This window comes from Haemaphysalis longicornis, unplaced genomic scaffold (genome assembly GCF_048455015.1).
Source record: "Haemaphysalis longicornis isolate Haplotype H1 unplaced genomic scaffold, Haemaphysalis longicornis Haplotype H1 scaffold_67, whole genome shotgun sequence".
Taxonomy (NCBI): domain Eukaryota; kingdom Metazoa; phylum Arthropoda; class Arachnida; order Ixodida; family Ixodidae; genus Haemaphysalis; species Haemaphysalis longicornis.
In genome coordinates, this window is record NW_027526419.1 from 1218069 (window position 1) to 1289614 (window position 71546).

Below are 71546 nucleotides of genomic sequence, written 5' to 3' on the forward strand. Positions count from 1 at the left end.
CACGAAAATGTTTTATGCCGCGATACTACAAGATTTTACTGAAGCATTATCCGTCACGGAAATGACGCCAGTGCACCTTTGCCGAAGCGACCCGCCAGCAGGACGTCGCCCGCCAAGCACACCCACAAGATAGGCGCCGACCCGTGAGTCATGCTAAGCTGCAGATTTCGCTGCACATTTCACTTTCGTGTTTTACTGATTCCTATGACAGATAAATCAACCGCAGTTTTTTTCCTGTTCACAACGGTCTTGAGCAGTTCTCGCGCAGTCCAAACGTGCTCTCGCAACATAAATTCAAGTGCCAAAAGAAAGAAACCCCCGGGGCTTTTTTACGCACTGCTCTGCGGGCGAAGCGTTCAAGTACTTCTCTACTGCCAATCTGTATCTGCGTCTCTTCCTTCGCTTTCGGTTCTTCGACTTTTTGCGCGAAAGGACACTAGCCGCAGCTTCCCCAGAATCAGAGTTCTGCGCGTTCTGCTCACGTGCCGTCACGATCTTGTGTCACGCCGCACGCACTATTCCAGCTTTTGTTTCACACAGCAACTCCTGGTGTCCAGGGCTGAGACAGCAAGGTCGTCCCATGGTCCCCTGGACTGAGGAGCCACTCCCACATCACCAGGCTCACAATAAAGTTTTTCCTCCTCCTCCTCCTCCTCCTCCTCCTCCTCCTCCTCCTCCTCCTCCTCCCTGCCATCGATAAGCTAATTGCAGGGTGGTGGTAAAGTAATCGTGTTCTGCTATGGGGGCCAAGGAGGCGTAAATCCCACAGAAACTCGAGTGGTTTTTAGTTACTCTTTAGATCGGCGGCGATTTTTTCTGCCGGACAGCAACAACAACGGCGTTTTTCTTGTTTTTTTGCAATATTGGGCGCTTAAAGCGTTCGCCATAAAATCTACCATCCCTTCCCGAAGAAGTGAGAGAAGCGCGAAAGCGATAATTTTTCGCGCACTAAGTAAACGCATCTATGAACGATCTAAATGTATACCGCAACGTGATCTATGAGATAAAGGTATACTTCCGCACTACTTTTCTTTTTCGCTTTTCAATTAACCCGTCTAACGCAATAAAAGCCCGCTTTCACGCATGCACAGCCGTCTTAGCGGGAAATTGTCATGTAATTTGTTTCGGGATACTTTTGATCACACAAGAGTTGGGGCCGTTTTTCTTAACCCCTTCGTAGATGGTCATGCTTCACTGCAGACCAGGCAATGTGGGAAAGCCAACTTAGAAAGACCAAGCCAACACTGACACCTTGAAAGTCGGCTTCTCTTCTAAACACAAATGCATTGCCGGGAAGACAATTTTCCAGGAGGAATTTCAGCTGTCTTATATCAAACTATGAAGGCCCTAGGACGTTGTTTAATTTTTTATGAGAGCTTTTCGCTCGGCCAACCAGTCTCTAGGGAAATGTATTAGTTTTTTGACACGGCGTCATCGGTCCAACTAAGCAAGCGTTCACTTCAAAATACGGTGGAGGAGGAGGAAGAATAGATTTTATAGAAGCCAGAAGCTCTGGAGCAGTTCCGAGCAGCCCAAAATGACAAGAGGCCTATTGCAGGAAAGCAAAATAAACGCCCCACCACGTCCCTTCTGCACTTGTTTGAAAGTAGTATTAACGCCATGGTCGCGTTTACATGGCTGCGACAGAAGCGCAACGCAAAGAAATAGCGCAGCGTCGAAACGCTGTGATTTTGCTGCGACCACAAAACCCTGTGCTGCGACTTCCAAACGCAGCGAAAACTGGCAAAGTTGCGCTTACGTCGCATCCATTTAAAATTTCCCGTGTCATACGTTACACCCGGGGTTAAAAAAACAAGATAACAAAGAGGAATTCTTTTTGCAACGCTGAACTCTAAGGGTTAATTGGTGATTATGCTGTTTTGAGGAAAAATAAAAATACGAAATTGCGGCATGGCGGCTAGCGGCCAATGCATACAGAGCGCGCATTTCCGACGTTTCCCGCTATTTTGATCCTTCTGCGGTAGCCATCTCACCAGAGAGGGCCGTCCGCTACTTCGTGCGTAGCTTCTCGGCAGTTCGGTGAGTGTGCTGTCTTCAGGCTTCTCAAAGGAGTTATATATGAGAAGGTGTCTCGTTAAACAGCTCGTGTGAGTGTTTTAGACGGTTCGACTGTTCAAATTAACCAACGAAGCCCGCGCCCGTGCACGAGTGGAGAAGCATGCCTTCCGGCTACCAGTACTACATCCTCAGGGGTTTCTCGGAGGAGCTGGACTTGAGACCCCTTCACTTCGTCGATCCCCTTCCGCCGGCCAGGATTTGCAGCGCTTGCGGACACGTTTCCAAGCGCACAGGCGCCCTGCTCTGCGGACACTTTCTGTGCGGCCTTTGCTACCAGCAGTGTGACCTGGGCGGAGTGCGCACGTGTCCGTTCGACGGCGAGGCGTGTCCAGAGGAAACCGTCCAGTGGAGGGACTTCCCCGCCGAACAGCTGCTAAAGAAACAAGTAAGCCGGAACAATTTTCGTCGTTTCGTCGAAGTTACGTGTGGCGTTTGATCGTCTTGCTTTATGTAAGTTTGAAAGCCTGGCGCGCTCTAAGCATTGCCGCTAGGAGAATTTCGTGCCTTTTTCGTCCGAAAAGGCTGTACAAATACCTCAGAATTGAGACTGTGCTTGAGTGAATGAAAATTGAGTGAATGAAAATTATAGTGATATAAGCGTTGAATGACTCAAGCAAGGTGATGCGTTAATTTTACCGTATTCGCACTGCTCGCACGCCATCTGTGGGGCAATGCACATTTTTTTGTTTTGTTTTGCTTTGAGCAGCACGAGCGCAAGCCTGAGCTGCATGCATTTTTGCTTTTATTTCGCCCCATGTCTCGCCCTTCACTATTTTTAACCTGTATTGTTTTAAAATTGCTACCGTCAATCTAAAATGTATTCCTAATAGCACGCTGACGCGTAAATCGGCTCTCGCCGACTGCAGTGTCTTTGTCAATGAGGTCTTTTCCAATCTAATCCAATCCAATCCATTCCAGTCCACGCTGTTTGTGGGGAAGGAAAGGAAAGTGCACGGAAGATATTTTCGAGCTAGGCAGAGAGCTCACCTGCATACAAAACAGAGGGGAGGAAGGGAAGTAAAGGAGGAGGGGAAGGATAAAGTTGAGTGTTAGAGAGATAGAGAAATATATAGACAGGATAAAGAATAAGAGATAGGGCTGTCAGTCCGGGCATATCAGTCAGTAAGTAGCGCAGCAGTCCGGGCTACAGCCGCTGCGTGAGGCCGGTCGTCTCCAAATGATGGAGCAGATGGACGAATACTTCCCTTTGGTTGAAATGGTTTACGGGTCATTAACCAAAGTCAAAATATACAGATGACGTTTCGGGAGCACTACAGCATATTTTTGACTTTGGTCAGTGGCCAGTAATCCATTTCAAGCATGTTTCCTGACCAGACGGTAAGCCGTCAAACCCTCGACGACTTACTTCCCTTTGGGTTGCGACAGGCCCCCTCGGGAACCGAAGGTAGGCCTTGACGCTGAAGCGCTCGGTGGAGCTCTGCTTCTCGGCGCCGCGCGGTGGGTTATCTCGGTTATGCGCTCACATTTTGCTTCAAATGTGTCTGATTTTTTTTTTTTTTTGCGGGGATTAATGTGGACATGCATCAACAGGCCGTATGAGCAGCTTCAGTACTTTGATACTGTCCTGCCATATACAGTCCGTGATCGAACACTCTTCACTTTGGCGCAGCGGTTGAATCGAGTGACACACCCAGACAGACCAAACTTTTTTGTTAGTGCCAAGCCTAACGCATCTGTAGGCGGACCTGTAGGCAGACCGGCCGGCTGCTCCCAGCGCGTCTCCCCACCCACTGTCTCGAGCGTCGCGCGTTGTTCTCTAGCCGCGGCAGCAGTTTGCGCTCCAGCGCCTGCGTCACGTCCACGGTCGCTGTTTATTTAAGCGGCTGACGAAGTCAGTGCGTAGGGGCATTCGGAGAAACTGCCGGCGACGCGGAATCGAGAGTGCTACGGCAGCTCTGCTCTGTGATATCCGTCCGACGGTCATGTGGTCAGCTTTGTTTACACAAAATCCCCCGTTTCCCGGCACCCGCTGAAACCGAAACTGCGACTGGCCGCATTAAAAACGTCTCCAATTAAACAACCGTCGCACGCTGATGCAAATGAGGTTTTCACACGTGATAGTGAGGTCATTAGCTACTTATCGCAACAAACAAAAAAATAAGATGCAAAATGTTTGTGTCAGTGCTCGTTTAAAGGGCTTCTAAGGCAACGTGCATACGTGTTTACTTGAACGATCGAGATTTGGTAACTCACTGAACTCCGTTACGGCCCCGAAGGTCGCCGTTTTCGCACAAAAAATGCATTCGAATATTGACAAGGTTTGAAATTTCGCGCTAATTAATTAAAAAAAATTTAAAAAGTTATAATTTTTTTTTGAAATAAAAAAAACCAGGCTAGCATTCAAGCGTTATAATAATTGCTATCAAATCAAACCAGCGTTATCACACAATGTTCCTTGGCGGTAGATTGCGGTCGTCGGCGGCCCATAGCACAAATTCCCGTGAAACCAAGTGTAGCCAAGTGAAGCCGTGAAGCCATGTGGCTGGGGAGTTGTAATTTAGTCTAATCGTATGAACTTCGCGTTAAGGTTAGCGTAATCGTTGCCATGACGCCGCTATTTTCCGAACAAGCTTACATTCGTGTTCATGGTGCATTTATGCTTGTAAGCATGACGTAGGCAGCACGTAAGCATGTGCTAAATCTTTCGCTTTAGGACATCGGACATTGTAGCTTATACTCGTTTTGTAGCGTGAGCTACACTGACCGAGGTTGAGCAGTTTCGCGTGGCTCCTGGAGAGCCGTGCTGCGCATGTTCGAGGAGCAGTGACGTCACACGGCGCACAGAACAGAAGGCCCGGCGTCTGCAGTGCCTTTCCTTTTCCTTCCCGCAAACCACCCCCCCCCCCCCCCCTTCGGCGTTTTTGGCTTTAGGACATTGAACATGACACCTTATAGTCTTTTTTATTTGTCTGCTCAGCGCAGGGTCGAGCCGTTTTTGGGCAGCCCAAAACTGCTCCCGCCATAGAAATTCTATGGGCAAAAAAAAAAAAAAAATAAAATAAAAAACACAGAGCTGCTTGGAGCTGCTGAAAACTTCTCTGAGCCGGCAAATAAGAAAGACCTGTAGTCTGTTACGTTGAGGTGGTAATCATTGGCTTGCATCAGTCATGTTTAGATCCAGGGCCATTGGCCAACTCAATCCCTCGAAGCTCTCCTTATACGTGAGTGTGGCATCTAAATTATTCTACCTTAAATTTTTAGTGCGCCGCACACATCTATAGTTCCTAATTTAAACTTTCCAGTGGGGATTTTGAGAAACTATTCATCTGTACCTCCACCCGCTGCCTTGCTTTTTTTTTGTTTCAGGTGAACTGCTGGAACAAAGCTAACGGCTGCAGTGTCACCACCGCCGCTTCTGAGCTTCCCAGACACTTCTACCGGGAATGTGAACATCACTCGACGTTTTGTCCCAAGTGTTCTACCAAAGTTCTCTGCAAAAGTCTGTGCTCGCATATAAGATCGTGTGCGGGCAGTCAGCGACCCAGCTCGGCAGAAACGGCCTTTGGGCCGAGCGGCGACCAGCAATGTACAGGACCAACATTGGCGGTGTTGTCCACTGCAACGTTGCAGATGCAGCAACAGCTGGATGAACTGAAGGCGGGGCTCAAGCGAATCTCCTTGGAGGAACTTTCCCGTGACGTGAACAACTTGGGGGAAACGTTGAAGCAGGACTTGCAGAAATTCGCAAGCAATAGTAGGGATAATTTCTCCCGCCACGCAGCTGACATTGACGTAGTGAAGGACAAAGTTGCGGAAACGGGCAAAGAAGTGGTCAAAAAGATCGAGGTGGTTCTGCGCCACACTATGAAACAACTTTCTCACGAGTGGACACTGAAAGGGTATGCTTCCCTGAAAAATGAAGCCACGAAGAAGGGCTCATCTGTTAGCAACAGCAATCCTGTTTATCTCTGCGGCTACTTGCTGTTACTTGGTGTTGATATCAAAAAAGCTGAGTGCAGTGCCTCGCTGTCACTTGGTGTTGGTATAAGAAAAGCTGACTACAGCGCCTCGCTCGCACTGCATATGCATATTCGTTTGGGTAAAGGCGAGGTCGATGAGTACCTCCAGTGGCCATTCCAGAAAAAGGTGGTGCTTTCTGTGGTGCACCCGAAGACAGGGGAAAAGCATGAGCAGCACATTTTTCCGAGTTTTTTTGAATGTTACTCAATGCCCACGACAGCGTGGAATCAAATTTGTTATTCAAACAGGGACATTCTATTGAGCAATCTGGAGTGTTGGGGCTACGTCAAGGATGACCAACTGCAGCTACGTGTTGCACTTGTTGGGTGACATGCATTTGTGCATAACATCAGCACGCAGTCATTGCCCACCAATGCTCATCTCTCGCTATTATTAATGTGTAGAGTTACAAAAGCGTAATCTTCTCTGAGGCTGACCAAGGAAAGGCAGCCATAATTGTGATGAAGCATCAGGAAAAGCAACCTGTGCAACTCTGTGTCGACATCACGAGCGCGCGGTTTGCAATTGGACCTGTTGTCTCAAAAAGTGCCTTCCTGTTTTCTGAATACAATAAATGCTTCAATCAAAAATAAGCGAATTGTGTCTTCGTTAACCTCTGCCCACGTAAATTTTAACTCGACTCCAGCTGAAGCGTTGAATAAGAGTGCACTCTACCACGGAAAGTTTCTAGCATTGAACACATTCAAATATAGCCTAATCACTCGAAGTACCGACATGTCATAGGTTGAGGAAATGGTTGGGATCGGATTATTTTGAAATAACTAGACAACCACGAACAGTTTGAAACAGTCGTGCCACAAACAGCGACACTTCTACCAATGTGTATAAGTATTGTCTAAGACCTATTATTTGAAAGTACGAAGATTAATGGGGAAACAAGCACCAACGTGCGCAAAATATGTCCCTGTAGTAATTCGTCATCAATTATTTTTGCACTGCTTGAATGGCCACTCTTGGAACTGCATTCCGGCAACAATATTGCTTCCGGTGATGGACTGTCAATAGGTGACATGCGCTAAAAGAAAACTCTGACAACTTGTGTTCCATCTTCCTACATCGTAATGTTATAGATGAAGGCCCTGTCAACGTGAAACAAAACGAAAATTGGAGAAGGTTCCCTCAAGCGAAGCATGGTACACGAACTCTAACGATAACGTCTGTAGCCTGTCATGTTCAGGTCCAAATGAATAGCGCGGGGCTCCCTGGTTATACATGGAGATATTTAAAATGAGATGGAGTGCCTGGTACGTCGTATAACCTTTGCCAGACGCCTGTCAGCGCCCGGAAGTCCCGGGCTGCGTGCCCATCAAGTAGCACAGCTTGATGGAGGAAAAGCATGTGATGAAGGTAACGCCACTGGCAAGTGTACCATCATACCACGAGGAAAGAACTAAGGTGTTTTTAATGTAACGGTCCAAAGACATTGCTCATTACACCTTCAGGATGAGACGCAGCACGTATCTCAAAGCCTAAGGGTCTTGAAATTCGAAATCTAGTCAATATTTAGCTCAGAAGTGAAATAACTGAATTTTCATGAATGCTGGAGCGGGTCAAGCCTTCAGAGGTGGCAACCGGAAGCCATTTTGGATCACCATTGATGCGTCGGCGCGCGTCATTTGTGAGCAGTGAAAATGTTTACATGCTCTCGTTCTGACCGATTTTCGTTAGGTTCCCCACCAGTATGTCACGCCGAAGTACTTTACGAAAAGAACATGCATGTTCAAGTACTGTAGAATGCACTTTTAAGGAACGTCTGCGTGACACTTTAGGGATAACATTGTGGCATCAGTTGGCGTCTGCGCTTCGCACGAGGAAGAGTCGCTTCATCCTTGATGGCGCCGCTGCGGAACTGCGCTCCGGTGCCGTGTTAACCGCGATCTGGAACACGGTAACTATCAGCTTTAATCCGCATCAAAAAGCTGTTGGTACGATTTTAAGTACGATACCCTTCACCACCGGTTTTGATGCCTGAAGTCAAGGCTTTGCGGGAGATATGTGGGGCACAGTCCCCTGTAAGACTCTTTGTTAGCCACAACAGGTATAATGATAATCACCAGCCTATCTACGCCCACTGCAGGGCAAAGGCCTCTCCCATTAATCTCCAATTATTCCGGTCCTGTGCTACCTGCGACAAATTTATCCCCGCAAACTTCTTGACCTCATCCGCCCATCTGACTTTCTGCCGCTCCCTGCCACCCTTGCCTTCTCTAGGGATCTACTCGGTTACCCTTAATGACCAACGGTTATCTTGCCTTCGCATTACATGCCCTGCCCACGTCTATTTCTTCTTCCTAATTTCTACTATGTCCTTAACGCGTTTGTTCACTGATCCACTCCGCTTTCTTCTTGTCACTTAAGGAGAAGAAGAAGAAGAGGCAGCTAGCAGTCATGCTTCCATGGGTTCTACAGTTTTTGTAGCCTGAGCTACACTGGCCGAGGTTGAGCAGTTTCGCGTGGCTCCTGGACAGCCGTGCTGCGCATGCGCGAGGAGAAGTGACGTCTCACGGCGCACAGCTGGGGCGCTGGAGCTGCCGCCGCCGCGACTGGGTTAGATTGGATTAAATTAGATTGGAATGGATTGGAAATCGTCTTACAAGCAATAAGCATGATAACCAGCTAATCCTAGACAACCAGGAAACCTAAGAAGAAACAGCTGAACCTTAGCTCACGCTACGTATATCCTGGCATAGCCGAGCTAACCCACTGCTAATTTTTTTACTCACCTATTGTAATTTCATCGTCCATCTGAACCAGTGTTAGTTATCACTGCGTATCAAGTTGTATCAAGGGCATATCAAGGGCTGTTCTTGATGGTCGCGTCATGGACATGTCAGGCCTAACCCTCCATCCCGGAGAGCTGGGCGCGCTGCCTGTGCCTGTTATTTAAGGGACATGAAGCGTCGGAGACGACACTATGCCTGTCTGAGTAGCTGACTCCAGTCTTCCCCTGGATACCGACATGGACCCAGAAGTAATAGAAGATGGCCACGCAGAGTCCAACGCAGGAAATAGCCATGGCTTCATCGAGGTCGTGTCTAAAGCGCAATGCCGACGCCAACGTGACTTAGCTATAAAAGGAAGTGCGCAGCCAGCCCTAGCTCAAGCAAACGCCACTACAGCCTCTACGTCAAGACGTAATTAAGCCATCCATTCGTCATCACCTGCTAACCTGTGACGACTTCAAGCTTGTCTACGACCTCAAGGGGGCGTTCGTCTCGGGGATGTTCAATACGCAGAAATTTCCCTCGCCTTACTCAATGCCATCTGGAATACTTGGGGACAGGGAACCTGAAGCCACGTATCGACGCAACCCAGAATACGGCTACAGTAAGCACACCTTCTGAGGAGGCTGCTCGTACTCTTACCCCAGTTAAAAAATCACGATCGGAGCTGCCATCCACCAAGTTTCGCTCTACGGGTCAGCACCAGACGACTCAATCAAGGGCATTGTCCGTGGAGTACCCCTTCGTTTCACAGAGCTGGAAATCCTGAACAACCTTGACCAAACCCATGAGGAGATCTACGCAGTGCGCAAATTGGGCCGAACTACGACGGTCATCCTTAGTTTCGCGGGACCAAAGTTACCTTATCATGTGCGACTCTATGGGGCCGAATACCCTTGTTCCATTTACAAAAAGAATTCCCGTGTGTTCTACATGTCGTGCGATTGGTCACCGTTCCACAGCCTTCCCTCAACCGACAGCTAAAGTTTGCCATCAGTGCGGTCTTCGGGACCCTGTTCCAGATCACCCGTGCTCTTCCACCTGTGGCCTCTTTGGTGGCCCTTATCTCTCTGACTCCCCCGGCTGTACCAAGCGCCACGCGGAACCGTATATTCTGCGTCAACGACGGCTTCGACAAGCCAGAGCGGAAAGCCGGGAGCCAGCGCGAGACCCCTCTTTGACACGAAGGCGACGCCGGGAGCTGCCACGCCGAGTTCGAGACTGCGTAGCAAATCCAGCAACAGAGATTCTCGGCCCGAGAAGGCTGGGAAAACTGGCTCAAACGTGGCCACAAAACAAGTAAGCTCGGTACAACGGGTGTCTCCAACAGCACTGACCTCAACCCGTCCTTCCAACTTAAACCCTAAGTCTGCCACACCATGTCAGGGTTGCGCAGAACTCCCACACAGCTTTTTGAACCACAAAAATCAGTTATGTCAGCTCTTCAATCGCATCTTGACTCATTAGAACTCACTAATCAGGATACAGTGACCGAAAAACGCAAGAGTCCCAACCCACAGCCCCCACCCTTGACTTTCCCCCTCCTTCGCCACAATAAGCTCAGACCGCAGAGGCCGAACCCTAATCCGACAAGTCTTCGTGGTTCCAGTCCATGTTAACCAAGCTTGATGCCCAACTTGGCACCTTAAATCAAAAAGTTCAAAACCTCGGGGAACACAAAAACCTCCTTAAGAAAGAAATTAACTCTCTACGAACCGAGCACCTAAACTTCCGGCAAGGGGTAATGTCGCCCCCTGCCCTGTCTGGCCATTTGGAGACCCGACGTGATGCCTTGTACGACCCGACCTGATGATGGCCCCATCCGTCAAGATAGACCTGAAAGCACGGGCTCTCGCTCCCACCGCCGACCGGCCCCTTATGCCAGATCCGTCGAACCCAAACCCTCCTAATCACCCCTTGATGACCACGACACAGCTTAACAAGCACGCCACTGCACTCCTGCAGTGAAAGTGTCGAGGCTTCAAGAAGAAATCAGGCTCTTTACAACAATATTTAAGCACTATCGATCCCCCACCTGATATCATCGCTGTCCGCGAAACGAATGGCCTCACCAGGCTTCCTGGCTATATCTCCTATGAAGACCCGTCTAGACGATCCACAGCCACACTCATCCGAAATCCAAAAGCCAATGTACAGCATCACAAAAAGCGTGCGAACACGCACTATTACAACTTTTATCATCATCGACCAAACTTAAATCCAATCTCTTCATCCTCGACATCTACTGCCGGCCATCCACGAAGAAACCTGACGTTCAGTCTACGATACAGGATATCAGCGCCCAAGCTTGCTCCCGTCCGGTACTTATTCTAGGAGACTTCAATGCCCAACACCAACTTTGGCACTACAAGTACAGCACGAAAAAAGGTCGGCAAGTTGCTTCGACCATTGAGCAGCTTAATCTCACCATCCTGAACTACCCCAACACACCGACCGGAACTGGCACCAGTACTTGCAGGGACACCACCTCAGACTTGTCTTTGTTGGCATGCCAGCTCGATGTCACGTGGTCATCCATCCACATTAACTTAGGCTCAGACGACGACATCATTAATCTCCTGTTGCGCAACCGGGACTACAAGGCACGACTAAGCAAAACTCGGATTACGACTTGGGATAATTTCCGGAAGGCGCTGTGCAGCCACTCGCCAAACCCTGATCAGTCCTACACAGCACAATTAGACGACCTTCTATAGACAGTTCATGCTCATACGCGAGCTGTTACCACGACTTACCAGACCCCTTGTGTGGATGCGAGGTTGCTGCGCCTTTAGGAAGCACGCCATAGCCTTACGCGTAGATGGAAACACCAGCACCACAATCGGAAGCTCCGTAGGATGATACTCCTTCTCACTCAACTGGCGGCGTTGTACGCACAGTCGTTAAGCAAGGAAAATTGGCTGCAGCTTTGCGACAGCCTCCAGGGCACTCTGACCTCCCGCAAAACTTGGAACCTACTTAGGTACCTTATTGACCCCCTAAAAAGCAAGGGGAATCAAATCGAAACATGGTCCTCACTCTTCACTCTTACCCCGGCACTCCAGAACAGCTTAATATTTCCAAACAGAGATCCTATCCCCCCCCCCCCCCCCCCCCCCCCCCCCCCACCGCACTCTGGCACTCCTAACGCGGACTTGGACCGAGATATCCAACTCTTAAACTGGAACGAGCCCTGGATGAATGCAACAAAAGGAGTGCCCCGGGTTCTGACCAAGTAACCTATAAGCTCCTTGCCAATTTTGGTGACGATGAACTTGCCATCCTGCTTGAACACCTTAATGAATTTTGGACAACTGGCCGCCTACCTATTCAATGAAAAACCGCCGAAGTCCGCTTCATTCCTAAAGCGGGCAAATTCCCACACATAGACAATATCCGGCCTTTTCCCCTTGCCTCTTGCGTAGGGAAGCTACTGGAACACATTGTACTCAAAAGGCTGCAGCCGTATACCTTGAAGACACCAACCAAATGCCCAAAACAATGTTCGTCTTTCGACAACATTTAAGCACCCAGGATATTATGTTGCGACTCAAAGAAGAGGTAATTGCACCTGCCACTCGCCACTCCCCTCGAGTCATTTTGGTCCTCGACCTAAAAGGGGCGTTCGACAACGTTGCGCACGCAGCGACTCTCTCCCGCCTTAATAATACTGTCTGTGGCAACCGAATTTATTCCTTCATTTCGGACTTCCTCACAGGCCGTGCTCAAAATTGGAGATATAAAATCCAAACCAAATCTCTCTTGGCAGTCGGGGTACACCGCAAGGCTTGGTATCGGCTCCACTCCTCTTCAATATCGCGCTTATGGGTCTACCAACCCAGCTAGAGCAGATGCCGAATCTTCACCACGCACTGTATGCAGACGACATCACCCTCTGGACTGGAAGACTCTCGGTGGGCTGCTGGACACACTGCAGCGTGCAGCCGAAGAAGTCAATAATTACGCTCAGGCTTGTGGCTTACATTGTTCACCGCAAAAATCAGAACTTGTCATCATCCGGACCCCCCCCCCCCCCCCCTACGACACCTCGTCGAGCCCATCGATATATCTCTTGCCGGCCATTCGATCAAACCTAGCCACTCACTCAAGATATATTAGGCCTTACCATACAAGACAATGCCCGAAACGACTTTGCCTTGTCAAAACAACGTAATATGTCTGATCAAGTCGTGCATATGATTAGGCGGGTCACTACTGGCATCGAGGAATGAAAGAAAAGGACACAATGAGACTAATTCAAGCTTTTGTCATATCTAGCCTCACCTATGACGCCCCATGGATGGCCCTAACCAAATGTGACAATGACGCACTAAACAGGATTCTTCGGAAGGCATTTAAACAAGCCCTCGGGCTCCCCATGAGTACATCGACAACCAAGCTTCTTCAAATGGGTCTTCACAACAGCATTGAGGAACTCATTAAAAGTCATCTCGCAAGCCAGCGCCTATGTTTGACACGCACTCAAGCAGGCCGCTCTGTCCTGCAGTGCATCAACTGGCCCTGTGCAGAACAAACCCACCTGGACCCTTTGTCAGACGAGTGGCGTAAACATATCTCCGTACTACCCCTATCATTGAATATGAACCCCGACCTCCATCCCGAGCGCCCGCAGCCAAGCCCACGAACGCTTATAAGGCAATCGCTCTGACGTGTCCTACACCGATGCGGCGAGCTACGCTGACAACACCATGGTTGCAAAGACAACATACAAAAGCCATTTAATTTCATGCGGGTCCATCCGTACGACCCTCGAGACGCCGAAGAACTCCCATTTCCTTAGCCCTCATCCAATGTTCCAGCAGAGTCATCATCACTGTCTCACAAGCAGCTCGCCGTAGCCGTTCCCGCCCAACCAGTTCCTGGCTATGTGCAGCGGTCAACCCGGTCCCTGGGCCGCAGCCTTACTATCAAGCATGGCGACCGCAGCGCCCTGAGCCCTCTTTCAACCTGGCCGGTGTGTTTCTACTGTGGAATTCGCAGGCACATTTCGCGGTTCTGTAGGAGGCGTTTAATTGATGAGCGACGTGGCTACGACACCTACGAACGTGACCGACCTAACCTTCGTTACGGCTACCGCCAGAGGGGTTACCCATCTCCGCCACGGCGATCCTCTCCTCCTGCCACTTCCGAGTCCCCAACCAATTCTCGTGCGTCACGACGTCGTCGCCCTTCACCATTCCGACGATCTGTATCTCCGCTTCGCCCTGTCCTGCATGACCCCGCCCACCTCTCGGAAAACTAAGTCATGCAGTTTTTGGAGGGGAAACTGCGTCGATCGGGACATGAACAACTCCTCCAGAACACCCGTCGAACATGTTGTTAGTATCAGTTGAAGGTAACGATATCGAAGCTTTGGTGGACACTGGAGCAAGTATTTCTATTATTCGAGCTGATCTTTGTAAGAGACCACGAAAGGTAAAAACCCCATACAGCGGCCATATATTACGTGGTGCGAACGACACGTCCGCGTGGCTGGGTTGCCTGTTCTGCACAGATGCCGTCAAGTTCACGTGTAACGCGGCACGGGCCATTCTACCTTTTGTTGCACCGGTGCCAACGAGCTAATGTTGCGTGGTGGTTACGCACTAGTCGCCTATTCCTGATGCTAGGGCATAATTAGTAAAGAAACCAAACCGGACAGAAAGAACAACAATGGCGTTTTTTCTTCGCAAAATCGGGCGCTACGGTCATAAATTACGCCGCCGCTCTGCATCAGTTCTAAGCAACGGAAAATGACAAGAGCCTAATGCAGAAAAGCAAAATAAACGCCCTGCCACGTCCCTTCTGCACATGATGGAAAGTCGTGGCCGCGTTTACAAGGTATTGGCTGCGACAGAACAGTATCGCACAAGGTAGCGCAGCGACGTGATAACGCGTGCAATCGTGGTGACGCCACCAGTATTTCTTTCTCTATGGTGACGCTGTGATTTCGCTGCTACTTCCCAGCGCAGCGTGCCGTCTACATGACGTCGACGCGGCAGCGTAGCGCTTCAATCGCATCCATTGAAAAATTCTCGTGTCACACATTGCACCCGTAACTAAAACAACAAACAAAAAATAAATTTCTTACAATGGTGAACGCTGGGGGTTTGTCGGCTGTTTTGAGGATACAGAAAAATACGAAACGGCGGCAGTGCCGCTAGCGGCCAGCGCGTGCAAGAGCACGCATTTCCCGTCCCTTCCACGATGTTGCCAGTTGCTCTTGCCTCTTCGTGACTCCGGTCACTGCTGCTCTTACCACTCTTACTACCAGAAGCGATTCGTGCGTCGCTTCCTGGCAGAAGCAGTTAACGAAATTGAGGGAACGTACTGTCTTCACAAGGGAGTCATAGAAGAGTTGTCGCGTTAAACGCCTGTGAATGTTTTAGACGACAGGACTGTTCAGATTAACCAACGAAGTCTTCGCCCGTGCACGAGTGCGGAATCATGCCTTCCGGCCAACAGCACAGCATCCTCAGGGGTTTCTCCGAGGAGCTGGACTTGATACCCTTGCACTTCGTCGTTCCACCTCCCCCGGCCAGGGTTTGCAGCGCTTGCGGACATGTGTCCAATCGCACAGGCGCCCTACTCTGCGGACACTTTCTGTGCGGCCTTTGCTACCAGCAGTGTGACCCGGGCGGAGTGCGCACGTGTCCGTTCGACGGCGAGGCGTGTCCAGAGGGAACCGTCCAGTGGAGGGACTTCCCCGCCGAACAGCTGCTAAAGAAACAAGTAAGCCGGAACAATTTTCGTCGTTTCCTCGAAGTTGCGTCTGGCGTTTGATCGTCTTGCTTTTTATGAGTTTGAAAGTCTGGCGCGCACAAAGCATTGCCGCTAGAATGTCGTGCCTTTTTCGTCCGAAAGAATCCACAAACACCTCATAATTGAAAGAGACCCTGCTACACTTTTTTCAACTGTATTTAAAAATACTTTCGTAACGTAGTCAACAAACATATCTAGTACTTTGAATGGAAGGTCGCGAAGTGGTTCTGCTAAAAATTACTGTTCTATGCCGGGCATGTAACTTAAAAACTCGCTCGAAATTTTTTTTCTCGTTCCCGATCTTGGCGCACGAATACCGCCGTTATAGAGCTGTGTGGCGGCATTTGGTCGCCTTGCGTGCTGCTGCAGCAATAAAGGCATTCGATAGTCACTTCAAAAGTAATCGCCCCAAAAGCAAATCAGAAGCAGGCGGAAGATCGCCTGCTACGAGCAAATCACGCTCTGCCGCTCCGCTTCCAGACGGGAAGGGAAAAGTGAAAGGCATTGACCGAAAGTGTTTACGAGCCCCTTGAAGTGTCCTAATGAAAAAAAAAAGTCCGCGGATTAGCTCAGCTAACCTTGGATATGCAAGCAAAAGCTTGGCTTAGTCTGGTTGAGTCTTCAGACAGGCTTGACGTGGTCTGGGCCCCCTAATTTGAGAGCACATCATACAGAAAATTTTTCTAAGGTACAAAATGAAACTCAAAGTACAGGATAAAACTGTACAAAACGTTTAGCAGTAGCATCCACCGTGATCAGGTTTTCGTTCGTAACAATGACTGACAGTCCCAGTCACGCAAGGAAAATACGCTTTGTATTCCAAGCAAAATAAATGAGGCACTCAAAAGAATCCCGGAATGTACATTTGAAACAGTTTTGTAGAAATAAACACTGACAACAGAGGAGTTCAGTCACACGATAGCCTGTTTAGTAATGATGGCAATCAGTACTGGGGCGATTGTTTTCTGTAGTTTGTTCGCGGAAAAAGAATGGGCCATTTTTCAGAATGGCGTGTTGGGTAGCCGGGGCAATTCGGTGTCAACATGGATAGCAGAGCAATGAAGTTATTTTGTTTCATTCCCATTTGATATCCTTTGCACAAAGGGTAGTTGCACCGATGATGAGTTCCGCGGACGCCCCGAGATTTAAAAAGAGGTGTGGTATCTGCGTTATGCGGAACATTTTAAATCGCGCGCACCGCTTTTTTCTGGAATCGTTCAAGCCGTTTGTAATCGTTTATCTATTTTCAGTTATATCTCGATAATTTTTTGAATTTAGTCATAAAATTTGTGCCGTTGCTATCGTAGCAAATCAGCCTTTATAATGAACCAAACCTTTATTTTTTTTCGCCCTTTACCGCTACCACTATCTCAGTTCGCCGCAGAGAAAACAGCCGAGCAGTGTGGCTTGCCCAGCAGACTCCTGAACATGTTGGGATACTTTATCGGGCGCTGGGCGCGAAAATTTAAGCAGAGAATGAAGTGACGTGCATTGTTTTCACTCTACGCAACGGAGAGCTGGGTTAAAATCGTCCCCCCCCCCCTTTCACTCTTCCCATTGATGCATTTTTGTACAGTTTGTTTCAGTTTGTTCAGTTCAGTTTTCCCGCGTTCGCCCGGCTCGCGCTCCATCTGGCAGGACAGCGTGCGTGTTTTTGTTTTTAAAGCTAAGCTTTTTACATATTCCCTCCAGGGGTTCTGTCAGGGGCCGGACACTTCGGCTAGAGTGTACTAGAAGTTTGAGTAGCCCGAGCTGCGGCCTCCCCTCATTGTTGCGCCGTGTCGACTTCGCGCAGAAAATAAAACCGGTATAGAGACTTCTGAATCCTTCCAAGCATTTTTTAAAGTTTATTAGCGATCGCTACGACGTTTTTACCGGTTGCTTCATCGACAAGGAGCTCCACCATGACAGCGCTATGGATGTGCTGCAGCCCTATTTCACAAGAAATACCATAACGTCGTTGGTTGCGACCAGCACAGTAAGGCCTTGACAGCAAATTTGGTTGGGTTCTGTATACGTTGTGACACGGATTCATTTATATATAAAAGGTTTAAACAAGTTCCGTGATTACATGCGAAGGCGGAAGCAACAGCTTAAACTTTGCCGTCGCTAATGATCGAGGGCGAGTTATGAAAATGCGTTGGCCAAAAATGTCAATTCAAATCTCCATGTTAGCGTTATTCCTAAACCTTTACCTGTGTAGACTTTGTGCATGATTTCCCGCGTTACATTTCATTTGCTGGGCTGTTGAAAATGAGAACAAAATGTGTATTGTGAGCATAGGGACGTTATTGCCGGGCATTATGCCCGAACGCAACATCCCCATCGTCCCTTGCACTGTGGACACCAAGGGGTGTGTTTCCCGGTTAGTCATATCCGTGCACCATTATCATCTGTAAATGATCATCTTCATCCTCTCGCTTCGATTGCGGACGAAGGTCAGGGCTCGGCGACCGAATAAAGGCCTTCTTGCGAAACGCCGTCGCTCAGTATTTTGTTCTAGTTCTGTTTATTCCAACTTCCATGTTAGTGTTCTTGAACATTTACCGCTATAGTAGACTTTGTGTATGATTTCCCGTGTTATATTTCATTTTTGTCGCGGTCACTATATTTTCTGATCGATGTTTTGCTTTGGTGTTATGTGCGTGGTGTTATACTCTCGGCATACTTGTGAAGTAACTTTGTGTTAATTTGATTTAACTCCTTTCTTGACCGAATCAGGTGAAAGGTGGTGCGAATAATAGAATGTTGTAGGAATTCTATGAAAAACGGTCATTGGAACAACTGAGCTACCCGATGGTCTAATCACTTTTTAGTTAAAAAGATCTCGTTTGCGCTTATCATTTTGTGTTCGACCAGGCGACAGCAGTAACACCAGAGTGACCCCTAATTATCACAAGCGGGCCACTGCTTAAATAATGCAATAACTCAAGCAATAAAAAAACAAACGCAAGTTATAATATTAACGCACATAACTGCAGTCCATGCGTAAATTGCAAGACAATAAATAAGAAAATCTTCTGAGAAGCTATCATCCCAGTCATCATATTTTTTCGTGACATTTGTCTCGACCAATTATGTCCATCAAGCTGCACAGTAAGGACACAATCATAAAGCAATCATGAACTGGTTCATATAAGGCAATTTCAAACCGATTAATTTTTGATGGGAAGTTAGAATAGCTAAAATGTTTCTGCAATTACTTTATTTATAATCCGTTACATGGCTCGCACAAAGGCGACAGCACGTCTCCACTCGGTGCCTCCGAAAAGTGCCGCCCTCGCTTGTCTGCGGGCGGGTTTTATACCCCCAGAAGTCTGTTGCAGCCACGAGCGGTTTGAATCGCTCCAAACAGGACTCTCGCTTGCCGCAGTTTGAAATCGGACAAATGGAGGTGGTTGCATCAGCCGAGCCGTTAAGACTGGGAAAGGGAAAGCGAAGCCGTCGCCGTCTCCGCGGAGCTGTCTCCAGTCACGTAGCGGCATGTCTGCCGCCGGCCTTTCGCCCGATGCATGATTTGGCCGAGCCGCCCCGACGAGCAAAGGAGAGGTGGCTCTGCGGCGATGCAAGTTTGGGCCTGTCGGCGGCGGGCGGTTTGGTCGAGGCGCGAATCGGCCCAGCTGTCGGCGCTTCGAAACGTCCAGCGAATTTGGACTGGGCGTTCTGGCACAACAGAGCCTAGTCCTAATGTTTTGCCCATTTGTTTAGCTGGGTGACACAATTTTGGCGCCGGCGCCATTTTCTGTCATCGGGGAGGCGCTTTCGTGCTGTTGTAAGTTGCGGTTGCGGCTGTCTGCCACGTCTACCGAGCATAGGACTATACACGGCGCGTGGAAAGAACTTCACTGCGCATGCGCGGGGCCTGCTCAAATCGCGTATCTTCTGTTTTGCATCGGCCATGGTATTGTCCTCCCTTAATATAATTGCCGCTGCTCCGGATTCCGGCAAGCCTTCGTATCTGGCTGCCTAAGTTGTAGTTTCCTGGTAGCGTCGATGTTTTACTTCCACTGTCGTTTGAAGAACACGGCTGATAGGGGAAAGCTGGCAGCGACGGCGAAATTGAAAAGTGAGCCATAAACACTATCGCCTTAAAGGGGCCCTGAAAGGCGTTTTGAGCACACTAAATGAACTAGCGCAATCGTTAGATTGGGTCGTCAACGTCATCTGTGCCAAGTATTACTCTTTTACGCGCAGCGGAAAGCTCACACTTTTGTTGCAAAGTTTGTCGCTTTTTTCTCACCCTTTCCTTCGTGTTTTTGGACGCCGCCATCTTCACATGTCTACATCATCGATTCCCAGATGTTCGTCATGAGCTAGACATCCTGCTATTGGGCGGCTTTTTCACGCACTTCCGGCAAAGAGATGAGTCGTCTGCTCAGCGTCGGCTCGCCGGCTGATCCGCCGGCGGAGTGCCGGAGTGCTTGGACATTTTACGACAAACGAAACAAGTGTAAACAAACGTTTAACCGTTTGTATTAAATGCAGCACGGCCATAACACGACATGGATATTCCCTTACCTGAGTACGTTCCGTAAAGAAAGCGTTGAAGCCCCGTGGCACTTCTTTCGTGCAATCGCAGAGAACGCCCTGAGCCGAATGCCCGGGTTTGACGCATACATTTTATTCTACTTCAAAACAATCCAGAGATGGGTTTCGAACGAACACAACGTCACAACATGCGTTGCAAGTCTGAACCGCGATTGAAAGACGATGGGCTGCCTCCTCCTGCCCGTCGTAAATTCGGCACTCACCTCGCGCGCGGTTTGCGGGGACGAACAGCAAGTCACTTAACTCCGGCGCACAAGCCGAGATGGCTTTTAGCCACGCACACTGCACATACCCCATGCGAAGTTGAGTCGTACGTCGCTCGAGAAAGATAACCCAGACCATGGGAAGCACTATCCACCCGCAGAAGCACAACGTCGCATTGCATCGCGAAACAAAGACGTCCACAACACACACACACCATCGCCTCCTGTAATGTCAAACGCATCTCGCACTTCCCAATGGGAGTGGGTGGTACGCCTGCAGTGCCCACATGTCGCGAGATGGGGCCCCGAGCTGAACCGGGAACACGCAACCGTAACTGAGTTCTACAGTGGTTTGTGCCTTGTTGTCAAGGCAACCGATGTTTGAGATTCTCAAAGAAGTGGCGCTCGCTCCAGCGCTAGAAAGCTCAGAGCCGCGGTGGAGCATGCTTTGCCAACGTTGCCGCTCTCCACCACGCGTCGCCCCAAGCTGAACTGGTCACATGATTGAAGGGTTTTGTGCACGGGTTCTGTATCCATTTAAAATGTCTTTTTCACATGCCGCCGACAGGAATGACGACCGCCGCAAAATAAGACCCGGCACCAGCGGGGCCACATCTGATACGGCACTTTTTGGATAAACAGTGTCGGTGCATCAAAGGGAACGAGCGCACGATCTTCCCCGTACGGCTGCGAGTTCGCCGCCGATAAAAAGTCACGTGCCACCGATAGCAACTGCACCAACGAACACCGCGAAAGGGCAAGGCGAGGCCGCCGCACACATGCGGCCAGATTTTTCGTTCGGTTTTCCAGCCTTGAGCGAAGTTCGGGATTCATGGTGTCAACAAAGCTTGCCCGTAGCAGACGACAGTAGCAGCGCAATAGCGGAAGTACGTCACCGCTGCGGAGCGCAGCATCATGGGAGGCAAAGCTTGCGCGCCGTCAACAGCGGAGAGTAAGTCGAAAGGAGGAGGAAACGCGGAGCGACGATAATGCGCGGTTTTTGATTTACGATTTCTCAGCTAATACTCATCGCTTTAACAAAATTCTTGCGGGAGGAGATTGCAAATACATTGCTTTATTTGGGTACATGTACATCCATGCATCGGCGGAAGGTATTTCAGGACCCCTTTAAGAAACAACGATCAATGTGACAACGCCGTGTTGGCTTTCAAGCGTTGCTGTCATTCCAAATCAGACGTAGCAGTACAATCGTGCATTTGTTCCTTTGCGGCAGATTTTGTCGCAGGGGGCCATTTGCGCAAATTGATTATTGTGACGTCATAGAACTTTTTTATAGAAACTGTTCATAGAAACTGACGTCATAGAATAGTGTTTCCGGTGTCGCTTGTTATGTTTTCTGTATTTATCTAGTCTCATTGCATGAAGCTTGCATGGAAGTTAGCATAACTGTTGCAATGACACCGGAAGTTTTCAAAGTAAGCAAACTTGCATTCGTGTTCATGGTGCCTTCAATATTGTAAGCAGGACGTAAGCTGCATGTCAACATTAGTCAGATATTTTGCTCTATGAAATAGCCCGTCACAGCTTAGTTTTTTATTTCAAAAAGATATTATTCATTAGCATTTTTGGGTTTACAGCCACTAGCGAGCACTTAAAATCAAATCAATGTTATTTTCAACATTACAATGTTGATGGTCACCCTGGCATAAATGCTGCTATATGTAGCTTGACGGGGACATGGGTCCCAATATAAATTTCGATGACACACATGGATACATTGACAATTAAAAATAAAAATATACTATCACGTGATACAATACATCTATTTACAACAATATACAACAGCAGCATTGGATTTGCAACAAAAGCGAAGAAGACAATGGGCGACAAAACTCTTCCCGCACTTCACGCTTCCTACTAAAAGTATCCAACACAAAAGACCGACAAAGTAGGTCAATAAAAACACTGTACACAACATTTACCTGTTGACCTCAGCAGCACGAACGGCATGTCGGGTAACCCCCGTCCTCAAAATTCGACGCTGTTTGTGTTTAATATGAATGGAATGTTATGTGCCAATGTTTGGAAACAGTAACTAGTTCGAGGAAATAGAACTAGCCACATATCAGATGTGCGAGCTGAGTAATTCTGGATCCGGGTTATTAGGCAGGATAATCGTTTCAGGAACTGCTGATATAGAGCATCAGAAAAGTGGAATTGGAAGAGCAGACGGTAATCATATTGGTTATCTATTCTTATTTATACATGCTGTGCAAACAGTGCTCGAGTGGGATGAAGGTTGTGTACATTGTTAATGCAGCGAACGGCCTTCTTCTCTAATAACAATAGAGTGGTAATGTTCTTTTTTGTTGTAGTGCCCCAAACCAACGTGAAATAGTTTAAATGTGATCTAAAAATGCAGTGGTGAATTTTAAGTTCGATACTAAGTGGGAAGAACTCCCGACACCGATACAGTGCATCCACAGCAGAAGATAATTATTTGGTCAACAGTTTAATGTGTGCATCCGGGCTTATGTGATGTGAGAGCACCACCCCCAAAACTTTGTGTTGCTGTACTAGATCGATCTTCGAATTACCTAGATAAAACTCTTCCGTAAAGGATACACGTTTATTTTTTCGTGTGAACATGATAGCTTTGGACTTCTTGTGTTAATTATCAAACAGGTTGCTTCGGACCACTCACGCAGTTTATCTAGAGCAGCATTTGCAGCAGACAACAAGTCAGTAACGTTTTCTGAGTACAGAAACAGGCTCGTGTCGTCAGTATATAAGACAAAGCGCGGACGGTTATCGATACAGATGCGGTCATTCACGTATACAATAAATAAAAAGGGGCCTAAAACACTTCCTTGTGGCACACCACATCGTATCTGTTGATATGAATACTGATAGCCATTTATCGCCACACATTTTTCACGTCCTTTGGTATATGATTGCAAAAGTGCACGCGGCAACCCACTAGTTGCCTACTGATTTATTTTTTGAAGTAATAATGTAGTGTGGTTTAGTCCATAAAGAGCTTTGCTGTAGTCAACAAATATTGCCAGAGTTAGTGTACTAGCTTCAATGTTTTTTATTACGAATTCCTTTTGTTCTAATAGGGTGGACTCAGTCGAACAGCCCTTCCGGAAGTCATGGTGACATTCAGACAAAATTTGGTGTTTTAGAAAGAAAGAATTCAGGCGGGACAAAATAATAATTTTTATACCCTTTGAAAAGATTGGAAGGACCGATATAGGCTTGTACTTGGGGGCATCATTCCTGTCTCCTCCTTTGAATATTACCGACACTTTCGCTCGTTTCATGTTAGCTGGGAAGCATCCGGTTTGCAGGGCTAGGTTATAAATATGAACTAGGTAATGGAAGATGACGTCGAAGACATGTTTGACTGGGGCGTATTTGTATATTTTCAACATCGACAGTTTTGCTATTTTTGAGGGACTCAAAAATGCGTGGCACTTCAGAAGAGTCTCTTGGCTGCAAGAACGGTGTATCAGGAAGGTTGCACTGCACACGGTATGATGAAACACTGGTGGGTAAAGTACAAGGAATGGCGTTGATTTAATGAGCATTGAAGTGTTTGGAGAGAGCCGTATAATTTAGGGCCTGGCCGTTAACAATCATGCGAAATTTATCATTTGAGAAAGCGGGCATTCAGGGCCCCGTTGATAATTGAATATCTTGAGTCTCTGATCAGAAGTTGAACAAGGAAGTAGCATCCGCGTTGTCCCGCCGTGAATTTGCACTGTACCATACACATAAATATCGCATTTAAAATGCTTAGTGCGAATACTTCGAGACTGGAGCTTCACTTTTTGTTTTTACTCTTTCCCTCATTTTGTCTTGCAGGTGAACTGCTGGAACAAAGCAAATGGTTGCAGTGCTACCATCCCCGCTTCGGACCTGTCCAGACACTTCCACCGAGAATGTGAACATCACTTGACGTCTTGTCCCAAGTGTTCTACGAAAGTTCTCTTCAAAAGTCTGTGCTCGCATATAAGATCGTGTGCGGGCAGTCAGCGACTCATCTCGTCAGAAACGGCCTTCGGGCCGATCGGTGACCAGCAATGTACAGGGCCAACATTGGAGCTGTTGTCCACTACAACGTTGCATATGCAGCAGCAGCTAGATGAACTGAAGGCGGGGCTCAAGCGAATCTCCTTGCAGGAACTTCCCTGCGACGTGGACAACTTGGGGCAAATGTTGAAGCAGGACTTGGAGAAAATCGCAAGCGAAAGTCATGATAATTTCTCCCGCCACGAAGTTGACATTGGCTTAGTGAAGGACAAAGTTGCGGAAACGGGCAAAGAATTGGCCAAGAAGGTTGAGGTGGTTCTACGCCACACTATGAAACAAACATCTCACCAGTGGATACTGAAAGGGTATGCTTCCCTGAAAAATGAAGCTACGAAGAAGGGCGTGTCTGAAAGTAAAAGCAATCCAGTTTATCTCTGCGGCTACTTCCTATTGCTTGGAGTTTACATCCAGAAAAGTGGCTACAACAACTCGCTGTCACTGCAATTGCACATGTGTCTCGGTAAGGGCGAGGTCGATGAGTACCTCCAGTGGCCATTCCAGAAAAAGATGGTGCTCTCTGTGGTGCACCCGGAGACACTTCAGAAGCGAGAGGTGACGTGTGAACCGAGTGGTGCGAAATATTACTCAAGGCCAATGACAGCTTGGAATCAGGGTTGCTATTTTAATAATAGCATTCAGTTAAGCATCATGGAATATGAAGGCTACGTCCAGGATGACCAGCTGCAGCTATGTGTTGCGCTCCTAGCGTGACATGTGTTTGTGCATAACATAAGCGCACAGTCAATGCCCACCAATGGTCATTTTGTATAGTTGGGGGGGAATTCCTAAAGCGTTATCTCTTTGCTTGAGGCTGACCCAGGAAGGGCAGCGAGAACCGTTGTGAAGAAACAGGAAAAGAAACTTTTGGAACTGTGTTGACATCACAAGCGCAATATTTGCTATTGGACCCGTCGGCTCAACGTGGCGATGTGGAGGATGTTCACTGAATTTGTTTTATGAACACAATAAATGTTTCAATCAAACAAGCGAGTTGTGTCTTCATTAACCTCGGCCCACATAAAGTTTAACTTGACTGCAGTGGAAGTATTTCAAAAAGTGCACTGTCCCACGAAAAAAGTTACTAGCATTGAACGCATACAAATGTAGCTTAATGCGATTTACGCGAATTTTGGACATGTCATAGGTTGAGGGAAAGATTTGGACCTGATCATTTTTAAACAAGTCTAGAAAACCACGAACAGTTTCAAACAGACGTGTCACAAACAGCGACACTTCTACCAATGTGCATAAGTATTGTCTAAGACCTATTATTTGAAAGTAGGAAGATTACTGCTGAAGCAAGCACCACCGTGCGCAAATATATAGTAATTCATTATTTTTGGACTGCGTGAGTGCCCACTCTTGGAACTGCATTCGGACAACAATATTGCTTCCGGTGTTGGGCTGGCAATAGGCGACGCTCGCTGAAAGAAACTCTGGCAACTTTCTTGTGTTCCTTCTTCATACACCGTAACGGTATAGATGAAGGTTCTGTCAATGTGAAACGAAGAAAACAAAAATTGGGGAAGGTTTCCTCATGCAGAGCATCGTAAACGAAATCGAACGACAAAATTTTGAAGTCTGTCATCTTGCGGTCCAAATGAATATCGTGGGACGCCCTAATAAATTGGGCTAAGAAAATGCCGGGAAGCTTGTTTAATGGATGCGAGTGAATTGCAGTTTAAGTAAGGCTTGGGTTTGGGTTAGTTGGCTATACATCATTTGAACAAATAGCGTAAGAACGCGGACGACAGTACAAAAAGACAGTAAAAGACAGTAGTTTCATTGGGTTGTACATTAAGAGTTGTACATAAGATGGTGTGCCTGGAACGTCATACCCTCCGCCAGACGCCTGTCTTGAACGCCAGACGCCTGACTTGAAGGGTCTTGAAATTCGAAATATAGTCAATATTCCTCGTAAAATCCAAAACAAGCGATGTCGCTTGCATTTCAGGAGGGCCTCTGTAACTCAGAAGTGAAATAACTGAATTTTCATGAATGCTGCAGAGAGTCAAGCCTTCAGAGGTGGCAACCGGAAGCCATTTTGGTTCACCATTTATGCGTCGGCGCGCGTCATTTGTGAGCAGTGAAAATGTTTTACATGATCTCGTTGCGGCTGATTTTCGCTAGGTTCCCCAGCCCTATGTCACGACGAAGTACCTTACCAAAAGAAAACGTGTTCATCAACCACTGTGAAATGCACTTTCAAGGAACGTCTGGGTGACACTTTAGGAATCCCATTGTAGCACCACTCGGCGTCTGTACTTTTCACGAGGAAGACTTCCTTCATGATTGATGGCGCAACTGCGGAACTATGATCTGGTGCCGTGTTAAATCGCGATTTGGAGCACTCCAGCTATCAGTTTTAATGCCCATCTATGTGTTTCTACGCTTTCAAGTACGGCACCCTTCGCCACCGGTTTTGCTGTTTTAAGACGTTGTGGGAGATATGTGGAACACAATCTCGTGTAAGACTCTTTGTTAGACCTTCCACAACAGGTATATATGTACACATATATGATTCTGAAAGGAAAGCAAGCAAGCAAGGGCAAAAAAAAAAAAACTCCCAAGCATTTCCCCGAGGGTGAACATGGTTAAGTGCGAATGCACGGGGTGATGCTATGAGGGGGAGTAAAGTTAAAATCCGTTGGCATTCGCCCGTGAGCGCGCGCGAGCCGACCCACGGAGGTCTGGCAGTTTATCGCTGCATATATAGGGGGGTACGCCGCGCCGAGCGCGCCGAGCCAGGTGGCTGAGAGAGGAGGCGAGCGCAAGGGGAGAGGGACAGCGGCGCACGGCAGCTGCAGCCGAGCGAGGGGGAGAGGAGAGAGTGTGACGTCACGGTGGAGAGAGAGGCGCGCGGCAGCTGCTGGGGAGAGGAGGCGCGCTGTGACGTCATACCATGACGTCACGGCGCGAGGAGCGGTGCGGGGAGCGGCGCGCACCCGCGCAGCCACGGCGAGGAGGCGGAGCGAGCGTGGTCACGTGGTGAAGTGACGTCACCGCGCCGTTGCTACCGACGCTCCTCTCCGCTCCACGCCGTTGCTAGGGAGAGGAGGACTGCGGACGCCGCCGCCGCCGCCGGCGGTGGAAGGTTTGGGGTCGCTTATAAAGTGCATTCGCACTTAAAAAGTGGTGCTCGTGTTTCAAGAAAAACGAGATCCCTTTACGCATAGCGCAGTGGACTGGGAAGGGTCGTTACCTTAGCCGTGAGGTATTTAAAAGTGGATCCTGCCTTTTACTAATCCTTTAATATGGCAAGCACGGCGTTGGCTAGGACAATGTGTCCTTTCAACTCATTTGGTGATAAAGGTTAAGGCTAAACAACGGTCACTTACCCTTGTCCATCTTTCAAAAGAAGGTGGCACTGGGAAGTCTCACGCCAATTAGGTAATCGCCGGTGTATTTCTTCTTTCCTTCTGTGTCGTACCTCTGTCCTGTTTTGTCCATTGTTTCCCTTTTACTTATGCCCTGTAGTAAAATGACGCAATAATATATAAGGTAATCACCGGTCTCTCTAGGGCACGCACCATTCCACGGTTTGGCCAGTTGCGTTTCAGTCGCCGTGGTTGCGTTGCGAAGGTTGTATGTGCTGAAACACGGAGACCAGGGAGGTGTGGAGGAAAGGGTCGATGTGAATTGCCCCATTTATATAGGGTAATTTACCGATGTAAATCACCCCAGCAGACCCGCTATTCGTTGCTACCCTCTGCAAGTAAAAAACTTTGTTCCGAGCCAACCTTTATTCTACCGTGCTTTCTCGTTTTTGTTAGTATTATGAGCAAGATATTGAAGATAAAGGAGATTTTTTTGCAGGTGCATATATTCATTCTTTTCTGCTGTAGGTTTTTTGAAACAGCAGAGCTGTTTAAGCTATTAGTTCCGCCGTATTGCATTGCCAGAAAAAATAAACATAAAACTGTTGTAGCCTGAAGTTGCAAACTTGGAAGCTTGTTACCGTGACGTCAGTACATCACGTGGTATTTCCTTTTCCTGAGCCACCGCTATAAAAAGGCGAGGCTCACAAAATAAAGCCAGGGGAGTGAAACTTCCTATACCTTGCATGGGACGCGAAATTCGCTCGCAGCGCCAGACAAACCCCTGGTGTTTGGGGGCGGTACTAAAAACATGGCGGCGCGTGGCAGACATGCACCGGGAGACGCCATCTTAGTTAGGACTGAAAAGCCGAGCGGGCGGGGGGTAGTTTAGCGTCAAATTCAATTGGGACGCACATGCAAGGTAAATTGAGCAAGTGGAAGATATTCAGACGGCCAGCGCACGACCTTGTTCCTGTTGCGCATGCTCTGATTGATGAAGTTTTGCGCGTCCACTTCTGTTTGCACCAGTTTTTCTAAGTACGACATTGTTTTGGTTTATTGGTACACACAACCTAGACAAGAATAAAGAGTAGAGTTATTTTAATTTTTATTGCCTAAATTTACCATTCATACAGTAAAAACACAACTTGGTTATTTTGCGCTTTTAGCGGCAAACAAAAGTGTATGGCACATGGCCGCATGCTAATAATAGATATCCAGCCAGTGCATATGTGTCCTGTGCCTTGTCTGTCCAAGGTCCGCGTAGTCTCCGCGGGTGAAATGGGCAGGACACATCCGGTAGCTGCTGTAGATCTGTCGAGGTGGTAAATGAGCCAGGTCCTGCCTTCTCGCACACTGGAGCCAAACGCGAGATCTGGAACATCAACAAGCACATTTGTATATTTGGGTTAGAATGAATACTAGCTTTAATAGCTTTTAATGAATACTAGCTTTAAGATGATGATGAATAATAACTTTAATGCTGCTTTCAGACGCACATAGTTTTGAGTGAAATCCGGCATCTGTATCCGAAATAAGCGTTATCTGATATATTGAGAATCTTTCTTTCTTAAATTGATTTTGGCTACAAAGACGACTTTTGACAACACCAATCGTAAAGGCAAATTTTAAATTAAAAGCACTCTTTATTATTAAGAGACGCGGATACGCTTTCCTATTTGTGCGATCATAATGTTCGGTGGCAACGACCCACCTTTCCTCCTAATCCAAAATACATTTCTGCAGACAAAAGCAGCCATCCCACACCAGAATCGCTAAGCAATTATTCATGCATATATACTTTCGCGCACTATGTATTCCTCAGGTTTTTTCGGGCCCTGCAGTAAATTGCTTATTAAAACCTTATTTAAAAACCTATAAATAATTACTAGCGAAGGTTAAGCCTGCATTGTCAAAGTATTTATCGGCTTATAGCTGTGACTGCGTTTTTTTTTGGATATATCGTTCGTGTACTTAAAGCTGAAACTCTAAGCACGGAACTGAAGCGTAAATTATAAATTATAAGTGGCGGAATCATAGTTATGATTGTATTATAAGCATATACAGCTAGTAATTGCTTAGTTTGTATATTTATTGCTACAAATTCATTCTGCTATGTTCCGTTGATTCACGTGAAGAGAAAATGCAGAACACACAATTGAAACGCAATAAAATAATTTATGTAGTCACTACTTAGTTAACCTAGTGCTAACAACACGATATGAACCTGCGGACCCACCATTTGAGCCATAAGTGTATGGGAGATGCCTTCCTCCAGCTGTAGACCCAAATAGGCTGATAATAAAAACGATAACAATACGGATAATAATTATAATATTTACAATAATATTAATAATATAAAAACAACAACAAACCATGCTACGAAAACAAACTAAACGCAGGCAATCAAAAGCTAATAAAAACAGTGCAGATAGGCTCACACTGTTAGTTATTGTATATGTTGCCTCATATACATATTGCTGCATACCGTGCATTCACTTGCGTTAAAACGCAAAACATACATTTGAAACGCATTAAATAATAACCCACGTATAAACAAACGTGTGTAGCTAATGTAGACATTGGATTAATTACCAGATGCTCTGCCGCGCATTTCATGTGCAATTCAAGAGTCAAAGAAGACAATCAGAATGTAATAAATAAATAGTGCACGTGTATGCTCACTTAAATTATAAAGCTACTGCTGCAACCGCATCCTGCTATCTCGTGCAAGCGTAGAAAAGCAAAACGAGTAGCATGCAGATCGTACCTTTCGTCCGCCGGGATCCAAAAGAATTTTATGCGGCCTGGCGTGAAGAATTTTGACACCACTCAGCACAGCACAATAGTTGATGATGGCGCGAATCCATTCATGCGTCTGTTTCGATGGAACGAACTTTACGGTGGTAAAAACGGCCCTCGGAACACTGTGGATCGCAGCATATCTGTGGGCGCGACAAGAAACGCCCCTTTTCAGCGGTGCGAAGCAGAAAGGCGCGGTTCCGGTTTTCAACTCCGGGTGGCGCTCGTATTTTCGCAGTATCGAACTTCAAATTTTCAGTTCACTTGTATATTAAAAACTCCGTAATTAATAAGTAACCTGGTAATAAATATAAAATACAACAACAACGTTCATTTATGCTCGTATGTAGTACAGCCCCCAAACGTCAGGATCGCTGCAGTCACGGGACAGAAAAACGGCGGAGTTTCATCCCCCTGATAAAGCGTTCACTATCACGACGATCGGCGTGCTGTGTTGTTATCGTCCGTCCACCCTCAGTCCCCGCCGGCCCAGGCGGGATAGCAAAAAAATTGGTTGTACCCTCTTTCATAGGAATCGTCCAAACACGAAAGTGAAAGGGGCCTTGGCAGGAGCAGTTGAATGCTAAAGGAATTTTCTTCTTGTGCGAAGGGTTCGCGAGCCTGACCCCGCCAGACGAAGTGACACCGACACGCAAGAAACAAACAAACAAAAAAAAAAACAGGGCAGGGTGCCTCCATTCACGCGCGTCCCCCTTACACGAAGGCGCCGGCATCGAGGAGCCAACTTTCGGCGCTCATTATCGTCATGATGCGCTACTTCGCTTCGCCTTTTCGAGACGCGACTGAATGAATGAATGAGTCACAGCGAAGTACATAAGGCGCGTTCGTAGCATATGCTCGCGTCTCGGGGCGGAGTGGGAAGAGCGCCCCGTACTTCCCGTTGCGGCCAGAGAGGGAGAGAGAGAGAGAGAGATAGAGAGAGTAACTTTCTTACGAGGCTCAGTCCTTGCGAGTGTCCCTCAGGTTAGGGAGGCGCGCCAGGTAATCCTGAGCCCTAGTGGCGGTCGGGAGCTGTAGCTCGGGCGAGGAGCTCCCGATCACCTCCAGCCAGGTAGTGGGAGGGTTGGGTAAATGGAGCGGGGGTAAAGAGGGGAATTCCCAAATGGCGTGTGGCGTGGTATCTCGAGCGCCACATGCCGGGCAGTTTGGGCGGGGATATAATGTGGGATAGATGTGGTGGAGGACGTGTCTGGTGGGGAGGGAATGGGTCGGTAATTGTCGCCATAATCTGTGAGTCGTGGGATCGAAACCGGGTGCCGCCGCGTCAATGGCACTTTTTCTGGCGACGTCACTCCCGTGACGGATATTACGTCACCAAAATCTTTGTGTAGCCGCGGGATGAAACGCGTGCTAACCCGGTCCACTTTGGGAGACACGTGAAAGGCTGCGGACAAAACGATCCGGGCCTGACAGTCATTGAGAACTTTCAGCGGCAAGTTGCAATCTCCATGTAAGGTGACAACAGCCAGTTAACCGACGAAGGGAGAGGGCCGCCTGCTCTGCGGTTTCTTCAAGCTTGAACCACTAGCGCAAACTGCGTCCACTTTTTTTAAGTGCGAATGCACATTATAAGCGACCCCAAACCATCCACCGCTGGCGGCGGCGGCGTTGGCGTCCGCAGTGCTCCTCTATATTTAAAAAAGAAACAGCATCCGGCGCCAGGTTTCGATCCGAGGACTTTGCGGCCGCAGCGCGACGCTCTACCGACCAAGCCACGGACACGACGCTAATATCAGTGTTAGTGACGCGCCTTATATCTTTAACGCATTCAAACTACGTCGTCAGCGGCGTGCGTTGGCGACTCAGCGGCGTTATAGCGGCTTGATAACTGCGTGGTGTACACGTGATACTACAAACCCGATGGAAGAGATGGAAGAGAAGGCGGCGAGGCGGTGGGCTGCGGGGGCCGAGCGCAAGCGCCGCAAGCGGGCCGACAACCGTGCATTCGCACTTTCACATTCTCCCCCTCGGGGAAATGCGGGGGAATTTTTCTGTAAAGCGCGTGCCCGAAAACCACGGACAACCTATAGGTGGGATAAGAAGTAAGCCCGGTGAACCTACCGGTAGGAAACATTTTCAGTCAGTTCTTGTTCGACCTGATGAAAGGAACAAGCGAGGTAGGGAAGCAGTATTCCTAACTAGAGACCGGAACTTTAGGCAAAATGCCAATTTTTTTCCTTCGGTCCGTATCAAGCCTATTAAATATATAAGCCCGAACTAAGGGAAGGGGAGCCTTTTAAACAATAGTTTATCGTGCCTATAGTGCCTATTCTGACTATGTCGGATTTTTAGCGCCTATTTTTCTATATGGGCTTTTTGGCGCCTATAAATACCTGCTTTGTGTTATACATGCCTTTTTTTATGTTTGAATCGGTGTCCTGCAGGGGCTGTTCTCACTTCAGAAGACCGCAACGGGGAGTTTGACGCCGTTTGCACAAAAAACCAGCCCGTCGTGCCAGTCACGCCGAGAAGCGAAAACCACGCCCAAACTGCAACCAACTCGAACTTGCCACCTCAGCCGAGCCGCTAGAAAAACCCGTACGCAGCTACACCACTGCCAAGCTCACCGACGTCACCCCTTTCCGCACGAAATCTTTTGTTCTATGTGCTTCTGACGCACTGTGCCTGCAGACCAACAGCGAAAACTTCTTCCGGTTGCCCCATCTATTTACAGGCCATTAAAACAAGAAGCGAAAAAAAAAAAAAAAACGAACGCGATACAGCCGCGCACACATCGGTCAAGGTGAAAGACGCCTCCTAGGGGTATACCTACGTGCAAATCTCAGACACCAAAGTTTTAAGGTGACGCCACGAGCACGTGCACTGTCAGCCGCCGACAACAGGTACAGCACCGACTGGCAAGATGCAGTGCGTGTCGCACGAAGAATGAACGAGATACGGAGCTTTGGAATGGGTATATCAGCCCTTTACAAGTAATCTAGTAGTGACACCCGTCATCTGCCGTGCCGGGTAATCCTTAAGCGCATTTTGAAACTTAGCGTAAATGAGTTAGTTCCAAAGAATCTTGCGTGCTCTCTACTGTTGATAATCGGCATATAGTGCACAGTCACTCAATGGCGTTATTCCCGCAGCTTCGCTAATGATCTGCATCTGCGTGACAAATTGGCGCAATAATTTTTAGAGATACACTCCATGGGATTCATCGGTGTTGTGAAGAGCTGGGAAGGTCGTTCTCCGTCAGTGAATAATCTGTTGCAGTCAAGATCTTCATTCGAAGCGCAGTTTTGTCTTAAAGGGGTGGTTACCGATTTTGCCTCTTCTACCACCACCCGTTGTTCCACTTTCAGGGACTCGGCTGAGTGCTCAAACTAACACAAAACACTCCGGTTCTATCAATAGCTTTGCAATCTCCAAAAGCGTCGCCGCCCAAAGTATTTGCACCACGTTACACTTCAACGTGACAGCGCACATTCATGTGCTTATTTCGCATTCTTAGCAGAAGGAACTTCAGCAGCTGAGAGCTTTGGCGCCACTCTGTCTGCTGAGCTCATTTGGGAGGTCCAGGACAGATCCGCCACTATCTCCGAAGGACGGGTTGATTAAATCTGCCTGGCGTAAAATTTCTGGAATCTACACGGCAAAATATCTGCCGAATGTTCTCATCAGCAAACGTTGTCATATTCCAGATTTAATGAGTTCATGGAGGGTCCAGAAGTACAAGAGCGCTCCCCCAACTTGCGTGGACGTTGAGCGTTGTTTTTGTCGTACACAATTATCGACTGAAAGGGGGTACCACTTCAAGCAGCAAATCATTGACATTGGGGTCATTTTTCGTGGATTTCAGTCTTTCCTTTTGGTGGTGAGTCCCACTCAATTTCACGTAAATTTTAACATGGCAACTCTTGTGCGGCCTATTTTTCCGAATAAAATTGCTTTGCCCCAGCACACGATTTGTCCACGGTTTTACTGCAAGTAAACAAAAATGTGCTAAAATATGCTTCTGAAGTAAACACGAACTGCGCCTATATATGCCTAAACGAGAGTATTTAGTGCCTATATACGCCTAAATGGCTGTTTTCAGTGCCTAATATAGGCGCCTAAAACCTGGATTTTTCGTGCCTAAAGTTCCGGTCTCTATTTAACACCGTCCGTTCAACGAGCGTACACCTGTGCCTCTAATGTGTCCTGCTCTGGCACTTCGTAGAGGTGGGCAGGTCTACAAAAGCAGGTCTAGAAAAAGTGCGAGAATGACAACAAGTACTTTTCGCGCAACAGCCCTACACAGAGGGCAGGTGTCAGGAAATTGAGCATGGAAGCGGGGTGACGAAACCCGTGTCACTGCTGCAAAAGCCTGTGTAGCCAGAGCAATACCAAGTGAGCTAGCCTAGTAAGGACGTTTACTCCATGTGGTGCAAGGACGTGTGGTGAAAAATGTCTTTGTAGCAAAAGCAGAAGGCAGGATATGCTCTATTGTAGAGAATCCACTTTTTACAGCTATAATTTTTACAGCGAATTCTGCGGGCAAAGACTGCAGCCACGGCCCGCGACCCACTGAAATAGTATGGCTAACTATTGCTACTCTTTATGAACCCAATTCTTCCCCATTTTTTCTCAGTAAACCTTTTCAGCAGCAACAACAAGCAGGCCACATGAGTCAGCATTCTTATGCTCGGGGACCACTTGAGAACGGCAACGATGATGATGATGATGATTTCTATTGGTTTCCCCTTTGTATTGGGGTGATGACATGTCATCTTACCAAAAAAGACTAATATACCTATGTTTTACACTTTTGGTTCAATACTAGCGCTGCTTAGGGCAGGCACAAAAAGCTTATTAGGCACAAAATACTTTTTTTTTTCTGTTACAAGTGGTAACTGTCCTAGGCAATATTCCCCTCTCTGCTTTTCGTCCACCAGCATTCTAATCTTCTTTTCGTCCAATCGATAGCCTTGAAGTTAACTTCCTCTGTGATACCTTTAAATCCTAGGGCTTCTGACAGCCCAATATTCCCAACGGAAGTTGCCGCTGCGCCTCATCACCCCACCCGGTTGTTACTCCGCGCGACGCAAGTAGTGCCTTACAGCGAGGATTTTGAACGTGACGTGCGTCACTACCGTGATTGCTCGCACTTAATCTCCTTGTAAAGTTCTGCACCAACTAAAAATATTAGCAGTAGGTTAGCTCGGCTATGCCAGGATATCCGTAGTCTGAGCTAGGGCTTAGCTGGTTATTCTTAGCTTTCCTGTTTTTCTAGGATTAGCTTGATTATCATGCTTACTGCTGCTTCAATGACACACGGACGGTATACGCATTATGTGACACATGAATATTTATAAAGCGGCCCCGGCGCAGCGTCACCAATCGGCCCAGAACTAAGCTGGTTCCACAGGCGCATGCCGGTGTTGTTGCGACGCACGAGCCATCGGTTCCACACGCGGCCACCCCTCGCATGATCATCAAGTGGACCGGGTCGCCACGTTCGGAAGGGAGGTCGGCGAAGACGCTGGGCGCGTGGGGTGTGTGAGAGACGCCGGGCAGCGAGCAACGCTCTTTGCGCCGTGTGACTTCACTGCTCCTCGCGCATGCGCAGCACGGCTCTCCAGGAGCCACGCGAAACTGCTCAACCTCGGCCAGTGTAGCTCACGCTACAAAAAGACGGCCGTAAAGTTCCAAGAGAACGCCCTCCTACGAAACATGAACCATCCCACATTAGGGGGGAAATATTCAATAACTAAAATACCCGAAAGATCGCCCACCCCGTAAAATCGATGGCTTTAGCGCCGATAAGTGAACAAAACAAACGCGAGTCCTCTATTTATTCGTTGATGCGGTCATTTATCTGGCCTTCCCGCCCTTGACCCGAAATTTCGCCAATATATTGTGTTTTCTTTTACATATCCGCAGTTTTTTTTTTGGCGGTGCGGCCACTTTTTTTTCTGGTTTCTGCCACTTTACTCGAAAGTTCACCCATCCCAGATTTTTCGCTTGATATTTCTGTACTTTGGGTGGGCTTTTTTTCGGACTTAGCGGTACGTGTGAAAAAGGTATGTGTGAAATGTGAAACGGTATGTGAAACGGTATGTGTGAAAAATCGCAATGTCGTTTCAAAACGCGCGCGAGGGCGTTGACATCCAGGTTTGCCGCTTGTAAAGAGTGATACACTACATCGGCTATGGCCGTTCTTAGCTTGTTCCCGAGCATAGCATGTAACTAGGAGCTCCTGTTTCTTCTGGGCCAATTCTCTCAAGATTGATTGATTGAAAAATATTTGATGATCAGAAGGGAAGCTAGCTAAATTCTAGTATCCTTTCGGTGAGAATTTACAGGAACTAGGCTCCACAAGCCGCTGACACTAATAAATTTTGGTCTTATAACGATAGCTACGCAGACCGAAGTGGTTTTGCGCACTTAGTCATAAGTCTTCAAGGCGACTCTGACAAACAAGCGCTTTAGCATCACTGCTAAACGTGCGACAGGACCGGAGTTAATCCCACCATCCGGAGCCAAACTGTCACGGATGATAATATTGCAGGTCTTTTTGGACACTAAGGCCTGCCTTGTATCAAAATGGTCATACTAACTCGCTTTTGTTTTTTTTTATTTGGAAAGAATGGCACAATAGGCATCCTCTAGCAAAATATAGGAACTTCGCTGCCGTAGGTCTCCGCCTCGAACAGAACACTTGTATCTGTACCATCCACGTGACGGAGGGAACGAGCTGAAAAAAAAAAATTAGCTCCAATCCACGCTGTGACGTTCGTTCGAAAGCAAAGCTTTAAACGACACCCAAAACAATTGCCCATTCGACGTCACTTGAATTTACACACATGGCTTTAAAAAGAGTGAAACAAGAGATTATGGCAGGCGTTACCTTTAAATTGCTAGGGCGGCGTCCAGAACGCAGCAGCGTCGGCCATGGTCGGGCTAGAGTGGCGAACGGCGCCGCTGTAGCCCGGCCGTGCGTCGGCGGAAAGAAAGCGGAAGGAAGCGTCTTTCCAAGGGTGAGACAGCAGAACCTAGCTTTCCTGATGTGCTAGGTCGTGGCTACATCACCGCGCGAGTCAAGCGCAGACACCGGAACAATTCGGCATGTAAGCTTACTGATTCCCAGTATACCGATTTTAACAAGTTCAGTAAGTTTGAGATTTGCGAGAAAGCTGAGGGAACTTTATAATAGCAATTTATCAGAACCAGCTGCTCCGTTCGGCTTTTGTAATGCCTCTTAAAACACAACCGAACTGGTATTCACCAATTTAGAAAACGGAGTCCCATTCGTGGCAAGCAGTGCGCACAAGGTAGCCTTTCTCTAGAGGCCAAATGTCTCCATGTGGTTTGTACATATTGCTTTCCCGCCCTGCAAACCAATCCTTAACTTAACTTTGCCGTACAACCGCTTAATTACGTCGGGTCCGGGTTACCCAGGAGGTGCTGTCGAACAACTTAGTCAAGCCGTGCGAGGGAAGGCTAAATGTGCGCGAAGATGCGCCAAAACAGGCCCAAAACAACCGTTGGTAAAGCAGGCGACAAAGCCGTCCCGCCGACGCGCCCGATGGTGTGAGCAGGCACCTGCGAGCGGGGGACGCTGAATAACCATTCGCCGCGCTATCTTCACTGTGCTCCGTGAGGGAAAACCGTCCTCCCGCGCCCCAACCGCGTTGGGAGTTTCTTGTCGCGCACACCACGAAGGAACCGTTGGCTGGTAGAGGACAAAAGCTTTGTTTTAAAAAGAAATGAAAAGGCCGATAGTCCGCTAAACGCATGTGCGTAGTTTTGGCTGCTTTGAGGGGTAAGAGAGGAAAAGAAAACCCAGTTTCACCCAGTGTGAAATGTGCTGAACCAGCGGAGCTCTAGCCTCTACGTAACTTGTGTCGGCTCCAACGCCAACGGGCGCTCTCACGAGAACGGCAGCGCCGTCGCCGCGTAGATTATGCTGTTCGCGTAAAGGTGGGTGGTGGTGAGTTACTAACAAAGGAGGGAAGAGAAGAGAAGTGGGGATATTGTTGAACTGAACGGGTAGTTCAACCTCCTACCACCCAGTCCAGGGAACGGGAGTGGGGATTCAAAGGATAGGCAGATAGAAGGGGGAAGAGAAGAGCGTAAGGATGGTGGGTTATAGTCTATGTCGCGTTCGTTTCGTCAACGACTCGACGGCTACAAACGCACCGCTAGTCCTGTCACAACCAGGAAGTTGAGTAGGTGCTGGAAGACCTCCCGTCGGATGGCGTCCGGTCCATGGGGAACATGAAGTCTTCCAACTTGTTGGCTGTGGCACCGAGTCGCTGGAGTGCGGCCCGGAGTGCCGCCCTCGCGGTGTCATGCTGGGTGGCCAGAGCACAGTAAATGCTCCAGCGTCTCGGGATCTGGGCAGTCGGCGCAGGTGGGGGACGCCCGGCGGCTTTGGGGGTGCAGGCGGGCTCCCACGTTCCAGCAATTAAGCTGCAGGCGAAGCAGGAGCGACTGGGCGTTTCTGCTGGTGCGTCCGGGCAGGACCCGTGGGGCCTGGCCACTGACTACTCGGACATCTGGATGCATGGCCTCCACCACGCGTGCCAGGATAGTCCTTGCTGCGTCAAATGACACCACATCCCGGGAGAGGAATCGGGAGCTAAACGCCAGCGGCAGGATGCTCTCTCTCTCCTCCTCCTCCCGTCAGGGGAGGGAGAGGAACCTGTCTGCAAGACCACTGCGCCTTCTGTCGGTGGGTCTGGGTCAAGGCATTGCATAGAACTGCTCTACACTTCCCGTTTTTTCAAGGTTTTGCTTTTCAAGCGTTTGCTCTTTTTTCTCTAGTCATATTTTGGCTAGTTTCATAAAACACGTATTGTGTAGATTGCACCTATTCAGTCGGAGCTGTGTGTGTTCTTGTCATGTTTTTGAGTCCATGGCCTCTGGGGTCATCAGTACGACGCTCACTGCTGCTTGCCATGGTGCCCACACATCGCCCAAATATACCTTCGCCAAGTGCCCATTTTCGGGATGCGTTTCTTTCACGGGCCCGTGGGGCAACAGGTTTGCTTAAGCTTTGTATTACGTTCAGTTCACTCTCGCTTTTCGTCCTGATTTCACAAAAAAGACAAAGGGTTTCAGGCTATGTGAGCAGCATTATCATTTTGGTTAAACCAAACAATAGCTGAATTGCATTAAGAATGTGCCTAACCAGTGTTTCTAAATTACAAAGACCCATATTTGTAGTGTTGCTATTAGCGCGACTACATGATTGCTGAATAGAATAAGAGAAGTTATGTTTTAAATAGATGGCATGCGCTGGAGGCGATACTTGAGTACTAGCTGCAGTGATATTTACAGACTGTTCGCAGGTGATCTGTCATTGCAAACAGCTTGTGTACTATATCCCCTATCACCTGTACAGGTCTACAGGTGCCCTCAAGACAGAGCCAACCAGCCAGCTGTATTCGTCATACCAAAGATGGTGTAAGCACTTCATGGCACAGGACTTCATTGATCCTGCCCTCAAACGACTCACAAAAATGGCCGCGCCAACTGTCCTCCCAGAGTTATTCAGTTGTATTAATGACTGCCTGCAATGCTTCTTGCTGCATTATTGATGCCCCTGATGGGTACCGCAACTGTATTCCATCTGTTGAACCTTGCCATTAGCACCCGAAAATAGAACGCAAGTCTCGGCACTCAATAAGGCGTGACAAGTGAAAACCCTATCGTTGACACAAGGAACAAACTTTTTTATCTCTGACGTGCCTCATCTCATTAAAACCACTCACAACAGCGTCCAGTCTCCAAACTCCACTCGAAAATTATTGTTGCTGCTAGCACTAATATTGTGAAACAGTACATCCACGAAAACCCTTTTACAATATGAAGACTGCCAGGGTAAGAGGTCATGCTAAATGTCGTTGTTTGTCACCGTATGTGCCGCGTGTTGTTGGAGTGACCTAGATGAAGAGAACCATGTTGGGACCTACGTTGTCAAATGCGCTCATAACGCCCTCAGCAAGGATGCCTGTCTTAGCTGTGAAGAACTTCTTGCTGGGCTTGCTGGTGAATAGTTCCCAGCGCCTGTCTCGTCTACTCTGTTTCTTTGTCCGTGTTTATTCTTCCGATCGAAATAATCGCTCTCTTGCTGCGCCTTCGGGTATTTTTTTGGCGAATTGTGTACTCGCATCGTGGCAAATAGATGCACCTGTTGTAAGTGCAGTGTACACTGACTGTGTAGTGTGGTGGCCCTTTTCCGGACTTTTTGTTTTCAGGTGAAGCAAAGCTTGCCAATATACGCAGTGCTCCGATGATGTGCCTCGTAAACCAAATTGCACTGTAATTCTTCTTGTTCTAATCAGGCAGATAAAATGTATAATGCCATGCTGAATACACATATGCGGTGTAATCCGCGAGCATATAGGCGGCACAGATATTTTTAACCTCTGTCATAGCACATAGTGGATTGCGAAACATACCTGATGTAAAATGTACTCTAGTAGCATTCCTCACTGCCTGGTGCCTAGTTGTGAGATGCAAAGCATAGTAATGTCAAGTTCAGTTGTGCATTTGTGCGCGGCAGTTTTGAAATTGTGCTCGACTGCGTGTTCGAAATGGCAAAAATGTGGCGCGTGGTCCTACAAATGTCGCGTTACCTTATGGGACTCTGTAATGTATCACCATTGTCTCATACACAAGAAGCATATACTGCTTCCCTGTTTCTTATATTAGACTGTTCGTATTTTCAGCAGAAAACGTGAATTTGTGTGTCTTAATCGAGCGTGGAACCTGCCGTTCGACTACGTACACGTACCTAAAATATCCCTACCTGGCCCTTTGCCTTTACTGGGAAGGTGACGCTTTCAGAAGGTAACACGGCTTCTTGGGAAAATGCACCCTTGCAAGGAACCAATACGAAGTTGATTTTTTCTTCTTAACGTTTTTGCGTGTGTATATTCACACAAATATGATTTCTGTTCAATTACTGCTACTGGTTTGAAGTTTCCCAGAGGCAATAGACCTCATTAGAGTTCATAAAATAAGCAAGGCTTTCACAGCTTTTTTGATAAACGGTGCGCAAGTGTTTCACTTCTTTCACACCTTAACTTGAGAAACTGCCAGACTAAAAAAATTATCTGCGGAGGTTGTGGTCGTAAGCAGTTGCAAGTACCCAGTGTCTAGATTTTGTTATGGTTGATATTTTCGTATGACTGCAACAACGCACAGAGTCTGAGGGTGTCTTAGATACAAGTAAAACTGTGGATGGCTGAATCTTCTGGATTTTCTGCGTTTTCAATTACCATGGAGAACAAATCCTTTGTGTGGTTGTGGTACACCTACTTGTGCATTTTTTTTCATTCCTGGAAACATGTTTTCCTCTCACTACTGTGTGTTGTCTCTGTTGTGGTGTATTACCCACTGTTTATTATATGTGTATTGCAAACGATGATGACAATTTGAACTTGTTCCGTTTAGTGCCATGCAATAAATATTTCTCCATGTATGAAGTCATTTATGTGGCTTGAAAAGATGTGAACACACGACAGAATTCTTCACCATCTGTAAATAGTACTGTAAATTGCAATTTCACATTTCAAAACCAAATTTTAAAAGCACGTGGGCACCAAGCCTGAGAATGATATAATCAAATAAACACTAATTAATGCATGAAAGCGTCCGAATACCGTACCGATGCCCTTCGCCGTGAGCAGCGCTTTCCCGCCATTCAAACTATCCGCTAAAATCGGTGTCCTTGAAACTAAAACAAACAGTTAATACTTTGTCTACCCGCTCGGCGCGCTACACTACACTACTGCCAATTCGGCCGCAGGGCTCTATGGGAGTGTCCTCTCTTACTAGTAGTTCTTTGTCTATGCTGCACCGGCGGCAAACGAAAGGACGAGAACACGCATGCGCACCTTCCGACGGGAGATAGCCAACCTATAGATCTCAAACCACTTCTTTTGACCTGGCTTCGAGCATTCTTCGCAGCATACTGGTATCGGCGATGGCGCTGATAGCAGATACACATCTGACAACGTCTTTGGCACACTTCCAGCGCTCGCGAGCTGCTGGAAGTGAGAAGCGGCGTTCTCACGAGGATCTGCAGTGACAATTTCTTTTTCTTCAAAAAATTTCGGGTGTGTATGCTATCAGTGCAATCGCCCTTTCTAGTATGCTGCGAAGAATTCTCGAATACTGTTTAAAAGAAGTGTTTTGAGATGTATAGGGGGGCTATCGCCGTCGCCAGGCGAGTATGCGTGTTCTCGTCCTTTCGCTTATCGCCGGTGCAGCTACACGGCGCTCCAATGCGGTTCGGCCACAGCTTCCGTGCTCCAATTACTTCTGACGGCACCTGCACAACCGCTCCGCTGTTAATATTTGGTCTAGTTTATTTGCTATTCATAACGGTTTTGAGCAGTTCCCGCGCAGTCCAAACCTGCTCTTGCAACAGAAAAGGAAGTTCCAAAAACAAAAATATTTCCTCGGGGGTTCTAGGGTGTGCTTACTTGCTTTGAGGGCGAAGGCCTGGTGATCAAGTACTTCTCTGCTGTCGCATTGTACTTGCGTCCCTTCCTTTGCTTTCACTTACTTTTGGCGCGGAATACTTTAACAAGCATAGTGCTAACACACCCCGATGCTTCCGCGGAATCAGAGTTCTGCGTGGCTGGGTTCCCGGTTCTACACACACGCCGTCAAGTTCACGTGTAACGCGGCAGGCGCTATTTTACCTTTTGTTGCACCGGTGCCAACGAGCTATAATGTAGCGTGGTGGTTACGCGTTAGTCGCTTACTCCTGGAGCCAGGGTTTAATTCGTAAAGAAACCAAATCCGTCAGAAAGAACAACGGCGTTTTTTCTTTGCAAAATCGGGCGCTTTGGCCATAAATTACGGAGCTGCTCTGCGGCAGTTCTGAGCAACGGAAAATGACAAGAGGCCTAATGCAGGAAAGCAAAATAAACGCCCTGCCACGTCTCTTCCGCGCTTGCTGGAAAGTCGGGGCTGTGTTTACAAGGTATTGGCTGCGACAGAACAGCATCGCACGAGCTAGTGCAGCGGCGTGATAACGCGTCCAATCGTGCTGACGCTGTGATTTCGCAGCTACTTCCTAGCGCAGCGTGCCGTCTACATAACGTCCACGCGACAGGAACTGGTAGCGTAGCACTTTTGTCGCATCCATTGAAAATTTCTCGTGTCATTCATTACACCCATAACTAACAAAAGCACACAAAAGATAAATTTCTTACAATGCTGAACGCTGGGGGTTTTTGGGCTGCTTTGCTGTTTTGAGGATACAGAAAAATACGAAACTGCGGCAGTGCCGCTAGCGGCCAGCGCGTGCAAGAGAACGCATTTCCCGTCCCTTCCACGATGCTGCCAGTTGCTCTTGCCTCTTCGTGACTCCGGTCACTGCTGCTCTCACCACTCTTACTACCAGAGGCGCTTCGTGCGTCGCTTCCTGGCAGAATCAGTTAACGAAATTGAGGGAACGCACTGTCTTCACAAGGGAGTCATAGAAGAGTTGTCGCGTTAAACAACGCCTGTGAATGTTTTAGACGACAGGACTGTTCAAATTAGCCAGCCAAGTCTTCGTCAGTGCTCGAGTGGGGAAGCATGCCTTCCGGCTACCAGCATAGCATCCTCAGGGGTTTCTCCGAGGAGCTGGACTTGAAACCCTTGCACTTCGTCGTTCCACCTCCCCCGGCCAGGGTTTGCAGCGCTTGCGGACACGTGTCCACGCGCACAGGCGCCCTACTCTGCGGACACTTTCTGTGCGGCCTTTGTTACCAGCAGTGTGACCTGGGCGTAGTGCGCACGTGTCCGTTCGACGGCGAGGCGTGTCCAGAGGGAACCGTCCAGTGGAGGGACTTCCCCGCCGAACAGCTGCTAAAGAAACAAGTAAGCCGGAACAATTTTCGTCGTTTTGTCGAAGTCACGTGTGGCGTTTGATCGGCTTGCTTTATGTAAGTTTGAAAGCCTGGCGCGCACTAAGCATTGCCGCTTGAATTTCGTGCCTTTTTCGTCCGACAGGATGCACAAATACCTGTTAATTGAAGGAGACCCTGCTACACTTTTTCAGCGTTATTTCAAAACAGTTTCATAGCATAGTCAACAAACATATCTGTTGCTTAGAATGGAAGGTTGCGAATTTTTTCAGCCAAGAATTACGGTTCTATGCCCAGCATGTAACTTGGAAATTCACTCTAAAATTTTTTCTCGTTTTCGATCTTGGCGCTCCAATAACGCCGTTATAGAGCTGTGTGGCGGCAATTGGTCGCCTTGCGTGCTGCTGCAGCAATAAAGGCATTCGACGGCCACTTCAAAAGTAATCGCCCCAAAAGCAAATCAGAAACAGGCGGAGGATCTGCTGCTACGAGCAAATCACTTACCGCCGCTCCGCTTCCAGACGAGAAGGGAAAAGTGAAAGGCATTTACCGAAAGTGTTTACGGGCCCCTTGAAGTGTCCTAATAAAAAAAAAAGGCCGCGGTTTAGCTCAGCTAACCTTGGATATGCAAGTAAAAGCTTGGCTTAGTCTGGTTGAGTCTTGTTTTCGCTTGGTTAACCTTTGACGTAGCTGTATCGCCGACCACGTCTCAGCCGTCCTCTCCCGTGCAACGTTCACAGGAGGAGGCCCGGCGAACGCGGCGTTCATTCACGGCGACTGCGCCGAGGATGCCTATCAGCTGATCGGCCGCAGCCTCGGCAGCGGCCGCCGCTCGTGCTGAGCAGAACGACCGAAAACGGGGCTTGTGCGCACCGCCGAAAGGGGGTCCGGCGTGTGTCGCTGGGGGGTGTTTCCGGGGAAAGATGAAAGTGCGCGTCCTCCGCGCAACCGCTGGATGAAAGTAGTCAAGCTTTGCTTTAAAAAAAATTGGCTGCGCATGTCGTCCACAAACGGTAGTGTTTTGCCGCGCTTGCCACGTAAATGCCTTTCTCGTCTCCTCCGCCCAACCCTAACGCGGTTCCGCTCGTGTCTTAAGGCCAAACCACATGCACGTGTAAAACCGACGTACTCGCGCAACGATGTAAACCGGTGTAAACGCGTATGTAACCGGCGTACTCCGGAGTACGCCGAAATCATTGTTATGCGCTTGTTGCGACCAGGTCAGAGCCCGCCAGACTTCGACGCAAAACTTTCGGGCGCACGGTGTTGACGTACACCTCTGGCGGTCATGTTATCTGGCGGCCAGGTCGCATAATAAGACAGAAAATTGATAAACAAGCTAACTTTACTATGAATTGTGCGATAAAACGAAGTAAATCGTAAAATCGGGAGCGCAAACCGGACAAAACCCGCGAAGAAATGAGCAACTATGGAAGCAAGGCAGCTTACGCTGCATGTGGCGGAGGGTTTTTTGCCCGCCAAATAAGTATACTAATTCTTAACGTTTTGATGTCCTAAGAACTGTTTTAGTTGTTTCGGTATTAAGTATAAGCATTATTTGTTTTAGTTGAGTTAAAATGTAGAACTGGGCGCAACAAAGCTGAGTCCGGGGTAGTCGAGCCACACTGCGCGGCGCATTGGTTTACGCGCGCGCTGCGAAGATATGTGGTTACTCGTCCTCTCCAACGTCGTCGGTCGGCGTAAAGGCAGCGGCGTATGTCGTTTGACAAGGGGTTCGAGCTGCCTTTAATTTTATATAAAAAAGAGTTCGCACTCATGTGCTTCACCAATACAACTCAACCAACCACCGTCCAGGAATCATCCATTGATTTATCCTTGGAAGAGTATATCTTTGTGAAGTAATAAAGGGCGAGGTTAAGTGCATTTCACTTATCTGTTTTCATTCTCTGTCGAGCCACGTGTGTGAATTAAAGTGACGTCACATGGCTAACCGTTTTGGGTTTCGTGTCTAGCTTCGCTTTCCAACCGCCTTCACAGAGTGAATTGGCTCGCTTTTTTTGGCATGCTTAGAACACGATGAGCTCAAGCCTGAGCTTTTTTTCTTCTATTGGTCAGGTTGGTCAGGTCAGGTTGGTCAGGGCAGCATGTCATGTGCCGAGATAAGTGTAATATGAAATGTTTCAGTTTTTCACCCCTGAACATATCCTGGAATATGACCGATCTGCCTAGACGATAACGGATGTTTCCGAATATCGAGCCGCGTTATATTTCCTTGGCGCCAAGGCAAAGATGAAACGAATATTGAACGTTGGCACAATATTCGTTCAATATTCTTTGCCTTTCCGCCCCGTAATAATGCGTTAATGTCGAATGCTTTTACCAAACATCTTAACTTAAGTTTGTGACTATATGTGCTGGTTTGTGTCCTGTGCAGTTCTCGATTCTTCGGCGTTGAGATCCCTATGTAGAGATCCCCGTTGCGCTGCTGAGCACGAGGTCGCGGGTTCGATTCCCGGCCGCGGCAGCCGCTTTTCTGATGGAGGCGAAAAGCGAAAACGCCTGTGTACGACATTTCGGCGCACGTTAAAGATCCCCAGGTGGTCAAAATTATTCCGGAGCCCTCCACTACGGCGCGCCTCATCGCCTGCGTTGCGTCGGCGCGTTAAACCCTACAATCAATCACCTATGTAGAGATCCCTTCGGCGTTGAGATCCCGGCGTTGAGATGCCTGAAATCCCTGTGCGTAAGATGAGGGCGTGCTCTCAAATTTGTGTGGGAGTCATGCTCACTGGGGAGCACGAAATGGAAGTTGGCGTGGATCTCGGTCGGCTGCATCGTTCCCTTCGAGACCCTGGTCACTTTATCCGGGTGTTAATGTTAAAGTGACGTGAATCTTAGTGAATTGTAGAATATTTCTCCTGCGTTTAGTGTGCTCTGCTCCAGCAATGAGAATTTTCGCCTTTTGGAGGGTATCTAATGATTAAGTATCTATTCGAAAGTTCCGCTAGGCGGATCAGAAGGCTCCGATTTTCGTTTCAGGTGCGGAGTACCTTAGGACCGTACAATGTCCGTCCGTGCGCATAGCATTTACAATCGAAAAAAAAACGCACACACACACAGGCACCGGCACGATTCGAGCCTGTGTCTGTTAGACCAGACAGAGTTGGTGTCAGTCGTCTTACCCATTGGGATACTACCGTGAGTTTGTACCCGAGAGTCAAACAGCTTATTCCCTCGCCTGTAACGCTGCGGAGTACAGGGGGGATTAAAAGAAATACGAACAACGGAGCACACAGCCTCCGAAACATGCCGCACCGTCTGGCTGCACTGTCAGTAAACTGCGCGCATGCGTGGTTCTTTCGCAGCGTTTGAGACTGTGACCTACTGTTTGGGGAAACGCTTGATCAAGAGGGGACGCGGGTCATTTATTTTGAGGCATCTTTTTATGATCTGTGGCCACTGGGCATACTGTTATCTACTACATTCGCTAGCCAAGCCCGCAGCAAGCTGATTGCAGATAGCAGATGCCATTCAACGATCACCCTGCTCAGTGGCGACACAGCGTGAAGAGGCTCCTTAAAATAAATGACCGGCGTCGCTTCTTGATCAAGCATTTCCCATAAATGTAGGCCACACTCTCAAACGCTCCGCAACAACTACGCATGCGCGCAGTTTACTGACGGAGCAGCCAGACGGTGCGGCATCCGTCGGAGGCTGTGCGCTCCGTTGTTCGCATTTCTTTTAATCCCCCCCTGTACCTTAGGACCTCCCAATATCCGTCCGCGTCCATCCGTGCGCACACCACCATCAAGCGAAAATCAAGCGAAATTCCATTTGAGCCGTGAGTTGCAGTTTCATTTAGGGAATAGTCAAGGTGCCACTCACGGCTGAAATCGAATGAAGGCCGGGGCGCAACTTGGATGCCATTTCGAGTTAAGGTACTCCGCACCCTCGCCATCATCCACGGAGTGGAGATGCTGCCATTTTTTTCTATTCCTTCCTGTAGAAGGGTAATGAAATCAGTGATTGCCATTGTAGTCTACTACGACAGTTGTTGCCGTCGTTGTTCGAAACCTCCTAGAGTCGGCTTATACAAAGTTTCAATTGTTTTGAAACTTTCCTCGAATGAATTTGATTTTGGCTTGTCGCCTCTTCTTGCGTAGGTTTGGCTCTCTGTTTTGCTGGGGAGAGGGTGTTTATAGAACGTCGCTGTATCGGTGACATATACGTCATGGCGCCCATTTCGTTAGGCGACTGGTTCTAATTTTGTTTTGTTTTTCCGGATGCTACATCTGTGATAGCAGTGGCCTCTGATTCCTTCAGGGGTATTTATAAGATGGTTGAAAGACCCTTGCTGTGGTTGTAAAAATAGGGAGGTTTTGGGCTGTCCTATAGGCTGCCCTGATGTGTTTATTAATGCGTACCCTACAGCCAGGACCGTGTAACACCCTGCATTTCCACAAACATGCAGATTTGGCGGAAGTTCCACCTGCACTCGGTATTTATTTATTTATTTGAAATAGTGCCAGTCTCTTGCGACCAAGGCATACAGGAGTATATACATATAATTACAGAAGTACAAGTTCGGTAGGTAATATAACAGAAATAAAAGCAAAAAGTCGTAACATGTACAAGGGTGGAGTAACTCATAATGTAAGCATGATTTTGGAGGTTCCGCATATTCATAAACGATACCGAAGAAGTGAAACAAGCACAGGGGTTGGTTAACGCGTAATATAAGCATAATATTTTGATGTTCCACATTTAATAAAGGATGCCAACAGGGGAAGCGTACTCGAAGAAGCTAAAAAATTTGTCTAAAGAAAAGAAATTGACATACCGACTAACCATAGCTTCCGAAAGTACAACGAACAAGACCACGCAGGAACGGAACAGTAAAAAATTAACAAAACCATTAGTTAGCTTGTAATCACACTGCGGCAAGTATGCACATGTGGAAGTGTAAATTCAGGTAATTGGTCAAACGGAATTTTGATGAACAACAAAAAAATACAAGTAGAAAAAATAGCGAATAGCGGCGAGCCGTGTAACGCCCTATATCTCCACGAAAATGCAGATTTGGCGGGAGTTCTACATGTAATTATTTAAAATAGCGTAAATGGAGATAATTGGTGGCCTAGAATATCGAAAAAACAAAAATTGGCTGTTAAGAAGTCGCACTCTAGAGAAGTGGAATAGGAATGGTACGCATTAGTGGACAATTCTCTGAATTTCCGCAGATTTTCGGCCTTCAGTGAGGCCAAGTTTCTGGAACAGCAGGCTGTACTGTATCCGGCTCGTAATTAGTGCGTGCACAAGTTGTTTTTTCTGCTTCTTTTATTTCTGCTCTTCCTCTGTACAGGCGTTTTACAATGTTGGCCAATGGTAAAATATATCCTGTAGTTTGACCATTATATGATGAGCTCTGCCGCCTCTCTGTAGGGCCATATCGAGACTTATTGCGTGTCTGTTCTCTGGGGTCACATGCTGACCTGTTTTCAGGTGTTTTAAGCCATTCCTCATTTTCCGGACTGTGCTTGCGGGTTTAGACGGAGCCGAATTTGGGAAAGGTTTTTAATATTCCGTATTCAGAGACCATATACCAGGATTTTGTTTCTTATTGGGACAAATTTTAGTTTGTCTCTGGTTACATTCTAAGCTTTGTTTGGCTTTTGAGAGCTGTTGAGACTGGCCTTCCCAGTACTGTCACCACTGTTGACTGGCCATCCGAGCGCAGTCACCGGTGTAGCGACGTTGCCTTGCTTGGTCCGATATCGTAGCGGCGCAGAGCAGAGCGACGAAGTTCTCGATCCGACGGAAAGTTGAAGCAACATTTATATACAGTATGTACAAGGGCAACAAAAGCGTTACATGGCTCGCACTAAGGCGACAGCACGTCTCCACTCGAAAAGTGCCGCCCTCGCTGTACCTGCGGGCGGGTATTATAGCCCCGGGAGTCCGTTGCAGCCAGGAGTGGTTTGGATCGCTCCAATCAGGACTTTCGCTGGCCGCAGTTTGAAATCCGACGAATGGAGGCGAAGTGGTTGCGTCAGCCGAGCCGCCTCGACGGGGAAATGGAAGGCGATGGCGTCGCCGTCTCCGCGGAGCAGTCTACAGTCACGTAGTGGCATGTCTGCCGGTGGCCTTTCGCCAGATGCATGATTCGGTCGAGCCGCCACGACGAGAAAAGGAGAGGTGGCTCTGCGGCGATGCAAGTTTGGGCCTGTCGGCCGCGGGCGGTTTGGTCGAGACGCGAATCGGCCCCGCTGTCGGCGGGTCACCCCGTGCAGCGAATTTGGGCTAGGCGCTCTGGCACAACAGAGCGTAGTCTTAATGTTTTGCCCCTTTGTTTAGCTGGGTGACACATTGTTGGTGATGGCGCCATTTTCTGTCATCGGGGAGGCCCTTTCGTGCTGTTGTAAGTTGCGGTTGCGGCTGGCTGCCACGTATGTCGAGGATAGGACTATACACGGCGCGCGGAAAGAACTTCACTGCGCATGCGCGGCGACTGCTCAGATCACGTATCTTCTGTTTTGCCTCGGGCGTGGTATTGTCCTCCCTTCCACAATATCATTGCCGCTGCTCCGAATTCCGGCAAGCCCTCTTATCTGGCTGCCTCAGTTGTAGTTTCCTGGTAGCGTCGATGTTTTACTTCCACTGTCGTTTGATGAACACGGCTGATAGGGGAAGGCTGGCAGCGACGGCAAAATTGAAAAGTGAGCCTAATAACATTATCGCCTTAAGAAACAGCGATCAGTGTGACAACGCCGTATTAGCATTCAAGCGTTGCTGTCATTCCAAACCAGGCGTAGCAGTACAATCGTGCATTTGTTCCTTTGCGGCAGATTTTGTCGCTGGCGGCCATTTGTGCAAACTGATTATTGTTATGTCATAGAAACTGTTTATAGAAACTGTTCATAGAAACTGTGACGTCATAGAATGAAGTGGTTCTGGAGTCGCTAGTTATGTTTTCGGTATTTATCTAGTCTCATTGCATGGAGCTTGCGTGGAAGTTCGCATAACTGTAGCAATGACACCGGAAGTTTTCAAAGTAAGCAAACTTACATTCGTGTTCATGGTGCCTTCAATATTGTAAGCAGGACGTAAGCTGCATATGAACATTGGCCAGATATTTTGCTCTATGAAATAGGGCGTGACAGTTTAGTCCTTTATTTCAGAGCGATATTATTAATTAGCAATTTTGGGTTTACAGCCACTAGCGAGCAATTCAAAATCAAATCAATTCAATGTTATCTTCAACATTACAATGTTGAGGGTCACCCTGGCATTAATGCTGCTATACGTAGCTTGACGGGGCCATGGGTACCAATATAAATTTGGATGACACACATGGATACATTGACAATTAAAAATAAAAAAATATACAATCATGTGATACAATACCTCTATTTTTACTAAAACATCTGTATAACATCAGCATTGAATTTGCAACAAAAGCGGAGAAGACAATCGCAGACAAAACTTTTCCCGCACTTCACGCTTCTTACTAAAAGCATTCAACACAACATACCGACAAAATATGTAAATAAAAACACTGTACACACCATTTACACACTGTACACACTTATTGACGTAAGCATCACGAACGGCATGTCGGGATACCCTGCGTCCTCAAAATTCGACGCAGTTTCTGTTTAATATGGACGGAATATTATGTGCCAATGTTTGGAAACAGTAACTAGTTCGTGGAAATGAAACTAGCCACATATCAGATGTGCGAGTTACGTACTTGTGGATACGGATTGTTAGGCAGGATAATCGTTTCAGGAACTGCTGATAGAGAGCATCAGAAAAGTAGAATTGGACGAGCAGGTGTTAATCATATAGATTATTTATTCTTATTAATATGTGCTGTGCAAAAAGTGCTCTAGTGGGATGAAGGTAGTGTACGTTGTTAATGCAGTGAACGGCCTTCTTCTCTAATAACAATAGGGTGGCAATAGTTTTTTGTTGTTGTGCCCGAAACCAACGTGCAATAGTTTAAACGTGATCTAAAAATACAGCGGTGAATTTTAAGTTTTATACTAAGTGGGAAGAAGTCCCGACACCGATACAGTGTACCTACAGCAGAAGATAATTGTTTAGTCAACAGTTGAATGTGTGCATCCGAGCTCATGTAATGTGGGAATACAACCCCCAAAACTTTGTGTTGCTCTACTAGATCGATCCTAGAATTGCCTACATAAAGCTCTTCCGTAACGGATACACGTTTATTTTTTTTGGTGTGAACAAGATAGCTTTTGACTTTTTGGGTTAATTTTTAAAAAGTTTGCTTCGGACCACTCGCGCAGTTTATCTAGAGCAGCATTTGCAGCAGAGATCAAGTCAGCATAGCGTTTTCTGAGTATAGAAACGGGCTCGTGTCGTCAGCATGAAAGGCAAACTGCGGACGGTTATCGACACAGATGAGGTCATTCATGTATACAATAAATAAAAAGGGGCCTAAAACACTTCCTTGTGGCACACCGCATCGTATTTGTTGATAGGAAGACTCATAGCCAATACTAATTGTTCACGTCCGTTGGTATATGATTGGAAAAGTGAATGCGGCATCCCACGAGTTCCGTACTGATTTAATTTCTGAAGTAATATATTGTTATTTAGTGCATCAAAAACGTTGCTCTAGTCAACAAATATTCCCAGAGTGTCTACTAGCTTCACTGCTTTTTATTAGTAATTCCTTTTCTACTAATCGCGCGGACTCGGTCAAACAGCCCTTGCGGAAGGCATGGTGGCATTGAGACAAAATTTGGTGTTTAAGAAAGAGAGCATTCAGGTGGGACAAATAATTTTTTCTAAACCCTTTGAAAAAATTGGAAGCACCGATATAGGCCAGTACTCTGCGGCATCATTCCTGTCTACTCCTTTGAATATTACCGACGCTTTCCCTCGTTTCATGTTAGCCGGGAAGCATCCGGTTTGCAGGGAAGGGTTATAAATATAAACTAGGTAATGGCAGATGATGTTGAAGACATGTTTGACTGGGGCGTATTTGTATGTTTATCAACATCGACACTTTTTCTATTTTTGAGGGACTCAAAAATGTGTTACACCTCAGAAAAGTCTGTTGGCTGGAAGAACGCGATACCAGGAATGTTGCACTGAACATGGTATGATGAAACACTGGTAGGTTATGTATAAGGAATGGCGTTGATGTAATGAGCATTGAAATGTTCGGTGAGAGCAGTATCATTCAGGGCCTGGCCGTTAACAATCATGCGAAATTTATTATTTGAGACTCTGCGGGCATTCAGGGCACCATTGATAATTGAATCTCTTGAGTCTCTGATCAGAAGTCGAACAAGAAAGTGGCATCCGAGTTGTCCCGCCGTGAATTTTCACTGTAAAATACACATAAATATCGCATTTAAAATGCTGAGTGCGAATACTTGAAGGATGGAGCTTCACGTTTCGTTTCCACTCTCGCCCTCATTTTTTGTCGCAGGTGAATTGCTGGAACAAAGCAAACGGCTGCAGTGCCACCATCTCCGCTTCTGACCTGTCCAGACACTTCCACCGAGAATGTGAACATCACTTGAAGTCTTGTCCCAAGTGTTTTACGAAAGTTCTCTGCAAAAGTCTGTGCTCGCATATAAGATCGTGTGCGGGCAGTCAGCGACCCATCTCGTCAGAAACGGCCTTAGGGCCGAGCGGTGACCAGCAAAGTGCAGGGCCAACATTAGAGGTGTTGTACACTACAACGTTGCATATGCAGCTGCAGCTGGATGAATTGAAGGCGGGGCTCGAGCGAATCTCCTTGCAGGACCTTTCCGGCGACGTGAACAACTTGGGGGAAACATTGAAGCAGGACTTCGAGAAAATCGCAAAGGAGAGTCGGGATAATTTCTCCCGCCAGGGAGCTGATATTGGCTTAGTGAAAAACAAAGTTGTGGAAATGGGCAAAGAATTGGTAAAGAAGGTTGAGGCGGTTCTACGCCACACTATGAAACAGTCGTCTCATGAGTGGATACTGAAAGGGTATGCTTCTTTGAAGGATGAAGCCACCAAGAAGGGCTTGGCTGAAAGTCAAAGCAATCCAGTTTATCTCTGTGGCTACTTCCTATTACTTGGAGTTTACATCCAGAAAAACTACAACAACTCGCTGTCACTACATTTGCACATGTGTCTCGGTAAGGGCGAGGTCGATGAGTACCTCCAGTGGCCATTCCACAGAAAGATGGTGCTTTCTGTGGTGCACCCGGAGACTCTTCAGAAGCGAGAGGTGACCTGTGAACCGAGTGGTGCGAAATATTACTCAAGGCCAATGACAGCTTGGAATCAGGGTTGCTATTTTAATAATAGCATTCAGTTAATTATCATGGAATATGAAGGCTACGTCGAGGATGACCAGCTGCAGCTATGTGTTGCGGTCCTAGCGTGACATGCGTTTGTGCATAACGTAAGCGCAAAGTCAATGTCCACCAATGGTCATTTATTATAGTTAGGGGGGGGGGATTCCTAAATCGTTCTCTTTGCTTGAGGCTGACCCAGGAAGGGCAGCGATAACCGTTGTGTAGAATCAGGAAAGAAACTTTTGCAACTGTGTTGACATCACTAACACACTGTTTGGTATTGGGCCTGTTGAATCAACGTGTCGATGTGGAGGATGTTCACTGAATTTGTTTTATGAACACAATAAATGTTTCAATCAAACAAGCGAATTGTGTCTTCATTAACCTCAGCCCACATAAAGTTTAACTCGACGGCAGTGGAAGTATTTCAAAAACTGCACTGTTCCACGAAAAACTTGCACAAAGGGAGCATAATGCGATTCACGCGAATTTTCGATATGTCATAGGTTGAGGGAATTATTTGGACCTGATCATTTTGGAATAACTCCAGAAAACCACGAACAGTTTCAAACTGTCGTGTCACAACCAGCGACACTTCTAGCAATGTGCATAAGTATTATCTAAGACCTATTATTTGAAAGTAGGAAGATTACTGGTGAAGCAAGCGCCACCGCGCGCCAATATATCCTTGTAGTAATTCATCATTTTAACATTGCTTGAATGCCCACTCTTTGAACTGTATTCCGACAAGAATATTGCATCCGGTGCCAATAGGCGACGCGCGCGGAAAGAAAAACTGGCAATTTTGTTGTGTTCCTTCTTCATACACCGTAATAGTATACATGAACGTCTTGTCAATCTGAAAGAAAAATTGGGGAAGGTTTGCTCATGCAGAGCATCGTAAACAAAATCGAGCGATAAAAATTGAAGTCTGTCATGTTCCAGTCCAAATGAAGAGCGCGGGGCTTCCTAATAAATTGGACTAAGAAAATGCCGGGAAGTTTGTTTAAAGGATGCGAGTGAATTGCAGTTTAAGTAAGGCTTGGGTTTGGGCCAGTCGGCTATACATCGTTTGAACAAACAGCGTAAGGACGCGGACGACAGAACGAAAAAAAAGTAAGAGTACAAGAATACAGTAAAATACAGTGCAGTTTTATTGGGTTATACATGAAGTTATTTAACATCAGATGGAGTGCCTGTAATGCCATACCCTCCACCAGACGCGTGTCAGCGCCCGGCAATCCCGGACTGCATGCGCATCAAGTAGCTCAGCCGGTGATGGAGGAAGAGCCGGTGATGAAGGTAACGCCACTGACAAGTGTACCATCATACCACGGGGAAAGAACTAAGGTGTTTTTAATGTAACGGTCCTAAGACATTGCTTATTCCACATTCAGGATGAGACGGAGCACGTATCTTAAAGCCTAAGGGTCTTGAAATTCGAAATCTAGTCAATATTCCTCGTAAAATCCAACACAAGCGGTGTCGGCGGCACTTCAGGAGGGCTTTTGTAGCTCAGTAGTAAAATAATCGAATTTTTGGGGATGCTGCAGAGGGTCAAGGCTTCAGAGGTGGCAACCGGAAGCCATTTTGGTTCACCATTGATGCGTCTGCGCGCGTCATTTGTGAGCAGTGAAAATGTTTTACATGATCTCGTTGCGGCTGATTTTCGTTAGATTCCCCAGCCCTATGTCACGCCGAAGTACTTTATAAAAAAGACGCGTTCAATGCATGTGAAATGCACTTTTAAGGAACGTCTGGGTGACACTGTAGGGATTCTATGAGTTCCCTTATTCCTGATGGCGCTACTGTGGAACTACTCTCCGGTGCCGTGTTGTATCGCCATTCGGAACACTCCAGCTATCACTTTTAATTCCCATAAAGGTGTTTCTACGATTTCAAGTACGGTACTCTTCGCCGCCGATTCTGATGTTTGAAGACGTTGCGGGAGATATGTGGAACACAATCCCGTGCAAGAATCTTTGTTAGACCTTTCACAACAGGTATATATGTACACATACATGATTCTGAAAGGAAAGCAAGCAAGCAAGGGCAAAAAAGTGGTGCTCATGTTTCAAGAAAAACGAGATCCCTTTACGCATAGCGCAGTGGACTGGGAAGGGTCGTTACCTTAGCCGTGAGGTATTTAAAAGTGGATCCTGCCTTTTGCTAATCCTTTAACATGGCAAGCACGGCGTTGGCTAGGACAATGTGGCCTTTCAACTCATTTGGTGGTAAAGGTTAAGGCTAAACAACGGTCACTTACCCTTGTCCATCTTTCAAAAGAAGGTGGCACTGGGAAGTCTCACGCCAATTAGGTAATCGCCGGTGTGTTTTTTCTTTCCTTCTGTGTCGTACCTCTGTCCTGTTTTGTCCATTGTTTCCCTTTTACTTATGCCCTGTAGTAAAATGACGCAATAATATATAAGGTAATCACCGGTCTCTCTAGGGCCGCACCATTCTACGGTTTGGCCAGTTGCGTTTCAGTCGCCGTGGTTGCGTTGCGAAGGTTGTATGTGCTGAAACACGGAGACCAGGGAGGTTTGGAGGAAAGGGTCGATGTGAATTGCCCCATTTATATAGGGTAATTTACCTGTGTTAGTCATCCTACAAGATTCACCGCTCGTTACTACCCTCTGAAAACAAAACAAAAAAAAACGTGGTTCCAAGCCAACCTCTATTCTGCCGTGCTTTCTTGTTTTCGTTACTATTACGAGGAAGGTTGGTTTTGCATGCGCTTTATGCAGTTTGTTTTTTCTAGTGTAGGTATTTTTCCCGAAAGCGCGTGCGCCAAAACCGCGGACAACCCAGAGATGTGATGAGAAGCAAGCCCTGTGAACCTACTCGTAGGAATTGTTTTCAATCAGTTTTTTTTCGACCAGGGGAAATAAACAGGCACGGTATACGGAATCCGTATTCATAAGAACCATACGTTGAATGACTGGGTACCTTTGCCTTTAATGTGTCGAGTTCTGGGGCTGTATAGAAATGCGCCGGTGTACAAAACCACAGGTCTACAAAAAGCAGGTCTACAAAAGTGCGAAAACCAGAAAACCTGGTGTTTGCACAAAAGACCTACAAAAACGGCAGGTGTCAAGAAAGGTAGCATGGTGGCGAATTCTCTGTCAGTGCTGCGAAAACCTTTGGAACAAGATCAATGCCCAAATGAGCCAGCGTTGTGAGCAGGTTTATTCCAGCTATGAAGGAACAGGTGTGGTGAGATATGTTTTTTAAAAGCAAAAATTCAAGACAATATGGTATGTTTGTTGTGAACCCACTTTGCACAGCTGTAGTCTTGACAGTAAATTCTCCTGGAGAAGGCTGCAGCCACAGCCCGCGGCCTACCAGAATAGGATGGCCACCTATTCTTCGACTTTATGAACCAACTCATATTCCTTCTTTTCTCAGTAAAAGTTCAACAACAACCGCAACACTTGTCGATGCTATTTTAAAATGTAGAGCAAAAATACAGACACACAAGCAACAGAAAGCGCTAGCGCTAGACGTGGATATTTTGCTTGTCTTTTGTTTACTTGCTGCGCTCAATTTTAAGGGATTCATTAACCAATGTGTCCACCGGAATTATTTTGTAGCCATGATGGTCAGCGCAGACGGCAACATGGGGCAGAAAAAGAGGGCACGACACGAGCGCTTTCCATTGCGCTTGCAGGGGCTGAGGTTTATTTTCTGGATAATTATTCTATATGCATTCATCAGTTCACCTTTTAACAGCGGAGCTATGCAGGTTCGTTATGTCCTCCGTCCCCGTCGTCCGCCGTCACGCTCGCAGCTGGGGTCCAGATGTCAAAAACCGGTTCCATTATAAAAGGATAAAGGATGGTCTTAGGGCCTTCAGATTTTGATATGAAACGACTTATACTGCCCCTCAAAAATGTCTTCCCGGCAATGCAGTTGCATATAGAGGTGAAGCCAACTTTAAGGAGATCGCTGCTAGCTCGGCTTTTGTAAGCTGGCCTTCACACATTTCCTCTTGCGTAGTGAAACATGGCCGTCTCCGGAGGGAGTATGATTACAGAAGACGGCTTGAACGTTTGGGTCACCAAAAGCGTTGAAAAATATATGACAATAAGCCGCTAAGATGGCTGTACTCTTATGCCGAGTTTATGTACTTGTCATCACAAGTTAGTAGACGGGGAAGTTGTAAACGTTGCGGAATTTGTTTGCTGTCAAATCACAGCCATCCTCGGATGGAGTGTGGCTGTAGAAAACGGCTGTAACTGTTACTGGAACTATTCGGGAACAAATTATGTGGCAATTAGTCGCTAATTCGACTCTAAGGTTACGCACAAGAAAGAAGCTGTAGCTAAACGGAATGCTTGTAAAGACAACCGACAACTCCACTGCTCCAGCGGATGTCACACTGGGTGGAACCGGGTTTAATTTTTCGTTTTTTTTTATTTTTAACAGCAAAACTGTATAAGCTCTTCGTTGAGCTGTCCATAAACAGAAAAAATAGGAAGCCCACGTGAGCGTCCGTCTCGTCAGGAGAGTCCGGCGTCGTCCATACTTGAGCGTGGGCTTGCGTCACGTGAGGGGCTCTCAAAAGGAAAAAATACCCAGCGCACGTGCTCGTCAGCGTTCGAGCAGACAGCGTCGCCGACAAAACAACTGCTGTCTTCTCCTGACGTCACTTATTCTTCGTTGCTAGGGGCAACCACCTCGGCTCATGAAACTCGGAGCCCCGCGGCAGCGGCAGGAGAACTCTCTCCGACTCTGCCGCGCTCATTGGGGATGGGGCGACCAAAGAAGATCCGGAACCCCAAAGAATAGCAGCTTATCAGGAAGCGCGCCGTGCTGCCAGGCGAGAATGCAGTCGCTGAGGAGTAATGCAGTTCTTCAACGGCGAGGGAATGCTCGACGAAGATTTTGCGGCAACGGATGATGAAGTATACGAAGACTAAGAGGGCAGTGCACAAATGAAGCACTTATATACTTTATTTTGCGTCTGATTTGGTCTTCTGATGACGAGCGCCATGTATATATATACCACACAGGGTAATGGTTCTCAATGACTTCCAAGAAACGTGATATAAAGAACTAAAGGATATAACGAAGCAATGCTAATTCCACATGAAAATTCCATTGACGCCCCCAGGTATTTAGGACTTCGTTTCAGCGAAGCTAAAATTTCATCGCAATGGGTACGACGAAGCTTTTTTCTACAACGAGCATTTACGGACCATTTTAGTGCACCTCAGGTCAATGTCTTATCGCGTGCGTTGGTTTACGTCGCATCAGGGATGCGGCAACTCACGCTAGCTAGGGGCCGCTAACTCCAGCTTCCTAAAATGGCTGGAATTACCTGCCAACACGCGGGAGGGCCCGCGTCTGCCGGGCTTCCGGCAAAGTTCCTGGATGTTCCACAAGTCGCTTGACCGGGATGCGGCAGACCTTCTGCGCCACTTTGGCGCTCTCGATGACGGCGAGAACGGACCCGAAATCGGGGCTGCATGTGAACAAGCAATCATTCGCATGAAGAAGACACGGCAAAAATCTATCAAGAAATTTTTTTCGGCGAAGTGAGCCGGCAGCTTGTGTGCTGTCGAATGGTCATGGATGAGTTGTTTGGCGTGAATAAAGTAACGAGTCTTTGCTGTTTTTTTTTTGCTTTTAGGGGCGAAACACATTAAGGCCGAGGCTTGTCCATCCAGCGTCCATCCCGCATCCGTGCTCACGGCACAGCACCGTGTAAATCGAAACATCTGTTAACAAAGGTTCACAAAAGGTTAAAAAGAACAAAATAAAAGGTTCACAAAAGGTTGGAGACAGAGAGAGAAACGCATAACACCGTGTAAATCGAAGAATCTGTGAACGAAAGGTTCACAAAAGGTCAATGAGAACAAAATAAAAGGTAAACAAAAGATTAGAGAGAGAGAGAGAGAGAGAGAGAGAGAGAGAGAGAGAGATAGAGAGATAGAGAGAGAGAGAGAGAGAGAGAGAGAGAGAGAGAGAGAGAGAGAGAGAGAGAGAGAGAGAGAGAGAGAGAGAGAGCGCTGCGGTGCAAATGCGTATATAAGCGCGTTCCAGATCACACATTCCCTTTCTGCCATGGATGAAAACGAACGTAAGGCGCGGCATGCGGCGGCTCAACGTCTACGCAGACAACAAGGTACCCCGGAGGCGAGAGCTCGGGAAGCGGCGGCAAAACGGCAAAAATGCCAAGTGGACCCTGAGTTGAGTGCTCTGGAAGCAGCGGCTAAACGGCAACGCCGACGAGCTACCCCGGAGTGTATACTGTGCACACGCGTTGCACTCATTTACATGCGCGAGTGGGCAATGTCACGGGTGATTTGCGGTAAGAACGATTTCCAGTGCTTCCCCCACTCGTCATGATACACTTCGCGGAGATGCGTGAATTTTTTTTCTTGTTTTCGCAGGCTGCTTTGAGTTTTGGTGGTAAGTAATCCTCTCCTGCCTGTAATTGTCGGTAGAAAGGAACATTGGCTATAAAGAAGTAAAGCTTATAACAAAGTAATTACGATCCCTGTGTAACTTCGTTATAACGAGGTTTTACTGTGTATGGTCCTCGTCGAGTATAGCTTGGAGAGACGAACGCAGCTCTGCTGTGACATAAGGCTTGCACTGTTGTGCAGGCTGGCTTTGATTTTTTAGATGCGGAGCATCTCATGCTCGGGGCTCTGTCCGTCCCTCCCTTGTTCGCCGTCCGCACTCTACTGCGCATGCGTGTCTCTTCAACCCCACTAGCGTTTGGGCTGACGTCAGCGCAGTCCACTATAAAAATAAATAGCTAGGCGGCGCCCGGTTTCGATTCCACGACTCTCTGGCCGCAACGGGAGGTACGTAGCGCTCTTCCCAGTGCGCTACAAACCGAGACGGGAGCACGTGCTACGAACGCGCCTTAAATCATAATCATCATCATTTATTATACTCTTAAGGGTCCCTTGCGGGGTACTACATAAGGGGGAGCAAGTACAGAAATTCCACAGCAGGTGATGGTCGATGGTACAGGCGTAGAAGTGAGGCAGATTCATAAAGAAATGGCAGCAACACAGCAAATATATACACATATGTACAGGTGCCGTCATAAGTAATTGGAGCACGGGAGCTGTGGCCGAACGGCATAGGAGCGCCGTGTAGCTGCACCGGCGGTAAACTAAAGGATCAGAACACGCATGCGCGCCTGCCGACGCTGATAGCCCATGTATACTTCTCAACCCCCCTTCTTTTAACGCGACTTCGAGCATTATTCGCAGCATACTGGTCTCGGTGATGAGGACCACACAATGAGGGGCCAGTGTACGGGGTTCTTACTTTTCAGAGCCGTGAACACACATTTTCGCTAACGACGGATATGCTGGCTCCAGGTGTCAACAAGGGCATCATCACAACCTTCAACGTTCACATATAATGTATTCGATGGTCTTGTTGGATGAGTTGTTGGCTTTTCGACTAACTCAGTTTCCCCTTCAAAAACTGCAGGCGCTAGTTTTCCGATTGGTAGTCCGTGGGGTGGGACGCGGCTCGTAGGGGCGAGACAGAGCGACGATATGGCGGGGGTGATCGGCGGCGTCGTAACGAACGCTCGTTGTGGGGCGTATCAACTGGGGCCGGAGGCGGCGAGTACCGTCGCGTTGGAGAGACGTACTAGTTTCGCGGAGCGCCGTAGGCAAAGCGGCTGTCACGTTCAAAAGGTGCATATCCTCGCCTCTCATCCTGCTGGCGTCGTCGACAGAATCGAGAGATGCGTCCGCGGTTTCCGCAATAATAGCAGACAGGTCGATCATTTGAAAAAGAATGGCGGGCAGGCCGGACGCTGTTGTAGTAAGCCTGCAAGGGGGCTGCCGATGAGACGGCACTCAAATGTCCATGAGCCGGCGGGACTTCCATTAATAAGGGTAGTTTCGCCGCGATCGCCGAATATGACGGCATGGTGGGGACAGGAACCGAAGGCGTCGTTGGAACGATACCCGCCATGGAGGCCAACTCCTGTTTTACAAGGTCGCACAAATGAGGGGCGTCCGGGCGAATGTTATCTCGTGAGGAAGCAGGTGGGACACGCAGATGCAGCTCTTCACGGATGATACTGCGTATGAGGGTGCGCAAATCCACGTCTCCCGGCAACTCGTTGGCGCCAGCATCCTGGTGCAGACGAATAGAGTGTAGCTCGTCTAAGCGTTGGCGCGTTGTTCGCACATCGCTGGCGCTCGCAGGATTTTGGACTGCGAGAGCACTAATGCGAAAGGAGCGATGCCCTTCAGGAGGGGGCGAACTTTGTCAGCTCCTGGCATTGCAGCATGCATTCGACGATAGAGAGCAAGGACGTCCTCAATGTACGAGGCGTACATCTCTTCAGGGTGTTGTATCCGGGAAGCTAGCTTCCTTTTGGCAATGTCCGAACGGGTGCTTCGAGTCCAGAAAATCTTCCCAATCTCTTCCTTAAAGTTGGTCCAATCAGTGATACGGCCGCCCTGGTTTGGAAACCATGTTTTTGCCACCTGTCTCAGGTAGAAACCAACGTTGTAGAGCTTGAAGGAGTCATCCCATCGGGTAAATGCACTCACCCTTGTGAACTGGTCCAACCAATCGTCCACGTCCTCGCCATGGAGTCCGGCGAAAAACGGTGGGTCGCGCTGGTGGCTGGTGGTCGTAAATATCGGAGCCGCAGTAGGGGCGGCGCCAATGGTTTGGCTCGCGGTTTCACGCTGCATGACCTTTGGTGGTAAACGGCGTCCGGAACGGAGCTCCAGGGGTGCAGTGGGCAGACGTAGAGGACGGGATCGAGGTAGACCTCCACCACTTGTAAGAGGCCTTGAAGGACAGCCGCTACAGGACGTTTATTTGGCGTAGCAGCCCTCGCGAAACACACACTCAGCTGACGGCGAAGAGAAGGACACGAGCCCCGATACGGAAGATGATGATGACGATGACTATCAGAGGAAGATCAGGTATGGGATAGTGGCCACTGGGTAACTACAGTAGCGGTCAATGTCCCAGGCGCCACGACTAACTGCTCATACATACACATATATATATATATATATATATATATATATATATATATATATATATATATATATATATATATATATATATATATATATATATATATATTGTGTAGAACAGAGACGTACGGGACGAGGGATTCCGTAAGGACACATATCAAAGTTGCAGTCCTTATTGCCAGTGCTGTTTGGCGTTTTAACAGTGCTTTATAGTGCCGAATGAGGTATGATTGCATTTTTTTTGCAGGAATAAATAATTGAAAATTTAAGTCGAGAAAAAATGCGCCGTTTTTTCCGGAAGCGGGAATCGAACCCACAACCTCCGCATAACGCGTGCGGTGCTCTACCATTGAGCTAGTTCCGCGGCGACTCCCTTCTCGACTATACGGCGGGGTTTTGTATTTACGACTGCTCAGAGCCCGGTCAACTAGCGCCGCCCCTCGACCACCGCGGGAAGACGTAGAACGTCTTTTCCCAGCGGCCGCACGTAAGACGTGGTCGGAAGTCGGGGATAGCCAAAGGCATTTCAGACTGCTGAAGCCAGAACCCTCGTAATGCATTTTGTAGAACAGAGACGTACGGGACGAGGGATTCCGTAAGGACACATATCAAAGTTGCAGTCCTTATTGCCAGTGCTGTTTGGCGTTTTAACAGTGCTTTATAGTGCCGAATGAGGTATGATTGCATTTTTTTTGCAGGAATAAATAATTGAAAATTCAAGTCGAGAAAAAATGCGCCGTTTTTTCCGGAAGCGGGAATCGAACCCACAACCTCCGCATAACGCGTGCGGTGCTCTACCATTGAGCTAGTTCCGCGGCGACTCCCTTCTCGACTATACGGCGGGGTTTTGTATTTACGACTGCTCAGAGCCCGGTCAACTAGCGCCACCCCTCGACCACCGCGGGAAGACGTAGAACGTCTTTTCCCAGCGGCCGCACGTAAGACGTGGTCGGAAGTCGTGGATAGCCAAAGGCATTTCAGACTGCTGAAGCCAGAACCCTCGTAATGCATTTTGTAGAACAGAGACGTACGGGACGAGGGATTCCGTAAGGACACATATCAAAGTTGCAGTCCTTATTGCCAGTGCTGTTTGGCGTTTTAACAGTGCTTTATAGTGCCGAATGAGGTATGATTGCATTTTTTTTGCAGGAATAAATAATTGAAAATTCAAGTCGAGAAAAAATGCGCCGTTTTTTCCGGAAGCGGGAATCGAACCCACAACCTCCGCATAACGCGTGCGGTGCTCTACCATTGAGCTAGTTCCGCGGCGACTCCCTTCTCGACTATACGGCGGGGTTTTGTATTTACGACTGCTCAGAGCCCGGTCAACTAGCGCCGCCCCTCGACCACTGCGGGAAGACGTAGAACGTCTTTTCCCAGCGGCCGCACGTAAGACGTGGTCGGAAGTCGGGGATAGCCAAAGGCATTTCAGACTGCTGAAGCCAGAACCCTCGTAATGCATTTTGTAGAACAGAGACGTACGGGACGAGGGATTCCGTAAGGACACATATCAAAGTTGCAGTCCTTATTGCCAGTGCTGTTTGGCGTTTTAACAGTGCTTTATAGTGCCGAATAAGGTATGATTGCATTTTTTTTTGCAGGAATAAATAATTGAAAATTCAAGTCGAGAAAAAATGCGCCGTTTTTTCCGGAAGCGGGAATCGAACCCACAACCTCCGCATAACGCGTGCGGTGCTCTACCATTGAGCTAGTTTCGCGGCGACTCCTTTCTCGACTATACGGCGGGGTTTTGTATTTACGACTGCTCAGAGCCCGGTCAACTAGCGCCGCCCCTCGACCACCGCGGGAAGACGTAGACCGTCTTTTCCCAGCGGCCGCACGTAAGACGTGGTCGGAAGTCGGGGATAGCCAAAGGCATTTCAGACTGCTGAAGCCAGAACCCTCGTAATGCATTTTGTAGAACAGAGACGTACGGGACGAGGGATTCCGTAAGGACACATATCAAAGTTGCAGTCCTTATTGCCAGTGCTGTTTGGCGTTTTAACAGTGCTTTATAGTGCCGAATGAGGTATGATTGCATTTTTTTTGCAGGAATAAATAATTGAAAATTCAAGTCGAGAAAAAATGCGCCGTTTTTTCCGGAAGCGGGAATCGAACCCACAACCTCCGCATAACGCGTGCGGTGCTCTACCATTGAGCTAGTTCCGCGGCGACTCCCTTCTCGACTATACGGCGGGGTTTTGTATTTACGACTGCTCAGAGCCCGGTCAACTAGCGCCGCCCCTCGACCACCGCGGGAAGACGTAGAACGTCTTTTCCCAGCGGCCGCACGTAAGACGTGGTCGGAAGTCGGGGATAGCCAAAGGCATTTCAGACTGCTGAAGCCAGAACCCTCGTAATGCATATTTTGTAGAACAGAGACGTACGGGACGAGGGATTCCGTAAGGACACATATCAAAGTTGCAGTCCTTATTGCCAGTGCTGTTTGGCGTTTTAACAGTGCTTTATAGTGCCGAATGAGGTATGATTGCATTTTTTTTGCAGGAATAAATAATTGAAAATTCAAGTCGAGAAAAAATGCGCCGTTTTTTCCGGAAGCGGGAATCGAACCCACAACCTCCGCATAACGCGTGCGGTGCTCTACCATTGAGCTAGTTCCGCGGCGACTCCCTTCTCGACTATACGGCGGGGTTTTGTATTTACGACTGCTCAGAGCCCGGTCAACTAGCGCCGCCCCTCGACCACCGCGGGAAGACGTAGAACGTCTTTTCCCAGCGGCCGCACGTAAGACGTGGTCGGAAGTCGGGGATAGCCAAAGGCATTTCAGACTGCTGAAGCCAGAACCCTCGTAATGCATTTTGTAGAACAGAGACGTACGGGACGAGGGATTCCGTAAGGACACATATCAAATTTGCAGTCCTTATTGCCAGTGCTGTTTGGCGTTTTAACAGTGCTTTATAGTGCCGAATGAGGTATGATTGCATTTTTTTTGCAGGAATAAATAATTGAAAATTCAAGTCGAGAAAAAATGCGCCGTTTTTTCCGGAAGCGGGAATCGAACCCACAACCTCCGCATAACGCGTGCGGTGCTCTACCATTGAGATAGTTCCGCGGCGACTCCCTTCTCGACTATACGGCGGGGTTTTGTATTTACGACTGCTCAGAGCCCGGTCAACTAGCGCCGCCCCTCGACCACTGCGGGAAGACGTAGAACGTCTTTTCCCAGCGGCCGCACGTAAGACGTGGTCGGAAGTCGGGGATAGCCAAAGGCATTTCAGACTGCTGAAGCCAGAACCCTCGTAATGCATTTTGTAGAACAGAGACGTACGGGACGAGGGATTCCGTAAGGACACATATCAAAGTTGCAGTCCTTATTGCCAGTGCTGTTTGGCGTTTTAACAGTGCTTTATAGTGCCGAATGAGGTATGATTGCATTTTTTTGCAGGAATAAATAATTGAAAATTCAAGTCGAGAAAAAATGCGCCGTTTTTTCCGGAAGCGGGAATCGAACCCACAACCTCCGCATAACGCGTGCGGTGCTCTACCATTGAGCTAGTTCCGCGGCGACTCCCTTCTCGACTATACGGCGGGGTTTTGTATTTACGACTGCTCAGAGCCCGGTCAACTAGCGCCGCCCCTCGACCACCGCGGGAAGACGTAGAACGTCTTTTCCCAGCGGCCGCACGTAAGACGTGGTCGGAAGTCTGGGATAGCCAAAGGCATTTCAGACTGCTGAGGCCAGAACCCTCGTAATGCATTTTGTAGAACAGAGACGTACGGGACGAGGGATTCCGTAAGGACACATATCAAAGTTGCAGTCCTTATTGCCAGTGCTGTTTGGCGTTTTAACAGTGCTTTATAGTGCCGAATGAGGTATGATTGCATTTTTTTTGCAGGAATAAATAATTGAAAATTCAAGTCGAGAAAAAATGCGCCGTTTTTTCCGGAAGCGGGAATCGAACCCACAACCTCCGCATAACGCGTGCGGTGCTCTACCATTGAGCTAGTTCCGCGGCGACTCCCTTCTCGACTATACGGCGGGGTTTTGTATTTACGACTGCTCAGAGCCCGGTCAACTAGCGCCGCCCCTCGACCACCGCGGGAAGACGTAGACCGTCTTTTCCCAGCGGCCGCGCGTAAGACGTGGTCGGAAGTCGGGGATAGCCAAAGGCATTTCAGACTGCTGAAGCCAGAACCCTCGTAATGCATTTTGTAGAACAGAGACGTACGGGACGAGGGATTCCGTAAAGACACATATCAAAGTTGCAGTCCTTATTGCCAGTGCTGTTTGGCGTTTTAACAGTGCTTTATAGTGCCGAATAAGGTATGATTGCATTTTTTTTTGCAGGAATAAATAATTGAAAATTCAAGTCGAGAAAAAATGCGCCGTTTTTTCCGGAAGCGGGAATCGAACCCACAACCTCCGCATAACGCGTGCGGTGCTCTACCATTGAGCTAGTTTCGCGGCGACTCCCTTCTCGACTATACGGCGGGGTTTTGTATTTACGACTGCTCAGAGCCCGGTCAACTAGCGCCGCCCCTCGACCACCGCGGGAAGACGTAGACCGTCTTTTCCCAGCGGCCGCACGTAAGACGTGGTCGGAAGTCGGGGATAGCCAAAGGCATTTCAGACTGCTGAAGCCAGAACCCTCGTAATGCATTTTGTAGAACAGAGACGTACGGGACGAGGGATTCCGTAAGGACACATATCAAAGTTGCAGTCCTTATTGCCAGTGCTGTTTGGCGTTTTAACAGTGCTTTATAGTGCCGAATGAGGTATGATTGCATTTTTTTTGCAGGAATAAATAATTGAAAATTCAAGTCGAGAAAAAATGCGCCGTTTTTTCCGGAAGCGGGAATCGAACCCACAACCTCCGCATAACGCGTGCGGTGCTCTACCATTGAGCTAGTTCCGCGGCGACTCCCTTCTCGACTATACGGCGGGGTTTTGTATTTACGACTGCTCAGAGCCCGGTCAACTAGCGCCGCCCCTCGACCACCGCGGGAAGACGTAGAACGTCTTTTCCCAGCGGCCGCACGTAAGACGTGGTCGGAAGTCGGGGATAGCCAAAGGCATTTCAGACTGCTGAAGCCAGAACCCTCGTAATGCATTTTGTAGAACAGAGACGTACGGGACGAGGGATTCCGTAAGGACACATATCAAAGTTGCAGTCCTTATTGCCAGTGCTGTTTGGCGTTTTAACAGTGCTTTATAGTGCCGAATGAGGTATGATTGCATTTTTTTTGCAGGAATAAATAATTGAAAATTCAAGTCGAGAAAAAATGCGCCGTTTTTTCCGGAAGCGGGAATCGAACCCACAACCTCCGCATAACGCGTGCGGTGCTCTACCATTGAGCTAGTTCCGCGGCGACTCCCTTCTCGACTATACGGCGGGGTTTTGTATTTACGACTGCTCAGAGCCCGGTCAACTAGCGCCGCCCCTCGACCACCGCGGGAAGACGTAGAACGTCTTTTCCCAGCGGCCGCACGTAAGACGTGGTCGGAAGTCGGGGATAGCCAAAGGCATTTCAGACTGCTGAAGCCAGAACCCTCGTAATGCATTTTGTAGAACAGAGACGTACGGGACGAGGGATTCCGTAAGGACACATATCAAAGTTGCAGTCCTTATTGCCAGTGCTGTTTGGCGTTTTAACAGTGCTTTATAGTGCCGAATGAGGTATGATTGCATTTTTTTGCAGGAATAAATAATTGAAAATTCAAGTCGAGAAAAAATGCGCCGTTTTTTCCGGAAGCGGGAATCGAACCCACAACCTCCGCATAACGAGTGCGGTGCTCTACCATTGAGCTAGTTCCGCGGCGACTCCCTTCTCGACTATACGGCGGGGTTTTGTATTTACGACTGCTCAGAGCCCGGTCAACTAGCGCCGCCCCTCGACCACCGCGGGAAGACGTAGACCGTCTTTTCCCAGCGGCCGCACGTAAGACGTGGTCGGAAGTCGGGGATAGCCAAAGGCATTTCAGACTGCTGAAGCCAGAACCCTCGTAATGCATTTTGTAGAACAGAGACGTACGGGACGAGGGATTCCGTAAAGACACATATCAAAGTTGCAGTCCTTATTGCCAGTGCTGTTTGGCGTTTTAACAGTGCTTTATAGTGCCGAATGAGGTATGATTGTATTTTTTTTGCAGGAATAAATAATTGAAAATTCAAGTCGAGAAAAAATGCGCCATTTTTTCCGGAAGCGGGAATCGAACCCACAACCTCCGCATAACGCGTGCGATGCTCTACCACTGAGCTAGTTCCGCTAGTTGACCGGGCTCTGAGCAGTCGTAAATACAAAACCCCGCCGTATAGTCGAGAAGGGAGTCGCCGCGGAACTAGCTCAATGGTAGAGCACCGCACGCGTTATGCGGAGGTTGTGGGTTCGATTCCCGCTTCGGGAAAAAATGGCGCATTTTTTCTCGACTTCAATTTTCAATTATTTATTCCTGCAAAAAAAATGCAATCATACCTCATTCGGCAGTATAAAGCACTGTTAAAACGCCAAACAGCACTGGCAATAAGGACTGCAACTTTGATATGTGTCCTTACGGAATCCCTCGTCCCGTACGTCTCTGTTCTACAAAATGCATTACGAGGGTTCTGGCTTCAGCAGTCTGAAATGCCTTTGGCTATCCCCGACTTCCGACCACGTCTTACGTGCGGCCGCTGGGAAAAGACGTTCTACGTCTTCCCGCGGTGGTCGAGGGGCGGCGCTAGTTGACCGGGCTCTGAGCAGTCGTAAATACAAAACCCCGCCGTATAGTCGAGAAGGGAGTCGCCGCGGAACTAGCTCAATGGTAGAGCACCGCACGCGTTATGCGGAGGTTGTGGGTTCGATTCCCGCTTCCGGAAAAAACGGCGCATTTTTTCTCGACTTGAATTTTCAATTATTTATTCCTGCAAAAAAAAAATGCAATCATACCTCATTCGGCACTATAAAGCACTGTTAAAACGCCAAACGGCACTGGCAATAAGGGCTGCAACTTTGATATATATATATATATACATAATGCGCTTTATCAACCGAAACACGCATCGGCAACGCAGGTCATGAACTGTCCCACCGTATGTCATATCAAGCGACTGCACTGAGAACACAGATGTGAGATACATCGAGTATCAGAAATAAGCGGAACTCTGATGTGGACAAGAGGCACAACATTCCGCAAATACGTTTATTTTCCCCTCATTCTGCAACAAATCGCAAATTTATTTCAGCACTCATCCGAACGGAGGCCTTGTTAGGGTGGTTGCGGTCATTTCCGTTCTGCATAGGATGGAACGCACTGCCACGCACGACATTCCTAAAAAAGAAGAGAGTTTAGAGCAGGGAACCGTCACTCGCTGTCACAGAATGACGTGGACAAAAGTAACTAAGGGGAGCTTGAAAACGTTTTTCAGACTTCACTAGTTTTGGCGTCTGGCAAAGTGCGTTCAAGGCGAATACATTTTCTTGTGCTAAACTCGTGTCTAGTTACTACACAACCGTCTTTAAATCCTATACAACAATTTTGATTAAAGTAGAACTGTACGCCATTTGATATTAGAAGCTGACGTCAAGCCAGGGTCTTTGTGGTTTTCGCTGAGAATGTCTTGCTACACTCCGCTGATAAATTAATTGATTGAAAGCTACACCAGGTCTGTGGTGCAGGAAATGGTATGGTAGTAGGAAACGGGGGTTTATTTCACCAAGAGTTGCTCTTAGCCTGCACCAGAATGTTGCACAAACCTACATTTGTTTTGCTTTTAACCTTTAGACATACTGCCTCTACGTGGGAAATTGTAACCCTTGTGCCTAGTGCCGCAATGCCTTTGCTAGTACTTTCGATTGATAACACATCTTGGATACATTTCACTATATGCAAAATTATTCCTCATCGATCACGCCGGGTACAAAACTACGGAAGCGCATACACCGCACCTCGCACGCATTTTGATAAGCTCGTCGAAATGCTTCGATTCATGCACTTTTCCGTGCAGTGTTTAGCGTTAAATGCTAATTGA

At 47.8% G+C, this 71546-nt stretch overlaps 2 protein-coding genes and 1 long non-coding RNA gene across 5 annotated transcripts; 2 read left to right on the forward strand and 1 right to left on the reverse strand.

The window, feature by feature from the left end:
• The first annotated feature begins 1833 nt into the window (after window positions 1–1833).
• Window positions 1834–54956, forward strand: LOC144144264 (uncharacterized). Of its 3 annotated transcripts, none has more exons than XM_077675632.1 (2): window positions 1834–2464; window positions 5407–6698. In XM_077675632.1, the coding sequence occupies exons 1-2, from the start codon at window positions 2180–2182 to the stop codon at window positions 6388–6390; spliced, it is 1269 nt and encodes a 422-aa protein (XP_077531758.1). In that variant the 5' UTR covers window positions 1834–2179; the 3' UTR covers window positions 6391–6698. The 3 variants fall into 3 exon arrangements, with proteins under 3 accessions (XP_077531758.1, XP_077531761.1, XP_077531759.1); XM_077675635.1 differs by lacking the exon at window positions 5407–6698 and adding an exon at window positions 53746–54956 and having other exon boundaries at window positions 2165–2464; XM_077675633.1 differs by lacking the exons at window positions 1834–2464; window positions 5407–6698 and adding exons at window positions 43844–44331; window positions 53746–54956.
• On the forward strand, window positions 14965–25363 carry LOC144144265 (TNF receptor-associated factor 2-like). The gene is made up of 2 exons (XM_077675636.1): window positions 14965–15536; window positions 24149–25363. The coding sequence occupies exons 1-2, from the start codon at window positions 15252–15254 to the stop codon at window positions 25085–25087; spliced, it is 1224 nt and encodes a 407-aa protein (XP_077531762.1). The 5' UTR covers window positions 14965–15251; the 3' UTR covers window positions 25088–25363.
• Window positions 28814–30758, reverse strand: LOC144144227 (uncharacterized). Its single transcript, XR_013317202.1, has 3 exons — window positions 30464–30758; window positions 29933–29988; window positions 28814–29068 (listed from the first exon to the last, which is right to left on the reverse strand). It is a non-coding gene; the product is annotated as an uncharacterized LOC144144227 (long non-coding RNA).
• Window positions 54957–71546: the final 16590 nt, after the last annotated feature.

Coding starts and splice junctions, on each gene's coding strand:
- LOC144144265 (XM_077675636.1), top strand. CDS start 15,252: ATGCCTTCCGGCCAACAGCACAGCATCCTCAGGGGTTTCTCCGAGGAG. Junction 15,537..24,148: donor AACAGCTGCTAAAGAAACAA/GTAAGCCGGAAC, acceptor TTTGTCTTGCAG/GTGAACTGCTGGAACAAAGC.
- LOC144144264 (XM_077675632.1), top strand. CDS start 2,180: ATGCCTTCCGGCTACCAGTACTACATCCTCAGGGGTTTCTCGGAGGAG. Junction 2,465..5,406: donor AACAGCTGCTAAAGAAACAA/GTAAGCCGGAAC, acceptor TTTTTGTTTCAG/GTGAACTGCTGGAACAAAGC.